General features: G+C 36.1%; 3 protein-coding genes across 3 annotated transcripts; all 3 read right to left on the bottom strand.

Moving 5' to 3' along the window:
- Positions 1 to 26543: 26543 nt before the first annotated feature.
- Positions 26544 to 27202, bottom strand: LOC116160932. The gene is made up of 2 exons (XM_031474085.1): positions 27070 to 27202; positions 26544 to 27014 (listed from the first exon to the last, which is right to left on the bottom strand). Exons 1-2 carry the CDS (start codon positions 27124 to 27126, stop codon positions 26646 to 26648), a joined length of 426 nt encoding a protein of 141 aa, XP_031329945.1. The 5' UTR covers positions 27127 to 27202; the 3' UTR covers positions 26544 to 26645.
- A 1516-nt stretch (positions 27203 to 28718) lies between these two features.
- LOC116166944 lies at positions 28719 to 29504 on the bottom strand. Its single transcript, XM_031482168.1, has 2 exons — positions 29360 to 29504; positions 28719 to 29304 (listed from the first exon to the last, which is right to left on the bottom strand). The coding sequence occupies exons 1-2, from the start codon at positions 29414 to 29416 to the stop codon at positions 28921 to 28923; spliced, it is 441 nt and encodes a 146-aa protein (XP_031338028.1). The 5' UTR covers positions 29417 to 29504; the 3' UTR covers positions 28719 to 28920.
- Positions 29505 to 45352: 15848 nt separating this feature from the next.
- LOC116159430 lies at positions 45353 to 46108 on the bottom strand. Its single transcript, XM_031472397.1, has 2 exons — positions 45979 to 46108; positions 45353 to 45923 (listed from the first exon to the last, which is right to left on the bottom strand). The coding sequence occupies exons 1-2, from the start codon at positions 46033 to 46035 to the stop codon at positions 45549 to 45551; spliced, it is 432 nt and encodes a 143-aa protein (XP_031328257.1). The 5' UTR covers positions 46036 to 46108; the 3' UTR covers positions 45353 to 45548.
- Positions 46109 to 72089: the final 25981 nt, after the last annotated feature.

Genomic DNA, 72089 nt, shown 5'->3' with positions numbered 1-72089 from the left:
GACCTCAGCTCGTCCGTATCTAGTGCTTTCATAGTATTTTTCATTTGTTATTCCTCGTCGCCAAGCATTCTTTTACTAACTCGTTTTCTCTTCCACTCCCTTCCTTGAATCTTATCGTGCGTCCAAACCCTATCCACTATCCTTATCTTCTCCACGTTTGCTTCCTCCTTTATACAATATAATTTGGTGTCTTTCCGTATCTGTATAACCCTAATGCCTATTTATAATACCTTCTTTGTATTCTTGTTCATCCCATTCCTTTCATCCCCACATCTCCGTTCCATGCATAATCACCCTTGTTACAATTGCATCAAACAGCTACTTATTCATTATTCTGAAGACATTCTTGAAATTCGTCTCTCCTATTCCTATGCCTTTCTCATCGCTACTACTCCCTTCCTTCTTAGTTCTGTTATTTGCGCATTTGCCCCATTATTTTTATGCATTTGATACCCTAAGTATTTAACTTCTTTTACCTCCCCTATTCTTTCACCCCTCATTTTTCCTTACATCTCCATTTTTCCTTTCCCAACCCAACACTCATCGTCTTCAACTTTTCTACATTTAATTCCATTCCTTTCCTTTCTCAATACCCCTTCATCTGTTCTACCTCTGTTGCCATTGTCACGGCGTCGTACCCATATGCCAGAGACAATATCTTCCTTCTTCTCATTACGATTCTCCCACCTCGGCTTTGTCTGAAAATTTTTCCCATGTCTCTTATGTACAAATTAAAGGTTGGGCTAACTTCAAATCTTAGTACTTTACACGTCCACAACACTTACGATTCCTTCTCTTAATGTTGTCTTTCCGCTGTCTTTAAGTCCATGAAAAACGCAATCACCTTTCCGATCCTTTTTCTATCACATACAGTCAATTGTTCCTCTCCTTTTTCTGAAGCCAATTTGTGTTTTCTCCAACATTCTCTTCTTTTCTGTCTCTTTCTAGTCTTTCATTCTATATGCCGTGGTCATTATCGTAATACCCCTACAATTTTACATACAGCCCTTATCGCTCCTTTTGAAAGTCAGCACTATTACCCTCTCCTTTTTATATCTTGTTTACTAGCTTCCTTACCCTATCTGTGGGGAAAATCCAAGCCTCATTTCCTATTTCATGCTCTTTCTCCTGCATTCTTGGTGGTACTAATAAAATGTTATTTAAATTTAATTCTATCTAAATGTATTTCTCTCTCACTCGTTTTATTTTTCTTTTCCTCTGTTAATCACTTTCTGTTTCTCAACCTTTTTTCTTTATATTTTCTTTCATGCCATTTTTCTGTTCTCTCAACTCTTTCTCCTCTTCTTTCCTTTTCTGTCATTTCTTATACTCGTATATCTGTTTTTCTCTTCTGTACACTACCTGTCCTACCACTCTTTTCTTTTCTTTTCTCTATCCCCTCCCTTTCAATTATTTGTTTCCACGTAATTCCCTTTTAGATACTCTTCTTGATATTACTCCACTTCTCCTCTGTGCTCCCTCCTATTTCTTCTTTTTTTCTTCTAGTCTCCTTTGTAACGAGTGGTTTTATTTCGCGCCAAATTTCATTACAAAATTCGAAATTCCTTGTCATGATAGTGCAGGTCACCCTGTATATTTCATTATTTGTTCCGGTTAGAAATTTTGTGTTTGGGCATTTCGGTTCGCTCAAGACTATGGTCCGATAGATTTAATTTCGCTCAGATTTAATTTCGTCGTGGGAAGAGTGCAAAGCTGATTGACGTCATCATGAGTAATGCGAGTTTTTTGTCGTTCGTTTATCAACTTTGGCGCCGTCTAGACCGAGAAAAGGAGCGGATGTAGCACCGAGCCGTCAAGAGATAAGGAGTTTTCACGTCATCAGCAGAAAACCGTGAGATCAGTTTAGTCAGCAGTTCCTTGAGGTTGACGACGAAGTTAGAGTGGGTTAAGTCTTCTTTATCTGAACCAATGGGAGAATTTCTAGCGGGAGCCATTTTTGTTTTATGGTAATTTGGGTGTGGTTTTTTCATTTCAATTCTGAAGAAGGGGATCGTTTTTGAGGAGACTCGCGGTTAGTACGTCAAGCGGTCAACACGTACCTTGAGCGATCGTTTTGGTACACTTGGCGGTTTGAGCCACCGGCTTATTTCGGTTGCTCCCAGTTGCGTGCTTTTTGCACCCGTTCCGAAGTGTTATTTTCTTTTCGCGTTGATTTTTTGGCGAAGAAGACCCAGGTTCCAATCAGGTGATATTTTGGCGAACCCTTGAGCTTCACCCCAGTTTACTTTGGATGCAGTGAATCGCGTTAGGATACGTTGTGATTTCTCGAGGATATATAATTCAAAGTGCTGCCCTAGTCCTCAAGGCGCAGAATTTCGGGATCCGCCCCAGGTGGAATTTCCTACTAGTGCCGTAAGGTCATTTGTCGAAGGAGCGCTGCGTTTCGGAGAGATATTTGCCCCAAGAAGAGCTGGTGAAATAATACTTTGAACCATCGCGGTTTACCGTCGGATAGTGATCGTAAAAGTTTGTGTTCTGCCGTACCGCTAACTCAAAAAATCCGTCTCCCGCAGGCGGTCAAAGCTAATAAACTAATAAAATAAAATTAAATACACGTGCTGTGTAGAAACTTTGGCAACTAGCCGTCTCCCACTCGCCACGCGAAGGATTTCCTGGACTAAGTTTCCGTTCAAACACTAAACTTTGCTTTCGTTCCGAGGAAGGATAGGCACCGTGGATTTTTGTTTCCGTGTGTTAAATTCAAGCCACCCCCTAGGAAGTCACAGAGACCTAAGTGTCAGGTTTCATCACATTCACCCTGTACCAGAGGAAAGAGCAGTTCACAAGATCGGCTGTACAAATGTTGTAAAGGTTAGTCTAAATTAAATTTGTAATATTCTGTAACATTCCACTTTTTGGTAATTAAGCTATAGTAAAAAAATTTTTGAGTTGATTGTTTATTAAAGTCCAATGAACGATTACCAAAGAGTAGGATAAATTTTTGTGTTTATTTAAATAAGTCCCAGCCCATGCTGGATTAAAAACCGATTACCTGTTGTTGCAATTTTCAAACTGTAGAGGATGGCCACCCCTTGAGTAAATTAGTCTCACCTGTTAGGATTTTTTATTTAGTTTAGTTGTCATTGTTAAGCTAGTGTTTTTACAAGGAGGAGAGAAGAACTGCTAGATCCCTGTAAATTGTTTGTATCGCTAATCTCATTTCAATATATTATCTATTTGGTTTCAATGTGCCTGTCTTTAACGAAGAACGAGGGGAAGGAAAGGGAGGAGTAGGAGTTGAGGCAGGAGACTGGTAGGCGGCAGGTTAAGGTTTGTTACGCAGTTTCAAAAGAGTTAAAAGCCCACCGATTTGAGTTAGCCGGAGCATTTATTTTTATCGATTGAGCAGCCTGAGAAGAAGACGGTTTGCCTTGCCGGGCGGAACCGATGGTAATTTTCAAGTCCAGAAGGAACCCCCGTAGCACCTTCTATACACCTCCACAGCGTCTCTTGTCCGTAACTGTATCTCCCATTTTTCTTGCCTCTTTCCTTTTCTTCTTATCTTCCTATTTAAGCTGATTTCCATCGGTTGGTGATCCGATTCTATCCTTACTTCTATCTTAAATTCTTCTATTTCTTCCAATGTTTTTTCATTTACTATTACTATTTTTCATTACTCTCCCTCCCATGCATGTGAATTGGCGGTCCTATCTCCGAGAAAAGATTACCTAACGCACTTGCCCTAAAAATTCGTGATGGGTGGGGAGCTAGGAGATCTGATACAGAATGAATTGCCGCTGTTACCTTTTTTGGGTATATGGCAAATGTGTTTTATCCGTGGAAGATTTCAGAAAGTATCAATTTTCCCATAATATTTATATTCATCGATCGACAAAAATTAGATTATAGATTTGAACTTTTTTATATTGCTTCATTTCAACTACGCTGTGGTTATACTACTGCATTAATTACGCATTTTCGGATATATTTACAAGCGTTAAAGCCTCATTTGGGGTAAGTGATTTCAGATGACGCAATAATCAATTAACTTTGAATATTTCATTTCTTAGGTTTTTTTATAAGATCCTCGCAGAATTTGAATTATAACACACAGAAAAATTCCATGCGCCCGCCGTCTTGACCTAGTTGTCCGGTGACGGAGTTCCCGTGGTGCATGCTGAAATCTAAGTAACGAGATCTCTTTCGACATCGGTACCTTCGATTTGACGTACGTTCAATTTTGTCGTTACGATGAATTTATTCATACTTCATACACTATACAATATACATTTATTTATTCACTTGTAAGGTCGCATTTCTATCTTATTATTAAGTTGTTCGCTGAAGGTAATATTTATACACAGTTTCTATTTGTAATATTTTGAAACCATTTATTATTTGCGTATTGTTTATGTACCAATTAAATAAAATCGTTCATTCACTGGGTGTAAATTTGACTCACCAGCAAACTAAGCTCTACTTTCGTCGGATAATGTTGTACATTGAAAAACGGCGATAAAGAGAGCGTATGAAGTAATTTCTCCAAACATAAAACTAAAAAGACCTTGATTGGTGTTCGTTTGGCCCGAGTTTTCACAATTTAATACTAAGAACGAAGGTTTCGGATTGCGATAAAAATCCTATCTAAATTGTGCTCGATCTGTGCTAATGTGCACTCACGTTTTGGGCGTTAATATTAACAGAGATTCGGAATTTTCAGTCTGGGTCTAAGAATGAAACTTTCACTACTAAGGTTTCCCCTTGAAATTTTGCTCTGACTTGCCTATGCGCTACCCCCTGTTGAAGGCGATGGTGTGCCTCCTTTCATTTATTTTTCAAGTTCTCTGCACTTGCTGAAGAACAAATAACTACGCCAGTCATGCCACCATTATCCCACCAAAGGTGCAAATCCCTAATGAAGGATATGAAACCATACCTGAAACAAAAGAAAAAAGAGGTTATTTGATTGCATGTATATAATAATTACATTTTTTATGAGTACATTCTATGTAGGTACCTTTTCCTTGAACCACTGTTATGTTAGTTTAAGTCAATATAAAAAAAAACTTCATAAAAAATCAGAACTGCCCATTTTTACCTACCAAAACACTAGTGTACCATGAAAGCCAGGGATCTCCGTGGACAATCGTGGAGCTCCCCTCTTTAACAAAGTACAACATTCGTAAGGTAGCTACCGAATTCATACCTATAATAATTCAACAGAATTACTGGGGAGATGATTGCCTTGCTACTGTTTATGTATTCGAAGGTTTCTACCGATGACATTTCGTGTACATGTTTCCTAAAATATGTGGACTACATTTTAACTATTTAAACGACTACTAAATCAGAATACAACTGTCACGTTTGCTCGGTTTACGTAAACGATTCTTTACAAGTTTTTAACCAGTTAACACCTCTGACGGCTTATTGAAATTTTATTTCCTTAGCGTGACTGAAAGCTATTAATTATAAAGATCAGTATTAGAGAGACCAGCTAGTTTTCGCTTCATGCGATCGTAAAATGCACAAATAGTAAAAGAACGCGGCTTAATGAAACCTTTATGCAAACCCCAAACCTGTCAAAACAGCAACGTCTTAGTTTAAATATATGTAAACTGCTAGCTAATATTTTTTTTTAAATTAAATTATATTGACCTACCTATGTCATCTTAATAGTATTCTTTAGTAGCGACATTAAGTAATTACCAATATGAACAGATTAAGTAGAGGTCATTTACTTGTAAATTAAAAATTCTTTAATTTTTTTAATGCATAATTTGAAGGTAAACCTATTCGAATTAAAAATGCAGTGATTTCGACATACAGTAATTGGAAATTGTATAACTTATATAGTGAAAAGAGTTTCTAGTGGGACATAGAAAAATAGCATGGGAAAATACATTCATTACTCATTTGCTTTACAGGGTTGTTCCGTCTTAAAGAAAATAAGAACCGTTTCATACTTTAATAAAGATTTATGAACTTATGAACGAGCTCTTAAGCGACTTTCTGTCCGTCCGTCCGTCTGTGTACATGATAATTCGGGAACGGCTTTGAATTTTCCAATTTTGTTTTCAGTATTATGTTTATCATCACCCAAGGAAGCAGATTTTAAGTGACCCAGGCGTCCATCTGTCTGTAACAAATATAGGTAATGAGCTTCTGGGTCACTGAAAATTTAATCACTTCCTCCTTGGGTGATGATCAACATATTAATACTGAAAACAGAATTGGAAAATTCGAAATCGTTCGCGAGTTATGTCCACAGGCGGACGGCCAAAAATAATCTAGAAAATAATGCTAGTTTGCTATACTTGTTACAAGTGTATTATTTATCCCCTTCTCCTTTCCTTAAGAGGCCAGATTGACAGCTAGCCGGAGCACTTAATACATATAATTACATCGCAAAAACCACACCCAACTTAATTAAGATATAGGAAGATAAACCAGAGGGAGGACGAAGTAGATGAAGTAATTGTAAAATCCGTGACAATAGCTTTCAACAATTTAATCACTTAATTTGGAGAGAATAAGTGATTGAACATGATTTATGAACATATACGTTTCTATGTGTAATAGCAGACTGTCACTAAGCCATCCATAAAACACCTGTGTAGCTAGCTCAAACCAAATAACACTTTAAATTAAGAATTTTCTTTTTCTATTATATCACGAAAACTCTACGCACTTTGGGTTCGATTAAGCACACATATATAGATTTCGTAAACTAACAGTGATTTTGTTACAAACACGTGTGTTTTCTTATCGGAGATAAACGTGTGTTATTATGAAATTAATTAACTTTCACCTTACGCAACGCGATAACAAATATTCTTATCGCATTGGCCAGATTAACTTTTTAGTAAAATGCGCAAATACGACCAGATGCCAAACATTTTTTAACATTAGGTATAAATTTAAACAAACAAAATTACACATGTCTAAAAATTCCAAAAGAAAAATAAACACTGAAATTCAAATTCAAAACGAAACGGTTTTACCCCGTGCTTAATCAAAATAACCAACCAGATTTAAGCATTGAAATTATTAACATCCAGGGTGGTCCGTCATTATTACAGGTGCTAAAGCCAACATAACGGGCGCATGACGTACCTAGTTTACACAACAATGTTCAGTAGAATGATATTGCGCCAATGCCAAACAAATACAATCCAATCCAATCCAACGAAGAACTACAAGATAAGTAAATTAAACTTTTATTTATAGATTGACATCTTAACGTTCTAGGGATACGGTAACGACATGCATTTTTCAATGGAGTAGCTGCTACGATTGCACCTTATGTCCATTATGGTAGGTGGTAGAACTAAGACTATAGAGTGTATGTCAAAAAGAGAGGCAGCTACGCCAGGCATATGCCAAAGTATCAAGTATTAAGGTACCGCACATTTGAATAAATAAGGGTGTTGAACTTGGCTATAAAAACACCTAGTGGTTCAACGATATTAGTGCCAGATTTGCGAAAAAGGTTAATAAAAAAGTTAGAAGAGATAAAGTGTAGTTTCGAAGACCAATTTCTCCTTTTTCGGTAAACAGAAATAATGGGTGCGTTCACCAGAACCACCTGTTTGCAAACCGTTTGCGCTTTTTATATAAGCATATTTACTGAACGCATTGCTAATTGTCAAACTGTTTGCAAGCGGTCGCCATTTTTTTAATCATAACTCGCTGAAAATCACAAACATGTTGATCGGGCATGCGCATTTGTTCTAAGCGCGCAATTTGCCTGGAAACCACACGTCAAATTTAATTTGAGTGAATTTTGAGAAAACCGTTTTGTATTCTTTTTGTACATTTCAATAAAAATATGGCAACCTTTCTACAGTTTAAATACATCCTGCTATACGAGATGAATTGAATTGTCCTATAGAAAATCAAGGTGGGAGTATTAAATGCGTATTCACTGGATCCTTGAGTAAATGGTTATAGTTGGTTATAGGTTATAGTGTTACAAGGCAGAGTTTGATGGCTAGCAATCTACTAGGAGACGAGCAAATCGTTCGTGCCGTTTTGGAGCCTTCATAAACCGCATATGAAGGGGTCAGTACAAGTCCAAATGAAATCGAGAGCACTCAGCCAGTATCAGTTATAGGTTATAGGAGATACTTGTGTTAATCATTAGTATACGAATAATGTGCTCTAATTAGATTCGAAGAGAAGTTTGGTGTGGAACGATTTCACTACAAAGTTACTAGGTTCTCGCCGAGGATTTAAAATTTGACTTTCGAGATCCAAAAAGGAAAAAAAAATATTTGGTCAGAAATATAAGACGTGTTTCAAGAAAAAGGGCATGATGTGTCACATGAAGACTTGGATCGGAAATTTTGGAATAATTATGAAACCCTTGTCCACAATAAAAAGAAAACTGGTCGTGGGAGGCCTAGTAATACTGTTAAAATATCTTCTTTTTTGTCTGGCAACTTTGTCGTGGGCAGTGCACGTTCGCAGTTTCTTGCGTTTTTACGGATTAACGGCACCATTTATTGATAGGAAAAAGCTCTATCAAATGACACAAAAAGTAAAAATGACTTCCATAAGAAAAAACAAAGCTGATGATGGTTAACCGGAGACGAAACGTCAGACTAAAAATTTAAAACTAGCATCTTGTATATGGAAAAAAGTGGTCACAATTATGTGCGGTTTATTTTGAAATATCTTTTTAAATAACTTAACAAATAAAAACGATTTTGCAAAATGACGTTAATTTTATGGATATCTCCGAAAGTAGTCGGAATTTTTTCAGTTTCAAAACGACATTTTGTTAAGTATCAAACTACTCAACTTTGCCAACCTCTATTTCTTACAGTTACCGAGATCCCCATGGTGGCCCTCGAATTTGAATCAGCCTGTATACATGGAATGCTCCCTTCTTCATTTATAATTAAATTATTCGATTTATCTCTTACAACTTTAAAGCGCATTGTGTGCAATATGCAATTATCCAATTTTTGGTCGTGATGTATATAGGTACTAGTAATTTACTCCAATTTCACGCATAACCCTATATGCCGATGGTTTAAACAAATATGCATGCCTTACAAACATGTTTGTGATTTTCAGCGAGTTTAAATTGCGATTCAAAAAATGGCGTCCGCTTGCAAACAGTTTAACAACCAGCAACGCGTTCAGTAAACGTACTTATGTAAAAAGCGCAAACGGTTTGCAAACAGTTGGTTCTGGCAAACGCACCCTATCGTTCACCAGCGCCTAAACAGTTTGTGTTTGCAAACGTAATCAAAGCGCAAACACGTTCTGGTGAACGCACCCAATGACAAACTGGATATTCCGTTCTTTCAATAATCCAGAATGACATTATACAATACATAAATGGATAAATGTTTCAAACCGCACTTTACCCAAGTCATTCCCAAGTCTGGGCTTACAATTTGTAATTGAAGTCAGTATTGTTGTGAGAAATACCACTTAAAGCTTTTTACGAAATCTGGTCTAATTGTGTAATTGAACACTAAAATCTTTAATGAAGGAGAACAAACGAAGTTTTTCAGCCGCCCAAAGCAACCGCTCGCAATAAATTTGATGCTATCGGATACATGAATAAATTGTCATTTAAATGATATTTGAAAAAAAAAGCTTTAATTAAGTGATCCGTATACTTATATACGCAATTTATTACTTGATGTAATCAAGTAAAAAATTAACGCGATCATTAAGGTCTGAATTTAACGAGAGATAGAGGTTACCGATTATGCCTTTGCAATCAAACCATCCGTGTTTTTGAAAAGGCTAATATTTTTTCATAGATTCGACGAATTAGTCGATTTTGGAGCAAAAGTATTGCACGGTAATAATGGAATATGGTGGGCAAAGAAGGAATTCGTCCACTAATTCATGGAGGATTATTATGGTGGCTTCGCCATACTAAATGGGCTTGTACGACGACAATTATAACAAATAACTGTCTTAAAATTTAAATTGGAGGTTGTTGGTGCTCAATCTGTATAGTCAACGTAGTACACATACTGAATCTTTTCAAAATCGTATAGAAGAGAGGAGCAGTGTTGACCATAAAGGAATTCGAAAAGCCACCAAGTCACCAAATGAGCAAGATAAAATTACTCACCCATATCCTTTTAGATTCTACGAGCGTGTTTTAATATTTACAATTTACATTAATTTGTCTTGTAATTAATTTATGATTTTTTTTATTACACATTTAATGCCACCATTTTTTAACATGAATGCATTGGAAAATTATACCGGATGATCCAAAATGACTTCAGACAGTTTGAAAATTTTAGCGTTTTTTATTTAAGGCGTTGGCGGTCACGGTTTTCCCCCAAATCACAGACAACAATCCATGGCGTCGTTTTTTTACGACGTGTGTTTTTATTTTCTTGCGTCTATTTCTATACCACGAACCTTGCATTTTAGAACAAATAGTTCTATTCAGAGCTCCTGCAAGTGCAACATTTTGCAAAAGTACGTAGTAAAAGAAGACACTTTGTAAGAATTATATAACCCCAGTTTTTAGTTAGAATCGAAATGGCGCGCTATCGTAGCCGAATACGTTTAGAAGATGGTCATATTCCACTAGGTCCTGCTTTCAGCAATTTAACGAAGAATATCCTGACATAAGCACCGAATTATCGAACGTTTTGAGAAGAAGAAGTATATTTGTAAGGTCAAACCAACAGGTCCTCCGTCAATTCGAAGTGTGGAAGCGATCGAAGATGTACAACAATGTATGGAGCAGAGCCCTAAGAAATCAATTCGCAAACTATCGAATCAGGCTGATAGGTGTAACTTAATAGAGATGACAACAACTACACATGCACGAGATTACGAAAGTAGACGCAACTATTGTCGCTAGTTTAATAATCATTTAAACAACAACGAAGTTTTAAATCTAATTTTTATGGATGACGAAGCGTTGGTCCATTTATCAGGATACGTTGGTAGTCAAAACTACCGCATTACCGCAACCCAAAACCCCCGTACCAGAGCAGGGATGAAGCTGAATTTGTCATTTGATTTCGAAATTCTCTTAAATGTATTGTCAAAACATGTTATATTTGGGACGAGAAGGGTGTTATCTGAAGAGGGTGAAGAAAATGATGGTACTGACGCGAGGACCTAATCGAATCTTGGAGAGATGTAAGTGGAAGAGACCTTTGTGAAAAGGCAAACGTACTTATTTCACTGTAAAAAAGTTAACACCTTTAATAAATTATTACATTTTTTATTTACGCTAATTTATTCCAACACCACGCCCACTTTGACTCAGAATTCACATTCTAATTAAGGCAAAGCTGTGAAGTAAATCACCGATTCGAGTGTTCCTTAAATCATTCATAATGTCCCTATGTGTTTTACATCATTTTAATAAGAAAGTGATTTACAACGTACAATCATACATGCAGTCTACATTACTTTATACAACTTATGACATGCTATTAACATGATTAATTACTTTAAAGTGTAAAGCCAATTATATCTTGAATTTTGTGTGATCTTGGACTAGCAAGTTGGATGCAGGATGAAAATATATTGAAACTATCCTTAATTCCTTGGCACGAAAATAAATTTGCAGTTGGAATTTGATAAATTATATACCTTAAATTTCAATTTAGGTAAGTGCATATAGATTTACGTAATCTTTAGAAGAATGGGTGGAGGAATTTTGAAATGATGGTAGGTTAATGAAACCCCTCGAGCAGTAAATGGAGTAGCATATAATCAAAAATCCGTATAGGAATCCCTGGAATTTAGTCCGCTGACGAAATTCAAGACTTTCAACATTTTAACGTATGCATTGCCTTCGTGGAATTAATTGAAATCTCACCGTATTTATCCATAAATAAATAAAACATAATTCAGTATTTCCCATGCCAAAAAGTAAGAGAGATGGAAAACATGGCGGGAACCATTATAAAAAAAATGAATTAATTTCCCGTTTAGGAGTTCAGCAATAATCATTAAATAAACATTAGGAAATTAAAATTTTAGATTTTTATGGAAGTCCGTATGTTCAATTACATGTCAATGCCTCTAATTCTGTTTAGTTATTCTCTTCTTATAAAAAAAATATTATGTCATGGCAAACACCACTCAAAAGTGTTTATAATCGTATGCATTACGTCGTTATGTCAAATAATGGGTAAATACCACTTTGTTTATTATTACTCATCTCTCAGTTTATCATTAATTGCAAATATTAACTACTCCTTCCTGAGATCGTCGGTACCCTTACGTAATGGATGCAGTCACTGCGTTTAATTCGAGTATATTGTGGTAGTAACCACAAGAGTGAAAGTAACAGATTGGGGTGCCCTCAGGAAAATATTGGCGGTGCATTTACTCCATTTCCAGCGTTTCTTCCTATGAGCAGATTTTTCACCTCGATGACCGGTTTCTGAACCTTGGGAGGCTTGTGAATTTGGCTTTCAAGTGGAAATTTCATTCAGGGTTGGTTTGAGGGAGGCATGAACCATAATTAACTCATTTAAGTGAAACCGTAACTTGGATAAAGAAATGTTGTACCTACTTGCGTTGTGGGGACACCAGTTGTAATACCTACATCAGTAATTAACACTAGTGCAAATTAATGTAGTTTTATCGAAATGTTAGTGAATTTTCGCCTAATTTCACTGTAGGTATGACAGGGAAATATGTAGTAGCCTATTATATTGCCAAAATAAAATTGTCCTAAGGAATTGCAATTGGTGCTGGAGTTGTTCCAGTGTCTGTGGAGGATTCGCCAAATACTTCAATCTGCGATCTTTTAATACACATGGATCATGGTAAGAGACCAACAACGACTTCTTCAAGTCGGGATATTCAGTAATTTCGAGCACGAAAAATACCTTACTGCAATGTTCGATCTTTCAACGTGGAGATATGGAAACAGATCGGTTCGTGATTGCTGACTGTACAGCTGAACTTTCTGCACAGCCCTAGTAAGACCAGCTTCTTTTTAAGTGGACATTTTAGTATAAACCTGTCCGTATTATTGCGAACAAGGAAAAATCTGGACCAGATTCTAGAAAGCATGGATCGAGCTCTTGTTTATGCACAGGAAGAAAAGACCACCTCGTTTTTACATTTTTACAGCATGGTGCTGATAACCGAGCCTTATTTATGGCACAGTGCGTTTCGGATTGATATCCTTAACCTTCGGCGAATTTACGTGTTTAACTAGCCGTTACACCCCGTGCTTAGAGAGAATTTCTTTATTTATCACAGTGATGTATTACTTGATTTGATTGCGTGTGTAAAGCGTTTCGAAGACCCGGAAGTGTTTATTCGCGTATACTTTAATCACCCAGACGGCCCTGCTCTAAATGAGACCCCAAAACCGTCTTATCTCACCCCGCGATTTACGAACTTGGCACAGTGTTTCTCCAGAACACTAGAAACGGTACCTATACTCGTTCTTTTTGAAAAAATAACGTCGTCAAGAATTGGCACTTTATCACGATTAGAATTAAAGTAAGAACCATTTTTTCCTTTACGGGATCGGAAATTAATGACCGCACCAATATGTACGTGTGCACTTTCAAAGTTAGGCTGCGAATGGCAATACGATCGAGCTAGCGCTTATCTGCTCGAAATGTGCGCCGTTGTCGCTCTTACCCCCAGACATACTTTCGTTCAAGTTTACTATGAAGCCACCAGTTACACAATTCAATACAATCTGTCAAAGCTTAAAATGTTTCGTAATTAGTGCCAAAGGAGATTTCGAGTTTTGCGTTCCTTAGTAATTATGGGATTATAGTCAATCTATGTGCAGCTCTCTTGTAATTTATTTTAATGTTGTTAAAAGCGTAATATAAAAAATCAAAATTTGTTCTGATTTTTGATATCTCAAGCCGTTTAGGACTTATTGCCAAAATTCACATTTGGTAGTTAATAGATTTTCGGCTATCAAGTCTTCGTATGCTGGAGGGTATTCCACATCACCCAGACTCCCCGGTAATACGTTCTTTCTCAAGGTCGGCCAACCTTCAATACTCTTATACTAGTGTTTGAAAACGTGCAGACTAATCTTTCTTCTTGTAGAGTGTAGAGGGTTCCATACATCTAAGGACCATGTTGAGAAGTTTGATAGTGTTTTCTCGCAAATTATGGTATGAGTGCTAAAGCTAGACATTTTTGAGGACCAACATAGAATCGGGGGTTTTAGGGGTATGGAATACCGCCAGCCACACAGCACTACTCTCATGAAGGACTCGATGATACCCCCAACCACACAGCACTACCCTAAACAAAGAAAGCCTAGATTATGTCTTCTCTATTTACTTTAGCACCCTCATAGTAATATGAAAAAACATAACTGAATCGTCGTTTACGGGGGGGGGGGGCTGTATTCCATACCCCCAGACCCCTCGGTGCTACGTTTGCTGCTGTACTGTTTAGTAGAAGAGGACGTGGTAGTCTTAGAAATAGTATATTAAGATACAAGTGTATAATCAAGTCTTTAAAGCACGCGCAACGTGTTTAAGGGCACGACGCAAAGCGGAGTGCCTTTAACGTTGCAAGTGCTTTAAAGACCAATTATACACGTGTATCTTATAGTATTTTTATTATACCTGCAGTATAATTTAAAAATAGGAAATTCAATGAAATCATATTGACGTTATACTCGAATACATGTCTAATTAAGTGGGCTGGGTGTTCGTAATTTCACAATTACCATGGAAATGTCACTTGACGTTTGCTTATAAAAATTGTCGTCTTTGTGAATAAAACGATTTCCGTTGAAAAAGATAATACACCGTCCATTAAATCGCTTGTTGTAAAATCTAAACAGCGTTGGTAGGTGTAAAATCTCAATCCAGTAAAGCCTATTATCAAGCATATGAAAAGTTGTTTCCATGGATGAATAGGAAGTTACTTACGAATACAGTCTTAAATGCATCGATAATGCTGGCATATATGAAGGAAATGTCAAAGGTATTTAAATCTTCTATCTTTTGGTGCATCCATTCAAAACTTCAGTTATTGCTGGGACTAAAATATGGAACAGATTTGGAAGCATACCCTAAATTGTATATATATTATTATATATTTGTAAAAGCTTCAACCAAAGGATAGGTACATACAAGCCAAAGAAATGTTCTGCATTTACAGAAAGCGACTTAGGAAGATTTTTTATTTCACCCAGATGACAGTTTCAAAAGTCATACTTGAAGTGTCGTTAGTTAGCAACTTTAAAGCACGTGTGTTTTAAAGGCCTTTTTTCGCACGCATTTGAGTGTTTAAAACGGAGATTGTGATTCAGGTATAATAAAAAAGCTATTATAAGTGTTCAGAGGGTTAAACGTTTTATGGACGAGAGTGTAGCATCGGGGGATCTGGAATACCCTCAAGGTAACTTTTGGAAAAAGGTAATGAAGTCTTCATATGTTGCTTATACAGATTCATCCTTTGGCTATGCATGATAATTTATCGGGTATCTCCGTTCGTACGTAAATAAACTGCACCAATACAGACAACGAGCGATAAGGTCACTTCCGGTTGACGAGTATCGACCAAAATTGAATCACTTAGTCCCTTGACCATTGTGTACCTATTATTGAAAACAGAACTGGAAAATTCGAAACCGTTCGTGAGTTATCAATGATAACCTGGACCTGGACCTGGACCCAAATGAAACATCGGTTCCGGTTCTGTTTATATTTAAGCGAAAATATTTATAACGGTTCCGGTTCGATTTCGATTCTTAAAAAAATATCGGTTTGCTTCTGCGCATTTTTTTCGGTCCATAACGGTTCTAGTCTTTTAGAAGGTATGGCATTAAAGAAATTCATTATAACAAAGTGATTTGTTAATTAATAGGTATGAAAAAGAAGTAAAAAGTTATGAATACCAAAACGTGACGTCTCGTCAGTGTAGCAAATTTACAACGACAAGAGGAATAAAGGAGGAAGAGGGAAATATGTATTTAAATCTAATTTACTAATAAAAATCCAGAAAAAATACGCAGACACTAATGTAAAAAAATTATGTATGGAGTTTTTGTTTTTTATTTTTATTTTCTAACACCTCGTCCCTCCTTTTATTATTTACATTTACAGTAGGGGCTAAATTACCGCCACCGCCACCCATAATGCCTTCAATTTCGACACCTCATTAAAAATTTATAATTCCACCATGGCAATTATAGAGTAATATTTTATCAACACTTTCAAGACGTGTTTGCCGGCGCGTTCAATAACCTGTTAAGAACCGTAAAAAACCGAAAAGAACAGAAAAAAATATATGGGTTCCGGTTCTCAATAAATGTCCATTTCTATAAAAGGAATAACGGTTTCGGTTCGGTTTTCGGTCCTGAAAAAATACCGGTTTCGGTCCGGTCCGGATCTCTGGTAATCATGTACACAGACGGACGGACGTGCAGACGGACAAAATCATAAACTCGTTGTCACTCATTAATAAGGATATTTAGTCGATATGTCAATAAACACAAAAAATCCTCCAAGTAGAGGGCGTTTTTGATTGTAATTACATTAAATTTTTTACACATTCCATTCAGGCGGCCTGAGTTCTCTCTTAACGCAACGGTGACCGAAAACGAGACATCAAATGGTCCAATATCGAGGAATGGCCCAAAACATGTTTGATTTAAGCTTTACCTGCGGATCCAGCAGTTCATTTTTTAAAATTGATATGAATTTTTATTGATACTGATAAATTAGAAGTCAAAATCCAAAAAGACTACATTAAATGGTTTTTTGAGTTCCATACGTGGCAATATTCGGATATGGGAAGCTTTGGAAGACGTCAGTAACAAGTAGTAGGTATATTACGGCTTTCAATGAAATGGCGACAGTGCCAATAATATCAGGGCAACTGTCGTCATTTTAAACACTTTTTTCAATATTACTCTAGTATTTTGATTAGTTCCCATATGCGTGAGTACATAAATAGCCCAAAAGCCATGATAGTTGAAGTTGTCGAAAATATTCTGTAATTGTGGGACTATTATTTTACTAGTGACGGGTGATACCTCATAGCTGAGGAATGAAACGTCAAGATGTAATTTCTTTTCTAATTCAAATTTGTTTGGAGCATATATTTTCAGATCGATTGTTACACACTCCTTGCGACTTCTTGATGACTGTCCTCTTTCCACCGCTCAATTTCCAAGTCATAACTCAAACTTTTGCTTGCACCGAACTCGTCTGTAGTGTGGTTACAACAATCCGAATGAATACAATGCTACCTACCTTTGAATGAAGAAGTACCGTAAACGAATCCAGATCATATCCCTTTTCTTTGCTCACAATTTGGCGACACATTCGCAAGGGTGTAATATACAAATTTTCACGTAAATTTTCTTTTTCCATTAACGACAGGGGTTCAAACGATCTACAACGCTCACCACTTTTTCTGCACTCCGCACTTTTATTGCATTTTTCACAATGCGCCTTTTTAAACGATATACACCTTCGTATCGTTGTTATAATATTCGCGTGATACGATGCGCCACCCTCAATATTGCAACTTGCCGATCGCGATGCGGTTTGCTTTGTAAATTTTGCGCCCAACCCCGGTACGTTATTACTTTCGTTACTCAAAGACATTTTTAAAACCATCTTCTGCGTTACCGAAGGTAAGAGAAACTGGTTAAATTTATGCGTCGATATTGGTATAAGACCTACAATTAATGGTTAAAACTAACAGGGACAGACTTTTTCGAAATAGCTATTTAGGTAAATAGCAAAGGTCAAATATTTGAATATATCCGTGAAGAGGGTTATTGATTTGTTTGTCTGACGGTAGATGCGATTGTTTTTAAAATAATTTATTGCAGATATAGCTAATTTTAGTTACTCAAATTTGTACATTAGCCTATTGTACCTGTCGCCAATTTTTGGTAGCGAACATTAGAAAAGCGCGTTGATTGAAGGTTGTGATGAATTAAAAGCCCATAAATATCTAATTAAATATAAAACGACTGAAGGTTGTTTTCTTAATTTATGAATGTCAATAATTACACGGTGACAATCTAATCGTCATTACAGGTAAATGTGGGCTATTTCGGAGTTAGCTTCATTTATGTTAATGACCTGCCTATAATTATTTAGGTTGATTTCCCAGTGCCCACGGTAAAAGTTGTTACTACTAAGGATGCATTTTGGAAAGTTACCGTTTTGAAAGTCCGAAAACGCTTGTATAGCAATGTACCACGTCCTGCAAGACCAGTCGAATTAATTTCCCCACATTTCACAATCCGGGAATCTGTAGTGGAATTTTTGTGCCCAGCGGCTCTTGTCGTAGGTACATCATATTGCGAATGTGGCGGATTTGGCACTTTCTTGTTATAAAAGGTATCGCAAAATACTAAAAACCACTTTGGTAGTATGTAAGGGAGAACCAAAATTGGTACCGCACGTATTGGGCAACCCTCTAGACACCCAGACACTCAAATTGAAATATCGTACACGCTTAGATGAACACTACATTTCTGAACATCCATATTCGCTGTTTTTAAAACTACCTTAATTCTTTCATTTCCGATACTGAAGTATTCAAAGATCAATCTCCACGTAATTTCAGTGTACAAAGCAATACAACTATCAAAATCATGAAGATAGAAGTTTTGGAACAGTTTTCACCACCTCTGAATGACTTCTTTGGAAATCAACGAGGCTTTGCACAGAATCGGTGCTTAATTAATGAGTTAAGGTGAATTTTTATTATTTTCATTAAAAGTGTTGTTGAAGGGGACCATATTTGATAGTATATGCATTTTATTCACAAATAGGTCGAAGTTAATTGTGACCAGTGCCCCAAAGAATTCCCGGAATGGGGAAAAATATTTGTTTTGCGACAAATGCACGTTTTCTTTTTTGTAAAAAGACTGCAATAGTGAATAAACATAAATTCGGCCGTTGGCACATAACATTTCTAGTGTTTTTCGACGTCACACTAAGCAACCCCCCGAAAACTACAACACATAGTGGGCAGGCATTAGTTTGTTCTTGCCTTTCATATATTTTTTCAGATTTTTGAGGTAATAGTTACCACATAGCATCGCCAGCGGTTTTCGAATACCTATTTCTGCACAGCCGATTTTTTCGAATATAAAAAATAAACGCTAAAGACACAAAATAGTAAGACATCTTTTAGTATGCTAGATTCAGACGCAATTTACAACGGCGTTTTTTAATATACCTAGTAGCTCATTCGCTTTCTACGCTAAAATCGTCTACCATAAGTACTATACATTTAATTAGAATAATGAGTACATGTATTTTGGACGCGGTTAATTTATTACTAGAGTTCTCTCCATTTAGTGCATCTTTTAGACTTCACTGCAGGAATGGGTATTTACTAATTAGGAACCGCTTGCTAAAACACGACTTAAGCTCTTTGGAGATTACAAGTTGTGATAATAGGATCGTGAGTACCCTATATAAACAGTTTATGCTCTTTTTACTGCCCTGAGCTTTTAAGTTTTATTTATTAAATTAAATAAAGCGGTGTAAAAAGTCGCCTTAAAAGTTATTCAGTAATTATGTTCGCTTGATTTATGTGGTATAATTTATGTAATTTGAGAATCCCTTTTAGCGGAAAATAAAAGTAAAGCGCAGATCGGCTGCGAAACTAAATGCGCTCTGGCAAAAGTGTCCGCTTAAAGTAGGTAATCCTCAATTACCGTATTAACGAGTTTTTTTCAAATTTGAACATCGGAGAGCAATTTTTTGTGATTATCGCAAAGTGTAGAATGCGATAATTAAAAAGTTAAGTCAACTTTTATTTTGCGCTTTTTATTTCGCTTTCACTATTAAAACTATTGTAACGCTTGAGTGGCATAGATAAAGGGAATATAGCATTTCCTAACACTCCACGAATGAGTCACGCTACCCGTGGCACATTACCATCCGTAAGGCACACTTACGAAAGCAGTTAAATAAAAGGTCGGTGGACAGAAAGGTACTTCGAGGGGTCACGAAGGCGAGAAATGGGCGATTAAAGATCGTATTGGATGGAAAAAAAGGGGATGTGAAGAAAACCAAAAAGACACTGAAAGATGCTATGGGCGAGGTATCATGTCAAGTTAGAGAGGAGAACAGAGCCTACTATATCGGGACCTGGAGGAGCTGTCAGGTGAGCAAGAAATTCAGTAGGCTATGGCAGATGTAGTGTAGACCAAAGACTAAAATACAGGGCAAGCTCGTCCGCGCCAGCGAGAGTGGACAGCAATCCGCAAAGCAGCTGATTCACAGGGAGCTCGAGAGAAAAATGAAGCGGGTATGGGTAGGGCTGGCAAGGTGCGATCTACGGATGATATAAGTGACAAAATGCCCAAAATTGCTGGAATCTGCACAATAAAGGAACGGTATGTGCGGAACAAAACAAAAAGAACCTGTGCATCAACTGCGGTCAGAAAGGACACTTCAAGGAAAAATGCACTAATCCCAAGCGTGAAGAAGACGGTTACGCACTGTGGTCAATGGCGTGTCCCAACGTTAAAGCGGTCATACGAACTGCCGAAAAAGGAAGAGGCCAACCAATGAATCAATCTAGTCAGCCGTGATTTATAATGTGTGCTGTGATATAACTAAATACTCTTTATACATCAGATTTTAATGTGTATCAGGATCATCCTCATTTTTAATCTTACTCCGGTTAATGAAGGCTTGATCATTATGTTTACACAGATGTCTGCTTGTTTTTAGTTTTTAGTTGGGTTTTTAATGGTTTTTAAGTTTTTTGTTGTGTTTTAATGTGTATTGTGAAACCCCCATTTTTGTTGTAGATCTCCCAATACCTAACGAAGGAAACACGCCCATCTCTCCTATACGTGTTCCATGTAGGTTGCCTGTAGAGTAACATGATGGCAGGTGGAGGAGTGCCAAACGCTCAGTGATCAAAAATACACATATCATGTGGTCACTAGCTCGGAAGACTACTTCAAAAATTGCGACAATAACAAACGAGAGGCACCACACAGTGGAGGATGGGTGGTGAAAAAGTTAGGCCACTCCAAAGCTAAAGTCGTCATAAGATAAGCCAAAATGCCTGACACCGCGGAGGAGCTAGAAGCAAGTCTGGCAGCCATAGCGAACGCACTGATGCCTAAAGCGAAAATGCGAAATGGTAAGAAACCCTGTTACCGGTGAGACGAGCAAGTGGCGAAGCACAGGAAAACTAGACGTGGGGCAGCAAGAGGAAAAAGACGTACCAACCTCAAAGTGGACGATGAGGTCATGCGCTTACATAGAAGCTACCGACCAGCTAGGAAACATTAAAAACATAGATAAGAGCGACGAATAGCGAGCGTTGGAGAGAACTGTGCGTAGAGATCGATAAAGATCCATAGAGTAGAACCTACAAGATCGTATCGAGTAAGATGGACCCATGAGAGGGTTAAAGGAAGAATTAAAAAAACTATTTCCGCTGGAAGCGCTGATCTCAGGAGAGAGGTGAGAAAACACGAGGGGAGGGGTCCAAAAGGTGACCCTTAGTAATTGAATAAATTTTATTCAATGCCTCAGTGAAGTAGTACAGGCGGAAAATAAATGCCAAAAAGGAAAGCCCCGGGCCCGGACAGTCTTCTCCCAATTGGTGACTCTCGTAGGCCACACAAGTTGATGGAGAGAGTACTGGTCAAAAGATTAGAGCGATACGTACATAGAACTTTCACCATCGGAATGTGGATTTAGAAAAGGGAGAGGAACGAAGAATGCAATGGACGGTTTGCAGCATTCGCAGTCCGAAAATGAGTGAATCACCGGAATGGAATAAAGAAAAATGTTTGAAATTGTTGATTTCTGTGAGACATTTCCTGTATTATGGAATCCCAAACATGCTTTATATTATAACAAAGTTAAGAAAAATGAAATAGTCATTGTCCTGTTAGTAATGCACTATTTCATGCCTTGAAAATAGGCGCCTCGGTCATATTTTTGTATTTATCTTCTTTTCCTTTGTTAGTGAATGGATCAGCACAAAGGCTGCCATCATCCATGGTTCAAATCTGCCAGAATACTGGAAATTAATGCAATTAAAAGTATCCGGGGACGTGGCGAACACATAAAATGCTCCAAACACACCGTTTATTCTGTTTGTTTGTGCCCCCGTAAAGTAAAATGTTCAAGTCAGGACGCACGTGCAGAAGGCATTTATTTCCCTACATACACTTACACAGGGGCTATTATAAGAGATGGGCGAGAGAAGAATACCCAACTACCTTCAGGTCATCCTACATGGCTATCTAACAGAAAGACAAAATGTTGCGCTACCATGAACAGCAACATACAGATTTACGGGGGAGTGCCGTAAGGCTCCGTTTTGGGACCGCTATTATGGAATTTCGCATACGACGGGGTGCTAAAACTGGGAGTAGCACCTGGAATAAATATGATAGCGTACGTGGACGACGTAACAATAATGGCGGTAGATCGACGACTAGAAAGTGCGGGGAAAAAATTGAAATAGCTGCAAATGAGGTCACAAAATGGATGGTTGTGAGAGGGTTGAGGCTTGTGGGCAGTAAAACCAAGGCCGCTCTGATAGCCAGCAGAAGAATAATTGTTTCGCGAGCAATCATCATAGATGGAGAAAAAATAAGTTAGAACAGAAAGTAGAAATCCTTGCGGTAACGGTCGATAAATGCTTGTCATATACCGAACATCTGAGAAAAGTCGTGGAGAAGGCTGGGAAAATCGTAGAGCAAATGGGTAGATTATGTGGAACTGAGGCGTACCATGGGAGGGGCAGAAAAAGTTGTTAGACGCGACTGTCGATAACAGTGAGGTATTGCAAGAAGGTATGAAGGTGGTGCGATCTGCAAACAAACCGCCAGAGACTTAACTGATAAATGACACATGAAAACATCGCTAACGGTGGCAGCTGCATACCGCACTGCCTTTGCAAAGGACCTTATGGTAGTTACCAGTAATTAAACATAAGAGCAGAAGGAAACACAAAGGCGAAAATTATGCAAGAATGGAATAAGGGACAGTCCTGGCTCAAGACAATTACAGGCGACTCAAAATCAGAGGTACTAGGAAAACACGGTACCATCAACTACTGTGACAGTTCCTCACAGGCCACGGTCAAAACAGCGTATACCTCAATAAATTCAAACAGAGGTTTGATGATAAATGTAGAGACTGTGGGAACGCGACGACTGAGGACATGTCGTACTCAGTGCTCAAGATGGGAGAGTAAGAGGTTGCTGGTGGTCCTTTAGATAGGAGAGGTACCTAACAGAGGAACCCAATATTGTAGCAATCATGATTGAAAGTGAACGGAAATGGGAAATTGTACCAAAACTGGTAAGGGAAGGGAAATGGTAAGCGCTACAGGGGAGAAAATGTGACCTGACGAGGTAGATAGAGAGCGCAACGGAAGAACGCGAAAGTGATGCTCGTTGAAAAACTCTAGTCTAAAGAAGGGAGAAGGGGTTTTAGTAGGTGGGAGCCCCACACTGCTATCTGCATGATACCGTAGAGGGCGTGCCAGACGCCTTTCCTCAATTTTAAAGAAATTAATAAAAGTATGGAAAGTAAAATTTCTGAATTTAAATAAATTAAGCGTACACGTGTTATTAAATACAACGACAACCTTTACTGATTAGAATCTGTTTAAAATGGAATTGTTTAAATAAATTCTGTTATTGAAGCGAGACAGCATTTTAAGCGTACACGTGTTATTAAATACAACGACAACCTTTACTGATTAGAATCTGTTTAAAATGGAATTGTTTAAATAAATTCTGTTATTGAAGCGAGACAGCATTTTGTACACTAATATATTCGTAAGTGTAGGGGCTCTAACGGTTGTGAGGTAAATCACTTCTTCATATGTAAAAGTAGAAAAAAACTGGAAAATCTAGGAAAAGGTGATTATCAATATTATTTAAATGTAAAAAAGTATTTGTCGAGTTCAACATTTTTAAAAACATAGGTAGATATTATAGATTTATTGCAAAAATCATTTACTGAAAACGATACTATATCAAAGGATAAAGGTGTGGCGTGGCCTCCTCTAAGGATACAACAAGTTTCAAGTATATTTACCAAATTAATCGTATTAGTCGGAAAATAAATCATCTCCCATTGATCACTGGATGTAAACGAAGCCACATTATGCATGTTAATAGATGTCTCCGTAATACTTTTTGATTAAATATAAAGATAAGAAATTAACATGTCACGGAGAAACTGTAGCGATTAGTAGGTGTCAACTTACGAATGGGTTTGATGTTATCAACACAAATGCAGCAGCTTGGCTCATTAATATCCAAAAATTATTAGATAGGATGTGTCGGTGTTATCTTATGCGTAACTAGAAATCAGTAAAGTCAATCAGGAGTAGTAGATCGACGTCATTAATTTAAATCAATGTAAATCCCTACATTTAAGCAACCATGATGGTTCGTCTCCCACTTGATCGATTTATTACAAAACTACCTTTTGAAAATTTTACTAGGGAAAAACCATATTCAGCTCATCCTGTTCCACACTGTAGATCATTCGTAGGTCTGTCCGTATCTATTTAATTTGCTTTGGTTGGAAAACCTACGCTTTTTGGAATAAACCGAGAAGTGCAGAGAGCAGAGAACGTTTCTAATAGAGTACAGACGTTGGAGATAAACTGTATTTGTGATTAAGTGAATATTTCTCAAAAATTCCTTTTCCAAGATGTGGATTCAGAATGGCAGATCTTCATTAAAAATGGTATTCAACAATTAACAAATTAAATGCAACTGATGCAATATTTTAGTATACTCATAGGGACAGGGTCCTTAAAATCAACTAAAACCTAGGCTTTACATCTGCACAAGTGCGACAGTTTGTCATGAGTCGGACTTCGCCAGTTATATGTGATCGTGCAATTCCTTCAATTTTAGACTTCTTAATTGTTGGAAACATGGTTTTCTTATCCTGGTATGTAAATAAAATCATAACTGAACGGACCACCATCTGTGAATCTTCTTAGTCTGGATCTTACTCGACAGTTTAGAGCTAACACAAAATCTTTCTTCATTGATGAAGCTGAAGCTCTTTTATGAATTTGTAACCATGGCTCTTTGAAGCTAAGATGTGCGACAACTGTGGCAAATGCAGTCTTTTCCGGACGTGGCAGGCCAACAACAGAAAATGCAAAGGGTAAATTGCCATAAACCCGACGATCCCATGCTAGAGGCTGTCTTCTCGCGATTTTTAGGATCCAGACCAACTTGCCAATAGATAGTCGTAGTTCGTAGGGTAGTAATCAAGGATGCTATATAAGGATTGCTCGATCCCTATACTAGTAATGTTGCCCGCGTTTAAGTAATATGTTACGTCACTAACGGACCTGGGGTCAGAATTGACAGTTATAGCAAAGAGTAACCATACTCTTTGAGTTTGCTAAGTTGTCAACGTTTTTGCATTAGCGATATACCTAACTGTGGGTATAAGTGTACGCTATATTGCAACAAAAATGCTTGGACGCCGACGTGCAGTATTGGACTGTAATAACAATTTAGGGTAGTATTCACATTTTACACTCAACTGGTGCTTATTTTAGCCAGTTGCAAAAAGAACGTCGAGAAATCGGTATTTTAAAATGGACAAAGTTTAAATGAACTGATTTAGCTGTAATTTCCATGGATGATGAAGAGCAAAAAAACCAAAAACGCAGGATGAAATGGATTCACGAAATTTTGAGTATACGAAAAACCGAAGGAGAATTTGTAGACTTGTAGACGAGGAATGACAAGATTTTCTAATTTAAATATCTACCTATAACATCCATTTGGATGTATTAGAGCTCCTTTTTACCACGCGTTTTTTGAAGCGGCTGGTAGCGTGACCCCTTCACACGGTGCGATTTGCAGCGCCATAAGTAGCACGAAGCGATTTTCAGAAGCGCCTTCACGCAACAAAAACGCACGTACCAAGAAGGGGCGTCGTTTTTTTAAAAAATGGTGTCTGGTTTGAAGAGAGTTCATTTACTTGTGTATCATTTACCTTAGTAAAGAGCGTACATATTTGTGTACTGATATTTTGTATATAAAGTTAAGTTTGTTATGTTTAAGATTGTTATTACTGATGATATGTGGGGGTTGTAGTTCCACCGAACGAAGCCGTGTTAGGCTAAACGCTTCATATTGTGTGGTAAAATCCATTGTAGCACGGTGTAGCAAACTCCAAAATTATAACATAAATTGAACTGAAAAGACTTGTAATAAATTTCAGTTCTTACTCATCTGAGAAATAAAGCTAATTTCTCATCGGGAGGAATGGATTTCCGCATAAGCGTATCTTTTTTTCGAAGAAAATTTCCACTCTGCAGCGTTTCAAAACGCATCGTGAGAAGGAGCTCTTAGAATTTTACATAATATAAAATACAAATGAAAGTGGTGCACAAATCGAAAAATCAAAGCATGCGGTGCGTCTGGGTCCGCCAGTGACGTCACTACACGCGGCGAAAAAATTTAGTGATCGAGCAATCCTGTATTATATAACATCCTTGGGTAGTAATAATCGTCATTTTTATTTGATTTATTTAACGGGAAATCCTTTTAAAGTATTGTTAAAATATGTGCGCAACTTAATATGAAATTGACATAATCCACTCTAACAAAAATAATATTAAATAATATGTATAATAAAGGTACAATAACTACAGCGGAACAAAAGGATCCAAAAAGCAAACCAAATATAACAAATACACAAATACTATTCTCATAAAAATTATTCGCGTCCAGTAAGTCCACTTTTGATAGTATGGTAGGTGCAGTTACTAATTTTATAAGTCCTTTCACAGAGATCTGAATCCGTAAAACCTTTGCAGTTCGCAACTACTGCATCTTGAATATCCACATTTGAAGTTCCGGTTTTTGTCTTCATATTTGCTTCATTAATTTCTCCAGTTGAGCTCATTATTTCTGTATTTACATACAGGCACTTCACGGCGCATTTTAAGTCATGATTAGTACTGTCATATTTTCCTAGCATGAGTATACGTTCCAGCTCGTTTTCATCCACACCTTCGGTTTGGAAGCAGTTGCTTTTAATATCCTTGATTGTGTGTCTTATATTTGCAATCACATCTCCGAAACTCTGAAATCAAATATTAAACCGTAATTGATGTTACGGTTCAAAAGTAAAACCTTACGTCCTGTGAAGTGGCAGTAGTAGCCAATAGCATCAAACACAACACTGTCAATAGCATGCTGTAGCTTTTGCTTTCTGTAGAGGGTTAGCGTGAGAGTAGTTGACACCTGTATATACATCGAAGATAGTGATAGGTTATCGTATAAGAGTTTAGGTGCGTGGTTTAAAATTTTTATTTGTTTCTAGTATATCAGATAACTACGACCAATACCCTTGAATAAACTTGCTTGTTGCTCAAGGTGTTTGCTTAATATTTTATCAAAGCTTGATCACATTGCCAAAAAAGTAATTTTTACCGTCATAAATATTTCAAGGTTCTCTCCTTGATCGTTTTATTAAAACAAATTGGTCCATGCAGTTCAAACAGATACTCCAAACTTTATATCGTATTCTTGTATTGTATTGCTTTCGGTAGACCATTTAACCCAGTAAAGGCCATATCATTGAATAAAGTGTAAGGTTATGGAAATCTTTAAGTGGTATGCTATATATAACCCATCGATTTTTATGAAATTTAAAAATCAGCACGAAAAATACCATCTGGTATATAATCTAGAATAATTCCGAAATGGCGCCATATGAAATTTGTTTGTGCGTCTAGAACTGCTTTAACACCGTGACGCAAAAACAAAGAAAAATGGTTATTTTGTTAGCCTAGGTAGCTCGCCTAGATGACGTCGTAGATGAGCAAAGTGGGATTCAAAAATCATTATTTCTGTAATAAAAATGTCGAAACGCATTAACTAGGTGCCCAATACGTCAATTTCAACTTCCAAACACACCTCCTAGACTTTCCTGCTCTGCCTTTCCTTTCTCAGTTCCTGTACTGTCACTCCTGCTCCAGCCATCTTCCCAATCGTTGCTTTTGAAACCCCACCAACATCGCGAAGCTCCATCAAGTGTTTCGAGTCCATTCTTTCTGTTAACAACTTGAAAATTAGATGTAGTGATGATGGAGGAAGTGAAAGTAGACTGGTCAATTTTGAAGCGATTCAAGCAATCTAATAACACGCAGTCGGACACAGCATTGTGGGCCATCTTGATAATTGGAACTGCCATTCGTTCCCAGTGAGAAATTGGGCAGCAAACTGGTTGCCATGCCATGAACCAGAATTCCTCAACAAGTTTGTGCTCTTTCGTGAAGCGAAGAATCGCGAGTGAAACAAATCGAATGAAGCTCGTTCGAATGCGGTGCCTCAAGAACTCCATATATTTCTTTGCAGCTAGAAGAGGTGACAAGATTTCAAGAGCAGTCGTGTTGTGGTTTCAAATATATTCAAAAGATGTACCTCGAATACAGAACTTCAAACTAGAAGTAGTATCTCAAATTCTAGTTCGAGATTAGATTGCTTCCCTCAAAAATAGTTTATAAAATCTAAACCAACGGTGTACACAATTATAGGCGCATATCTGTCCTACGGATTATATCTAAAATAATTGAAAAATGTGTTTATCTTCAGATAAGTAAACACTCCGAAACTAATATCTTGTTTTGTAATTTACAAGTTATATAAATGGTCCTTTAGAATCCATTGAAAAGCGAAAACACTCCGTGGCAACTTTCCTAGACTTATCAAAAGCCCTTGATTGAGTATCCCACATTTTGTTAAAAAAAGTTAGAGACGTACAACTTTAATTACTCTAATCGTGTTTATTTATTCGGGAAATTCCTCTAAGCTCTTATAATATGTATGCAAAATAACAAGAAATAAATATACAAGAGAAACAATATTAAACAATTATAATAAAACTACAACATAAACCATATTTAATAATTATTCAAGAGGGTGTACTTTTAAGTACGATCCACTTAAACCAAATTATGAAGCTAGGAGGAAATTTCATTTTGACATTATTCGCAGTGATCGTGTCCTAATCCAGCCGAAAATCCATTTTGGATAGTACGGTAGGTGCATTTACTAATTTCATATACCCTGTCACAGAGATCGGCATTGGTAAATCCTGCGCAGTTCGCGACTACTGCATTTTGAATATTCACATTTGTAGTGCCAGTTTTTGACTTCATATTTACTTCGTTAATTTCTCCGGTTGAGCTTATGATATTTGTAGATACGTAAAGGCACTTCAGGGCGCATTTTAAGTTACGACCAGTACTGTATTGTCCTTGCGATAGTATATTTTCTAGGTCGCTTTCATTCGCACCTTCGGTTTGGAAGCAGCTGCTTTTAATACCTTGGATCGTATTTCTTATATTTGTAATGACATCTTGGAAAGTCTGAAATAAAATAAGAAACTGTAATTGATGTTAGGGTGAAAAAGTGAAACCTTACCTCAGCCGAAGTTGCAGTAGCAGCCAGTAGCGTCAAACACAGGACTGTTAATAGCATGTTGTAGCTTTTGCTTTTCGTAGAGGGTTAAGTTGACTAACCTGAGAGTAGTCGACACCTGTCTATATGTATATAGTAAGATACCATAGTGATAGTTTATCGTATAAGAGTTTGAATACGTGGTTTAAGATTTTTAATTGGTTCTGATATGTACTGTCAAAATAACTAATACATAACACTTGAATAAACGTGTGTGAGAAAATATTGTTGTTTACATCAGATATTTTGAATTGTCATGTTTTTGTTAACTATTGGAGGAATTAAGTCCAGGATTACTAAGTATTTGGAAGGAGCATTTTGCACTTTTGTCAAAATTTTCACACCATTTGTTGGAAATACGTTACTTATACGTAGTTCATTTCATTTGCATCGAAATGATGTGGATCCTTTCGAATGTCATACCTTAATACTAGGAATTTGGTATAGCATCCTCGCTTAAAGACATATGCTGTAGCTCTTCAAACAGGTTTTATATTTCTTTTCTTCTAGATTATTGATTATGGTACTGAATTTATGTTTCTGTTGAAAGTCTTAACCCATATTCGTTTTTGAGGAGTACTTATTCAAAGTGATGGTAGAGTGTTAAACAAAATTTAAATTTCGATAGATTTTAGTTGCAGAATGGGTGCCCGCTCTGTATCTGCGGAACTAATAAGTTGCAAAAAGACAATAGTACAACTAAATCCTTGGAGAACTTGGTGAGACTGACTTCGAACCTACAAAATTTACATTATAGTCTCCACATACAATAATCATTTTCTTTTATAACTTACACCCATTTGCAACGATCACTTATTTAGTCAATTTTTAAATCTTTTTTAGGAACAAAAAAATGAACATTTCATGCATCAACTTTGATCAATTTTTTTGTAATTATTTTAGGAACCTAACGTTGTCCTATTTTTATAATGTTTAGAGCCTGTTCCATTTTTCCTTCAAATTTTAGTAACTTTTAACAGATTATGAGGAATTTTTGATTGTATTCATCCTCAAGTAATTCCTGTAAGAAGGACAATCTTCTACTGCCAGTTCATCGTTTAATGTTTGTGAACTCCTGGTCCAAGAACTATTCTGCATTCTACATGAGTATTCAATCTTAAAATAAAGTTCTTTCCCCATTATAATAATTCACATTTTATCAATTTCTTGACGAAATTACAAAAAAACCTAGTATGCAACACGTTGCAAATTTTGTCTTTGGCGCACACGACGAGTTGTTGTGTGCTCGCTCAATTTCATACTTGTATTTTGGGTCATTCAAATTTTCCGATTTCTACTATATATTGATATGCCTCAAACACGGGAACAAACGCAACTTTGTGAAATTAATAATGCAGTGGCAGGTGCAGTCGAGGGTCTGCTGGAAGATGGAGACTTCTTCAACAAGTTGGTTACCAGTATTTCCGAGAGGATTTTTGAAAAGTTTAAAACCTACGTCGATGAAAAAGTGTGGGAAAAAACTACTGTGCTCAATCGTAAATTAGATAACGAAGTTTTAACGAACAAGGTTATCTCACTATTGAATACAAGAATGGGTTGGGGAAGAAGTTGGATAAAGGTGATATAGACCGCCTGCATCGGTTTGGGAAGTTTGGTGACAAACCACATCCGATTATAATTATAAATTTAAAGGATATGAACCTTCTTTAGGGGACGCCCGTCGTTAGCAAGGAAGATCTAACTAAGGAACGACTATCCTTGTTTAGAGAGTTACTATGCAAGGTTGGGGACAAGAACTGCTGGTCCAGGGATGGCAAATTGTATTGTAAAATTAATAACCAAATACGGCTGATGACTACTGACGCTGATTTAAATGATGTCCCGAAGTTTAATTAGTTCATGTTTTCTCCTGTTTTGCGAATGTAATGTTAATTTAATTTAGATTACCTTGCCATATCTCACCTTAAATTATGCAAACTTTTGCCGGAAAATTATTCTCATTTTCTAGAGCGCACATCTTATTTTATTTTTTTTTAATTTTTAAAGCATAATTAATCAATTCAATTTTTTTTCTTTTTGTGTATTGTCACCTTAATTAATTTGTTTTGTTTTAGGCAGGTCGCACAGGAATATAAAAATTGGGCATATAAATGTACGTTCATTAGTCCCTAAATTATCCGATGTAAAAGAGAAAATCTTCATGCACAATTTAGATATTTTGGCCATTTCGGAAACCTGGCTGACAAGGGAAATTAATTCTAACGTTTTGGAATTTGACGATTTTAAAATACTACTGAATGATCGTCCGACCAGGGGTGGCGGGGTCGCTTGGTACTATAAGCAGGGATTAAGTATGACTTTAATAAAGACAGCTGGCAATATTGAAGAACTGTGGTGTTTGGTAAGCGGAAAAGGTGTTAAAATTGTTGTCGGTGTAGTTTACTTACAGGCCCCCCAATCATTATTACAAAGGATTTGTAAACGAATTAGAAGATTCGATTATTCTGTGCTCGTCATTGGCCGCCGATTTTGTTTGCTTAGGGGACTGTAATATTGACCTTTCAGATCTTGATCATCCAGGTACATCCCTCTTCCTAGCTAATTCTCTTGAGTAGTTTAATTTAAAGCAGTTAGTCTCTAAGCTTACTAGAATTGGTTTACACAAAGCTGCTTTATTGGGTCTCATTATTGTCTCAGATGATTCAATTATAAGCATTATAAGCATGAACTGATATTTTGCGATGTATTATTTCCCTCTACACAAAAAGTGCCTACTATTCATACTTTTCAACTATAAACGCTTCAATACTGTTTTGTTTTATGAAGAGTTGCAGAACTTATCTCTTGAACGTTTGTACCAACTTGGCAAATCTCAATGACAAGATTCAGTTTTTCGATAACTGCATAATTGCCTTATTCGATAAACATGCTCCCTGGTGTAGAGTAGCGTTTTCCAGAAAACCATTACCCTGGCAATGTTAGGCTTTTAATGAATTTACGGGATAAAGCTAAAAATAGGCACACACATAATCCTTCTGGGGAAAGCTGGAATTATTCTAAGCAGCTGTGAAATATGACTAACAATGCAATTAAATCTGAAAAGCGAGCCTATTTTAAGTTCATTGTTCAAACAAAAAATTCCAAACAATTATGGTCCGAACTCAAACGATTGCATATAAAGGATAGCCGTCAAAATGAATTTAGCAATCTTCAAATAGATGCTGATGCAATTAATGATCACTTTGTTTTAAATTACCTATTGATCAGGAAGTTCTGAATCACTACAAATTATTATATGACCTAAAGATTGTATGCATTGTAGAACCGATTCCACAAAGAAAAAAGGTCATAACAGTTATCATTATTTACTAGTGGACGTATATCGTGGTATAAAGGTTACCCCTGCGCCGATATTGTTATTAAGTGACCTAAGATGATGCGAATTGTGTTGTGTTTTATTTTTATTTCTGCAAATTGTGAGGCTCGGGTAGGTAGATATATTTATGATGTTTTCCACATGGTTAATCGCTATGCTTACCTAGGGCAAGTTTGCTGCGGTTATTTCTCAATATCAAGATACAATTAAAGAATACAGAGATATCTGCCTCGAAGAAACGGACACAAAACCAAATAAATTGGAGAGTTTATTGAACCATGGTGTTTATGACAAGATCGACGATAACTTGAAGTGTTGTTTACGATGCCTGTATTTGAAATTGAAAATATTTGACGAAACTGGTAAAATTAGTGAAGAGACAATGAGAAAAACTTCGGGAACAGAAAATTTGGAAGTTCAGGACATGGTAGTTTCAAAATGTCAGTTTAGAAATGCCAACCTGTGCGAACAAGCTTTCGATATTAGTAATTGCACGTATTATACTGTAAAAAATGTCTATTAAAAATGTAAATCGCTTACGTCAAGTTTAAGGACGGAATTTACCCTATCTAAGGATAAACAACGCCCTAGTAATCATATAGTCGTAGTTTACAAAATAAATATAAATATAAATTATACTGACAATAATGTCGTTCCTTTTCTAAAACACCCTAACATCCGGAAAAATATATGTTCGACAATGTCACCACTACGCAATAAGGATAACCCTGCTCACATAAAGTAAGTAAAAAGAAATGACAGTAGCCAATCATAGCAGCGCGATGGGAACCTGAAGAAACGTGAGATGCCAGTCTTCCTGGTTTTTTTGGTACCGCGACTGATGCCTCACGCCAACAGATATCCATTCGGAATTTTATTTATGCCTGCCCACTCCTTCTGGAAACAAAGTACCGGCAAAACAGAAGGCGGTGTCCGTCGTTTTGAATGCTGTACTGCAACAATGGATACTAGTAGTATCACGCAGGGTTGAAACGTCATTGTTTGTTTATTGGAATTGTTATATTTTTAGGAAAAAGATACAGTTTTGGCTAGAATGGCCGTTACACTGTTTCCTTTCGAAATTATTGCAATTTAAAAAAGAATTGTTGCCATTTTCGAATGGAAGTGTTCCGATATTTTTGGTTCAAATATTCATTTACGCTTATGTTTTGCCACTGATGGAACCAGTTCGCTTTTATGTTCCTAACTTCATATTGCTCGATAAGCTGATTTAATTTAAATGTAATAAATTTTATGGGTAAACGATTTGAGAGATAATCGAACTAAAGTGAAGTCCTTTCTGAAAATACATTTTTATATGCAAGAAGAGGAAAAAGAAGGATTTTACAACAAATCTTAGTGACTTTAATACACTTGCGCTATTTCTATGGTTTTATTATATAAACATTAGAAGCATGTAGTGGTGCAACTCCGTCCACTTCACGAATTAACCTATTTTCTGGTATCAAACATTTTGACAGTAAAGTATGTGCATTTACACATTTCAAACGCTTGCTGGCACAGGTTTGAATTTGTTATCTGGCACTTTTCAATTACTGCACTTTATATTTTAGCATTGAGTTCCCGCTGTTTTTCTCATTTCCAATTTATTTATCAAACCTGTTTCATCAAAAATCCTGATCTTTAAGTAAATGCACTTTAAAAAACACTTAAGCTTGTCATTATTGTCATCATATAGGCCATTTTGCAGTAACTTTTGAAGTATCTCGATATCGATGTTGGTTTCGTTAGCGCAAAATAGCTGGTGGTCCGCTATTTCTCTTTCATATTGCGCAATTACATCTGAAAAGCTCTCCTGCAATAGAATATTTTTATTTGTATAGGCCTCTTAACGTTACCTCTTGTGAAAGAATACCAGTTGAGGATAGTATGACGTAGAGTACAATATACAGCATTTGGTAACGGTTATCGTGGAAGAATTTCACGAAAATATCAGTGTGTCCACTCATGTTTTACCTTTTATATGAACTTGGATTAATTCTTCAAGCAGCGAAAAATAAAAAGGCTATTCAATTCATGTTCGTATTCCCACATATCATGCCAGCATTTAAAACAAATATACTCAACACTATTGCAATTTTTGTCCGGCATAAAATTTAGAAAACTCAAAAATAATATTCTGCAAACATTATATGATGAACAGCATTGGCGATCCAACGAAATTACTTAGCACCCACGTAATTGTAGTTTACGTTAAGTATAATAAGAAATGGTGGAACATATAAACAGGGATATTATTGAGCCATATATCTCCTATTTATAGATGAGAAACTTGAAATGATATCATTGTAGCAGAATTTCCCATTGTGTAATAATTATATTCAATTCAATTCAATATATTTGACATTGCAGCTTACAAATATAATTCAAATTTAATTTATAATTATACAATTAATTAAACGTAACAAACAATAAACATAACGTCCATGCACTTATATTAAGGGCTACAGCCCCCCCCTCCCTCCCCCAAGATTAAAGTCACCCTTTCTACAGAAAAAATAATGGCAACTATTTCCTGGCACTCTCCGTAACGGGAGAGTATGATGCGAATGTAATGCATCGCCTATTAGAGACGCGGAAAACTGACGCAAGGTGTCTTGTGGCATCAGTGACAATGCACCAATTTATTTATTTATTTATTTATTTATTGTCCCTCTTGTTCTAGGCCCTCAACAGGCTTACGCCCAATTACAGAGTGACCCGCATAATGCTTTTTAGAGGTGCCCCTGCAGAAGGTCTTAAGTTGTTCTATACTACTCCGGTATTTACCTTACGAATTAGGAAAACTGCAGGAAAACCTAATTCGGAGTAGCCGGCAGAATGCTCGAAACTGATCTAAGGAAATTCCCATCTCTGCCACAGATGAAAAATTCACCTCAAACCAGGTTCGAACACCCGACCTCCGGATTTATACCCCAACGCTCTACCACTAAGCTATAATGCACAAGTCCAGATTTTCAAAAGCTACAGCTGTAGCTGATTGTGGCTTCGAAGACATTGAACATCTGTATTGTAGTCCAGATCTAGCACCCAGTGACTATTTTTTGATTCCGAATTTCAAAAAAAACACTAACGCTCTTTTCACAACCACACGTGTTTCAATCGAGCACAACTGAAACCGTCTAGTATGAAAGCGTGCATTTGATCACGTAGGCCACTGAGAAGAGAGACCATATGGTAACCATGTGGCCCCAGTGACACTGGTGGATGCGACAAGTTTAAAAATCGTGCCCGTATTGTAACCGTGCAATGTGAAAGGTCTCGTATTCTAGATCAATAACTTGACTAAATAAAATTGCCCGTGCGGATTATTCTAATTCACAAAAATAAAACTGAGCTGCATATTTGTCTTGGTTCAGTTCATATACGTTTGGGCTTGTACTTGTATCTTTGGAGTAATCTTGTTGCATAGCTGAGGCGTAAACAGTTAAACGCAATTGTTTCATATTTCACAACACAATACGTAACATATGTATATTCATTCATACAAAACGGTAAGCAAAAATGCATTCAAATGTTTTTAAACATTTCAAGCACAAAAATTGCTAACACCGTCACACATATACAGCACGAATATATGAGAGTAGAGCGAGCAGAAGTGAAAAATGTTACTCAATATTTGCTGAACACTGAATTCTAAATATTTGCGCAACGGTCCACGAAACAATTGCGAAACAACTCTTGAGTAAAAAGCTAGATATTTTTAGCAACGCAAGGCGGAAATTTATTCGTATTAGGTTTCGTATTTGGTGAGGGCTTATAAACAGAGATACATTTCCTGTCGTGCTAACCTGGGTGACTTGATCCAAAGTTTGGCGTTTTTATTAAAAAAAAATTGTTTTTATTTCATACTATCTAGTAATCGCCGCTTTTCTAGACCCATTTGAGTCTGGTAAATCGTATTTTACCAGACTGAACATTTTTACCAGACTGGAAATGTTCCCTAGCAACATCAACTGACTAAACTAAAACTAAACCAGGGGTCGGCAACCTATCGAAACGGAAGAGCCAAAAATTACAATTTACAAAATTTCCCAGTTTTTAAAGAGCCACAAAAATTTTTTGATTCAATATTATATTATTTGGCTATTTACAGAGTCCTGCAGCAGTGCATCGATTTTTCCTACATAGCTGATACCTGGTAAAAAATATTGGTGGTTGCGGATCTACAGAAATAATTTTTGAATGTACAGGGTGTCCCATTTTTACGATGTCAATAAATAACTGATCTTTTTAAATAGAACATTCTGCATATTTTTATTTGTTTCAATGCCATTTGTTCAAAGTGCTATAACTATTCTTTGCCAAATGGAACTACCACTATTTTATTTCGCTATTCGATTGTCTTTTGTGTTCTCTTCAATGTTTATAAGGGGTGCCCTGTGCTTAAACCACGCAGTTTGTATGTTATTCAATATTTTTCACAAAAGTACTCATTAATTAATTAAGTGTTTATACCTACATCGTAGTAGGCTGCTATAATAACAAAAACAAAAGAATACCAGAAAGTAAACAAGTGTCACAAATTAGTAATTATTTGCTGTAAGTGTACTTTTGATTTAGTAAACAAATAAGATTAATTAAAAAGGCGAATTTCGAACAAATGAACTAATTTATTTAGATAAATACGGAGAGCCGCAACTTTATATCAAAAGAGCCGCAGGTTGCCGACCCCTGATCTAAACCTATATATTAATGTGTCAAACTACTGGCAGATCAAACAAATCAAGTGATCGACTTTTGTTTTCATTTGAATGCGTACACATTCTAATCAAAAATTGTATGGCATTTTAATAAAAAAAAGGGCAGTATGAAATAAAATATTTTACATTATTTGTATGTTAAATCAGCTAACGTTACTCGTTTCGAAATTCAAAACATCTCACACGCGTAGTTGGTATCCTTATATCTAAAGTAAACAGTTTAGATGTGCCTCAAGGTTCAAAATGACGCTTCCAATTTTTTATTTGGTTATAAATGAGGGAACCAAGGAACATTCAGATTTTTTATTATATGCGAATGGCCGCCAGCTGTGCATGATAAGGAAATACGACAATACGACTAGTCCAAAAGTCTTCTAAATAAGCTCAAGATCCAAAATTGGCGATTTTTCTTAATAATAATAATTTAACAATAATTTCTTAAGTTTTTTTCAGGATCAATAATCTATAATAGGATGGAATTAAAGGTCGATTCGCATTTTACGGAACCTCAACGTCACGTCACGGACCGGCAACGTCACGTCAAAATATTGTATTATAGATTTCTTATGATAACATTCACATATAGACGTAACGGAACGCACCGTTAACGTCACGAACCGTCGAGATAAGTTTCAAACATTTCTTTGATGTGACGCTAATGCAGATGGTCCAGAATAAAAAATCCAATCGCAACCATCCTAAGAAACTATTGACGTAAAGTGTGAATTAGCAGCAAGATTTACGTGACGTTACCGGTTCGTGACGTAGACGGAGCCGCTCGAAAAAGTCACGTGACGTTAGGAGTCATATGAAATACATTACGGCTTATAGAAAATCCGTGCGCGGCTCCACTATTTATTTTTTTACTCCGGATCCGTTCAACATAGAGCCACGAAAGTTCAATGAGAGCTTGCTTACACTATGATAGTACACACAATCGAATTATGGTGTTCGTTAATTTTTAATAACACTAAAAATAATTAATTTTTAGGTTTAAAGTATTGGAGATAAAACGATGTTAGTAAATCCGTGTTTTTCTATCTTTACATCATCATATTTCTAGGAACTATATCATTATAATCCTTTCGGTGTCATAAACTAGAATGATATGCGCCTATTATACGTAGGTATACAATGCTTTATCTGGTATTAGTATAGTTTTAACAGGCCCTACAAAATCGGGCATTTATTATCCACGCAGAGCAAAATTCACCATGCGAGAAACTTTTTTGTTATTGCTATAATTGTATCAAATATATCGAATGAATTGTGGCCAAAGGACACAAAAATGTTCTTCAGAAGGAATTTTTAAGAAATGGTCTCTTGTTTCCTTTTTTTCAGTAGCTGAAGTAAATAGCGCGATTTCAAGAATAGATGAACGCACCAAAGGAATTATTATGTTTCAAATAATTGTTAGTAATCGATTTTCAAATTGTGTTTGTGAGATTTAAATTTACTTTAAACTTATAAAATTAAAAATATTATCAGTCAAAGGTATGGAGTTGGAGTATATCTTATATCTACGTTAATAGGAGTTTTGCAGTACATAAAGTATTTTATTTATTTATAAGTCTTACGGGAGAGGCCCCAAAAAATTAAAGTTTTGTGTACAATTCACATATACAAAAGATAATTATGCTTAAATTACTGGAAAAAGGAAATTAAAAATAAATACAGTGAGCAGTAATAAACTATCTAAACTATGGTAGTATGATTTGTCGACATCAGTAGCAACTTAAGATTATGTTTAAGTTCAGATAAACTAACACCTATTACTTCAATTTGCGGATAGGAGTTTGAGAAAAGCATCATTCTTATAATAGGGGAGTGTTGTAAATATAACGTTTTATACAGTTTTATGCTAAACGATTGACTAAACCTAAGTGATCTTCCAGGAACATTAAATGTTATTAATTCCACCAAATATGACGAGTCAATACAACCATTTAGAAGTTTATAAAAAAAGACAAAATCGAGAAACTGACGACGAGCAAGCAAAGTATTAATGCTTAATACCTTAAGAACGGAGAGGTAAGAATGGTATGCAAATGAATTCAGACGTAACCTAAACCTGAAGAAACGAAGAAATTTGTGCTGCACCCTTTCGAGTTTTGAAATAGGAGTGGAATAATAGGGAGACCAAACTTGGGAACAATATTCGAGAGAGGAACGAACAAGAGTCAGGTACATTAATTTAAGGATAAAGGGGCTGCGAAAGTTTTTTGATAAGCGCAGCATAAATCCAAGTTGTCTCAGTGCTTTATTACAAATAAAATCAATGTGTTTCTGATACGAAAGATCAGAAGAGAAAATAACCCCGAGATCAGTAACGCTAGATTTTCTTTCAAGCGCACAATTATTTATGGTATATGTAAATTGAATAGGATTTACAGTACGATGGAAAGTTATACTAAAGCTTTTAGTGAGGTTAAGTTCCATCTGATTTGTTTCACACCATAGGCTGAGTGCGTTGATATCCAATTGCAGATTGATACAGTCGTTGATTGATTTTATTGGGCTGAATATTTTTATATCATCCGCGAACAATAATATTTTGGACGATTTAAACACTGATTTGATATCATTTATAAATATTAAGAATAATAGTGGAGCTAAATGTGCACCTCGAGGAACACTAGATGAGACATATATTGGTTTAGATTTTAGTTGTACCATTGAGTTTATACCTACTCGTATGAAAGAGAAATGGGAAATTTTTCTTGTCCGCCTATGAGGCCTGGTAAGTATCGTAGGCTTTCATCTTCATTCTATGAATAAATAAAAATAACCTTTTAAATAAGGAAGTTTTAAAAAATAACGTTCTGTCCAACTTACAGCAGTTTTAGTAAAAAGTACAGCTTGTAGGGAATATGCCGAATAGGTACCATGATCGGCGTGTGCAAAGGAAATTATTTCTTACCAATTTTCATATATTATGTTGCTCAGATTTCAATAAACACTACAAATATAAAATTAATAATATATTTTAACCTTTTCGCTGCTAAATTAAAAATTCGAGTGTCAACAGCCTGTGCTAAATTTAAATTGTACAAAACGTATATTTACGTACGTCGCACTGAGAGAAATCGTCGCGCGATATACATCATCAGCAGATTGATTTGCAGCACCCAGCACGTGCATATACGTGCACAACAAGGTTGGGAAGTAAAGCTCAATGTATTTTATGGGAGGGGCATCAACATTTTTTTTTATTTATTTTTGATTTGATTTTTTAAATTTTTTTTATATAAAAACAAAAAATAAACATATCACAAAATAAAGTCTTATTCTAGATACATAAATAAAATTCATTTATAAATGGTAACTAAGCTCAATCCATGATCTATTATAATGGTTATATATCAGCAATATAACTAAAAAAGCTTCTTGGTGTGGTAAATTTCGAAGCAAGGAATTCGAGACAGTGCTTTGTCACATTCTGAACATTCATATACAGTATCGTGTTTCCTTTTGTCACCAACTTGTGTATGCGTACACACGTAGCACAATCGCTGACAGGTTGTCTTACCTCCTGGAACCGGTGGAATTTTCTTAGGAAAATGGCGAGCTACCAAGCGAACTGGATCCTCTCCTGTGGACGGTCGCCCCCTTCTTCCCATTCTGTCAGATTTTTTATATTTTTCAATAAGCTGTCTGGTTACTTCTAATTGGAAATCTGCTAAGGATGTGTGTTTTCCAGTTACAGCTTTGTACATAGCAGCATGAGAATTTATCATGCACAAGTCTACCAAATGAAAGAAAATATTTTTATACCATTTTACGGATTTTCTCAAACACTCTACTGAACTTAGCAGCATATCTACTTTGTCCACTGATCCCATATTAGCATTGTAGTCAATTATACATCTGGGTTTCATAATGTTTTCGTTTGTTTCTCTGTTCTTCTTTCCCGTCTCTTGAAACTCATCGTTATGTAATGTACTCAACATCGTCACAACACGTCTGTCTTTCCACTTCAATGACATCATAATGTCTGTATGTTTACTAACTACATCACCTCTATGTTTAGGATCTGCCATGCTGGGCATTTGTTTTCGGTTGGAACGTACAGTTCCGCATACATTTGTCCTATTCTCGTGTAAGTGCTTTGCTAAGTCGGGACTTGTGTACCAGTTATCGATGAAGAGATTGTGTCTCTTTTGTAAATGGTCTTCTACAAGTGTCAAAACAACAGATCCTGATATTCCAAAATCCGAAGGGGCGATTCTAGTAGCGGCTCCAGTGTAAATAATGAATCCCATCACATAATCAGTCTCTACGTCACACAGAACAAATATCTTGATACCAAAGCGATGGCGTTTTGACTTTATGTATTGCCGGAATCTGCCTTTCCACAGAACAAGGGATTCGTCAATGCATAGGTTTTTAAATGGCGAGAAGGTTTTTGAAAAACATTCCTTCAGACTGTTCAGAACCAAATCTGTTTTGAAAAGAAAAGGCGCTCACCTTTTTGTTGCTGAGTGTTGTCACAGAAATGCAGTAGTCTCAAAATCAGCAAGTAGCGATCACGAGGCATTACTTTCGAAAATATCGGTGTGAATATTAGAGGATCTGTTGACCAGCAATCATTTAGTTTCAGTTTCTTGTTACGTGAAATAAGCATCGTATAACAGCAATGAATAGTGATATTCCTTCACCATTTGTTTCTACCCATTTATTTAGTCGTGAGTTCAAAGGGAATTGCTGATTAGGTGTTTTGTTCCTTGCAAAATCAAAATATCTGTTAGTCTCTGTAGCAATCTGTTCGGGGAAAAAAAATCGACCTCATTTGGGCTTTCAGGAAAGTTTTGCGGAAGATTGAATCCCGAGTTTGCATTATCAAACAAATGGATCTTCGGTACAAACTCACCTGATGACCAACGAAATGTGTTCGAGTCGATTCGCCTGCGTCTAGGCGGCGGTTCCTCTTCATCGGAAGTATCGTCTTCGTCTTCATTTTGGGGAATCTCCCTCGTCCCGGGCAGTGCCGTTTTTACGTTTTTCGGGGCCCTGGGCCATTCGTTCGTGGAGGCCCTCCTTACCCTCAATAAAAACGGCACAATGTTTGCATTTTGTAACGAAAATGACCGGACTTTTATTTTATTGCACTGTAAAGTCAATGTCTTACCCATGGGCAAAACCTCAGTGTAATACCCACTTTAGGCTTTTTATCACTTATTAGGACTTTTTAACTTTCTAAATGGTAACCTTATATACACGATCTGCAGGATTTTAGAATTTCCGGTATCCCTTACTCTATGCATTAATTTTGTTTAAATCTGCATTTACTTTAAGGCGGCAGATTTTGCCCAAAAATTTTTTCATTCACACAAACTTTTGGGGGCCCCTCAGGACTTCATGGCCCTGGGCCCGGGCCCAGGTGGCCCATGCCTAAAAACGGCACTGGTCCCGGGCAATACTTGTTCTTTCTCAGATTCATTGTCCCCGGAAACATCGGTGGCGTCTAAGCTCATTGTCTCATTTTCAGTTTCGGAATCATCCGATTCAAGCGTTGTAATAAGTTCTTTTAGGACCGCAGCCTCCTGCTTCGTCAATCCAACGTATTCATCCGCCATCTACCGATTGACTTATGGATAAAACAATTTATCAAACGTCTGAATAAATAACTACTACGACAACAAAATGAATGCGCACACGTGTTACCTGAAACCGTTTTTAGCGTACCTACTGGACAAAACTAAATTGAGTCGTGTTGGTACTCGTTGGAAAGCTCACGAAATGGGCTTTCCGATGATTGCAGCACGTAGATATACGGAGGTAGCACCGAATTTTAAACATGTACAACGTATATACAGGGTGGTGACTTGCGTAACGCATCATAGGGATTTCAATGTAAAATTCAAAACATGCGATTATTGGCTCCCCAAATTATTTTAGAGAAAAAATGTATGAAGGTTTTTTGTAGAAAAAAAAATTTTTACGTCAATGAACCGTATTAGTTTTCAATTTTTTGCATACTAAAGACGGAAAATTGGAAAAATAAAACCCCCATTTTTTTCAATAATCTGCGATGCCATGGAATTTTCTAAAACAAAAAATATCCAGTTATCAATTGGCAGTAGTCCGAAATGGATTTTATTATCGCCTTGGTTACTGTCTTGCAGTTAATGGTGACTTATTCGAACATTTATTGGTAAATTGTTATATTAGGAAACCATTTTTAGTAATCTAATCTAGTATTTCTTTATGTTGAATTCGCTGTTCTACATATAATACTTTTTGATAGAATTTGATTTGTTTTATAGCAGACATTCCATGGCATGACGGATATTGGCGTAGTTTTTGTATTATAAAATTCCATGGCATCACAGATTATTGAAAAAGATGGTGGTTTTATTTTTCCAATTTTCCGCCTTTATTATGCAAAACATTGAAAACTAATACGGTTGATTGACGTAAAAATTTTTTTTTTCTACAAAAAACCTTAATACATTTTTGCTCTAAAATAATTTGGGAGCCAATAATCGAATGTTATGAATTTTACATTGAAATCTCTATGATGCGTTACGCAAGTCACCACCCTGTATACCGATCCCTGCGGCTTGGGAGGGTTTCTTTTATTGATTGTAGGTTTTGGATGCGGAAACTGCTCTTCTTGGAGTCAACATCTAACTTAAATTAAGGTAAGCGTCGCCTTATATGTTTTACTTGTACCATATACGTGCGAATTTTTGCCCGAAATATCAATTTATTAACTTGTGGCAAGTTGTTTTATGACTCAGTAATTAGTTTTGATTGGGGGAATTTCAGTTGTATAGTGAATTTACTAAGACTTGTGAGTAACGTAATTCATAATTTTGAACATTTGGGGAAGTATTTTGTATTTGTGTGATAAGCTATCCAGTCAGTGCCGTTTTTAGGCATGGGCCACCTGGGCCCGGGCCCAGGGCCATGAAGTCCTGAGGGGCCCCCAAAAGTTTGTGTGAATGACAAAATTTTTGGGCAAAATCTGCCGCCTTAAAGTAAATGCAGATTTAAACAAAATTAATGCATAGAGTAAGGGATACCGGAAATTCTAAAATCCTGCAGATCGTGTATATAAGGTTACCATTTAGAAAGTTAAAAAGTCCTAATAAGTGATAAAAAGCCTAAAGTGGGTATTACACTGAGGTTTTGCCCATGGGTAAGACATTGACTTTACAGTGCAATAAAATAAAAGTCCGGTCATTTTCGTTACAAAATGCAAACATTGTGCCGTTTTTATTGAGGGTAAGGAGGGCCTCCACGAACGAATGGCCCAGGGCCCCGAAAAACATAAAAACGGCACTGTATCCAGTTGTGGAGATAATTTTTATTTTTCCATTTGGTGTTTGAATGAATTAGTAATCCTAAAATTTTATTGTGTTTTATACCTATTACACTACTTGTATTACGTTAACTGTTAATATACACGTCAAACCCAGCATATTTCTATTTATTAGACGAAGTAGTTAATAGAACCTCTTACAAAAATTAGCTCTCACCTTCTGTATTAAATGAATAAAGAAAGCTGTCACTGTCAAGAATGACGAAATATAAGTAACATAACACCAGATTTCGACAAAATGAAGTAAAGTTTTAGATTGTGGAAAATTTAGGGCTTCTTCCGCAAATTTTTTTGTTGAAAACGCTTAGTTAAGGCGCCCTCTGGGCATTTAATAAATAATAATTTAATGATCGTACCTGGGGGACGTATTAGTGTCATGACTCATGTACTACCGCTAACTTGTCAAAATCGTTATTCTTGCACTGAGAGCGTTGGGAAAAAGATTACTTAAGATCCTTCGATATTTCGTTGTATCGGTTTATTAGCTTATCTTTCATCGTAACATATCGTCCACGTATACTTAATAAAAAGAAGTGAAACCATAGTTAGTTTGTAGGTAGTAATCGTTATTTTCATTTTATTTATTTATTTATTTAACGGGAAATCCCTCTAGGTTCTATTAAAATATATGTGCAACATAAAAAGAAATTAGCATACTAACAGAAATAGAATTAAGTAAGTATAATAAAAGTACCGTAGCCAAAATGTAATAAGGATTAACGTAATCAATATAGTGCACTTTTAAGTACGATTCACTTAAAGAAATTATGTGTCCAACCAAGTAGCACCGAACGATCCCTTTAAGGTACGGTAGGTGCATTTACTAATTTCATATACCCTCTCACAGAGATCTGCATTCGTAAATCCTGCGCAGTTCGCGAATACTGCATTTTGAGTATTCACATTTATAGTTCCAGTTTTTAACTTCATATTTGCTTCGTTAATTACTCCGGTTGAGCTTATAATATTGGTACCTATATAAAGGCACTTCAAAGCACATTTTAAGTTACGACTAGTACTGTATATTCCTTTCGATAATATATCTTCTAGGTCGGTTTCACTCGCACCTTCACTTTGTAAGCAGGGGCCTTTAATATCTTTAATCGTGTTTCTGATATTTGTAATGATATCTTGGGAGATCTGAAATAAAATATGAAACTGTAATTGATGTTAGGGTGTAAAAGTGAAACCTTACCTCAGCCGAAGTTGCAGTAGCAGCCAGTAGCGTCAAACACAGGACTGTTAATAACATGTTGTAGCTTTTGCTTTTCGTAGAGAGTTAAGTTGACTAACATGAGAGTAGTCGACACCTGTATATATATTGTATCGAATGATAACATAGCGATAGTTTATCGTATAAGACTTTGGATACGTGGTTTAAGATTCTTATTTAGACTTTGAAAACAACAGATAACTAATACCTACATAGCACTTGAATAAACGTATGTTTTTTAAGTTTGTGAAGCAATATTACTGTTTATAGATATTCTGAATTGCCACGTTTTTGATAACTTTGGAGGTATTCCATCCACCCTTACTGTGTATTTGGCAGAGCTGGGTCCTAAAAGTGCTCGAGCGGTTTATCGCGAGCGCTCGGGAAAAGTGCTCGTGAGCGGAAAACACCCTCAAGAGCGGAAAAAGCACTCGGGAGTGGAAAAAACCGTTCGGGAACGGAAAAAACGCTCACGAGTGGCGCTTAACCCTGCAGCGCTTGAGGGCGGTTAAAAGCGTTCGAGCACCAAGCACTTTAAGTAAACGCTCGAGTATCGAGCACCAAGCGCTTTTTCCGCTTGGGGCGCTTTTTTGAGCGAAACGCTCTCGAGTAGTACGCAGCTCTGGTATTTGAAAGGTAATAATCATATTTCATGCATAGTTAACAAAAAAAACTTACATTCGTCAAAACATTGGAAAAATCTATAATAATATACATGCTAATAAGTTTAATAATTAAATAAAAAAGTTTTCATATCGTAAAGCAAAAACTCTTCAACAGAATAAAAAAACCTTTAACTTAAACAGCTTTAACTCTATAAGTGCCAAGTTGGTGGTTCCATTCTGAGTTTTGCTTAATCTACAATAAGGTATCCGTACTAAATCCTTGTTTCTTGTATTGTATTTATAATAATAATAATAATAATAAATGTCTTTAATAGTACCTATAGGTTACATTACATAGAAGTGTGTACAAAGGGCGAGATTCAGTAATGGAATGAAACATATGTACATACCATTTCTGCTCTTCCATCTAACCCATGTGATTCCGTTCATTAACAGAAAATACAAAGAAGAAAAAATAAAAATAAAAATAATATATCTAGCAAAAAAAAAACCTCAAATTAAATTGTCAAATATCATTGAGAAGAAGATTGTTCGTGCAATAACCTCGACATGGTAGCTAATCTAAATGTTTTGTAAGGCATGCTTTTGATGTCCATAGCTAGGGAATTATACCATTTGCTGATGTTGTAGGTAAAAGATCTTTCATACATAGCTGTGGCGTGCGAGGGAGGTGTAAGCAAACCTTTGTTTCTCAAATTTAGCGTATGTACATCAGTTCTGTATTTTAATTTGCGGTATAAATAGGTGGGTTGATTATTAACTAAAATTTTATAATACGTGCTAGCAGCATGTCCAGCTCTCCTATTATGCATATTTAACCATTTTAGATCGATCAACTTGTGACTTACATGATCATATTTCCTCATTCATTCATTCATTTATGTATATCAGAGTGAAGAGATTATGTATTCGGTGTAGGTTTAACATGACAAACACATGCAAACACAAATAGACAACGTGAATATCTTTAATTTTATAAAACTTGTACGACAATCATCACGATATCCAATTTTTGGCTAAAATTCTAACAGCTCGACGTTGTAGCTTAAACGTGTATTGTAACTAGTTCTACGATATTCCATTGCCGAGATCTCGAACATCCGACAGTTAGTGAAACAATAAGCTCCTTTTTGAGAATTAAAAATGCACCAAGAAACGATCAGAATTACGTAATTTATTAAGCATGACAATCCTTGATGATAAACCCATATGTATTATTACTTTTTATGTGCCATGTCCTATACGACCTAAACTTTTTTACTTATAATTGAAAATGGTGCTTGTTTTGACCACCTCTATCACCCAGTTTTTTACATACTTATATGTTACACGCTGTATAAACAATAGGAATATCGGTAGTAGGGAAAAACACTTGATTGAGTAGTAGGTACGCAATATTTAAAGATTTGCATAGGTCTTAGTTAGTAAATTACCACACCAAAGTTGAAAGTCATTAAGCAACATACGAATGTTACTGAGAATGTTAAAAATGTAGAATCTAAAAGATGAGGAAAGGGAAAATAATTACGAGGGGGAATCGAGAATTTGGATAATAGGGTAATGGGAATAATTATAAATAAATCAGGTGGAAAAATAGAATTTGTTCCACTTCCCTCGATTTTTTTTCTTGAAATTCTTTCATTTCCACGATTCTCAATTTTAGGAACTACGATAAATCCTTAAAATCCCCAAAAAAATTTACACGTGGTATTTAAGCTAAATATTTATTCAATTTTTGAGAGGGTGGGAATTAGTGAGAGTGGAGGAGTGCCGTATTTTATTATTCTTGAACTTATTTTCTTAGCAGATATAAGTTTGAAAATGGCTATTTTCGTGACTTGTTTGGATGAAAATATTTTTTTCTATTTCGGTGTCACAATGATGATTTTGTACAACTGTTTTCGGCCGAAAACAGTTGTACAAAGACAGTGATTATAGTCGTTTTTTTTGGTAACTCATCTCTTAAGTTGGCAGTTACTAGTTAGTACAAGTAGGTACTTCGTTGGGTACTTCCATGTTTGAACTTCAAAATCAGTCTTAGTCTTACTACGCTGCCAACCTAAAACTTAACGGCATAAAAAGTGTTCCCAACATAAAACATGTTAGTTCTAATGTTCCCTATAATTTCTGATAATGATTTTTTTAAATTAAATTAAAGCACCGAAATAGAAAAAATAGTATGAAAAACGCGTGTTACAATGCTTTATTGTAATACTCCTATCTTGCGGACACTCGTGGCTACGCTTCGCGTCGCCACTCGTGCCACAAGATAGTCGTATTACAATAGGTCGCATTGTAACACTTGTCTTTCAATATACTATTATCATAGGAACGTAAAATTATTTAACAAACAAAATTATCTGATCACTGTCACGAATCAGAACTGCGCCATAATGTTTATGGGTATAGCTGATTATTTAATCATATTATCACAAAAGCCCTTCAACGGTACGATATGCTACTCAAATACTACACACGTGGAAGTACTGGATACGTACCAAGGCATTATTATCAGAGAAGATTTTATGTCTTCAACAAAACAGAACACAAAATAGATAAGTTCTAAAATAAAATTGATATCGTATATATAAACTACCTATACACAATACATGGAAAACGAGATCGCACTCATAAGTGGGAAATTATAGAAAATAATCAGGTTGCTGATGTAAATGTTGTACACAATACTGATACCATCTTCTACGTTTTCAAGGGGAACAATATCGGGTTTGTTTCGTATATACAAAGAAACGACCCATCAAAAAGTTATTATGATGTTGAAAAATTTCCTGTCAAACGGCATCCAGACAATCCCCAATCTGTTTTCTGCAAACCAAGAAAGAAGAAGAGAAGGAGAAGAGGTACATTCGATGAAATTTTCGAAATAATTCACATGCCGTTCCGTTTAGGCATACGTACCACCTTATTGAATAACCCTTATGCTATCTACTACTACTAAGTATAAAAGAAATTCAGGATTGGCTAAACCGAGGGCTAAACAGTAGTTGAAAACCCCATTTTAACGATGTGGTTAATTTAAATAGTCCATATTGTGAGAAGATTGTAGGGTCGCTGTTCGTTCGTCAGCTCAAAGTTGCTGCTACAATTGAACCAAACGTGGGGTTTTTGTTCGCTATCTAATTAAAATGTATAGCTTAATTCGTTGCATATAGATTTGTGAATCACTTTCTAATAATTATATAATTCCTGCAGAAAATGCACGGCTGATTATAAAATACGAGTAATTTGCGGTACCACACCAGGAGAAGAGGGGGCTGAATTGTAGGTAGAATATGTTTGACAGTTGCAGTTTAATGAAGTTATTAACCTCATTAACATCCAATTGGTTTCCTTACGTTCGTAGTGTTCAACTGAAATGACCGAACTAAAATTCGACAGGTACTTTTTTTTAAGTTTTACTTAATTTATAGGGATTGATTAATATTCCATTCCCTAATTTTTTCTGCACCTGCAAAGTCTCGATCAACCACACACCTTGAAAGTTACCGCTTATGCAACAGACTTAATTTATAACTCACGGATCAGATTTATCATGTTATCATGTTGATCATCTAAAAAGGAACTATTAAAAGTAACTGAACTAAGTTTGATTGGAAGGCGCACGTCTATAGCTTATCCTTAAAATATAATGAGACGTGTCACTAATAAATAACCGCAATTAATTCTTAATCCGCTCAATCTTGGGGATATTGGTAATTTGTATTAATCGGCAATTCTGGACGGATCAATTCAATTTGTGAAAAAAGCGGTGACCGAACAATATTCCCTTGTCTCGTTTTAATTAATGATACGTTCGGCGGTAATAGTTTATTTTTGCGTGATGATAATGTTTTACTGACATCTAACAAGTACCTGCTGTTCTGATAGTCATCTTTAGTTGCAAACTGAATATCATTTCAGTAAATCTGTCAGATTCAACGTCTATTTGCAGTCTTTTACTCTTTGTATTCACCGGCAGCTGAAGGCAACGCGAATTGAATAAATGCGATGGACAACGTCAGCAAGAACCATTAGGATATGGGTGAAATTTATGAAATTAATTCATAGCTGAGTTTTTTACAATTACTTGCCATTCCTGATGTTAACTTTGAAACGAGTTCTAGTATCTGTAGCATTATTTATAATTACGAAAAGTACTGTATCATGCGTCGGCGAGAGGAGTTCTCCATTTGGTTCTTGACGGAAAATATATCGACTATATCGAAAATAAAGAATAAATTAAGATTTCCACCGCCTTTTATAAGTTCCTTCTCCTTAAAATAGTTATAATCCAAATATTTCTACAATGCAACTCCTTCAAATTGAAGTACCTAGTTACTTGCATAGATTGGAAGAAGTTTTTGGCAAGCAACGGGACTGTGCTAACACTGGAAAACTTTTGTTTGCCGGCATCGGTGAGCTACTGAATCACGTGACGAATTACCAAAGCTCGAAGCCGACGCTCGTCAGAGTGATGATCGGCGGAAGGTTTCTCGGGCGTTATTTTTGCACACAAAGGACAATGTTAAATATAAGAAAATCAAGGGTGAACCGAACAAACGCGATAATAAAAAGACTGACAAATTTGACGAATCAATTCGTTGTTTTTAATGTAAGAAATTTGGTCATCGGGTAGGAAACTGGTTATTTGAACAACAGTTCGAATTTAAAATAGTGCCACTGCCACTCATTTTTGCAATGAGAAGGAAGATTTTCGAGAAATGTACAACACCAATTGCGGTACTTGAAATCTGTCGAATTCCGAAACGACGGACACGTCCGGAAGTGGAACAGTTTATTTTTCTGCATACGTGCGTGTTCACCAAATGAATGTGACTTTGGACAATGCGTTATTAGTTCCAAGTTCCAAGAATCTATTATCTGTCGGTAAAATCATTGATCTCGGTTTTGAAGTCGTATTTCGCATGAAAGACGCAGGTGTAATTGATCGCAGAGGAAATGTGGTATTGAACTCTCCCAAAGTTGATGGGCTATACTATGTACGTGAAATTAAACAGGATGCGCGTAATATTTCTTCGAATTCTGTCGAAGAGTGTCTCTTGAGCGTACATTTAAGTGTTGTATAAATGTCAGTGCAAATAATTCGTGGCCACGTTCCTTTGAACTTCCCTTACTTCAATATCAAGCAGAATAACAGTATACGGCAAACTTTTTATACAAAATACATTTTATAACTAATCAAATTGAGCCCATTTGCATGAAGATTTCCTTTCTTAAACTTTAAAGAAACCAGCTATAATGGAAAAACTAATTTTTTATCAAATCCAATTTCAATGGGTTCATAAATGATAAAATCTATCTAATACAAACGGCTTAAATTTGACTTTGATTTGGGAGGTCAGATTTAAAATTGAAGGAGTTCCCGCTAGTTACGCCACTGGAAAATGTTTTCGTAGGAAGTGAAGCAATTCAAATTGCACAAGGATGAAGGTCCTCGAGTGCGTATGCATGGTTTGGCTTACCTCAAGCCAGAAAAGGAACGTGGCGAAGTTTTTAAGTTGAATGTTTAAGACGCCAGCTAATTCTTTTTGTAATAATTGTATCTACCATTAAATAAGTAGAGTGTGGGTAGTTGTTTTTGTAATTTGCTGTTGAATTAATAGATGCTTTTTATCATAAATTTAAATTGGCAGGGCCTTTGTTTAAATTGTGTATGAGTTAACAGTCACGCAGGATGGATACTTGTTTTCGCATGTACGTAGACGTTTCATTGTGCATGTTACTGTAATTACTTTTAAAAAATTACGAATTATATAATTGGTGAATTTCCTTTTAACTTAGCTAATGAATATCTTCACTGCAGAGTGTATTTCATTATTTGTTAAGGGCAGGTTGAAGATTAGTACACGGTGTTGTAGTTGTCAATGCTTAGTAGAGAGGGTGGAATTTTTCACAGGTCTTTCATTTAAGATTATACTGGATGTTTATACGAATTAGCGTATTTGTTAGGTTTCGATACGTAGGTAGGGTGGAATTTTTCCACAAATGTAGGTCAAATTTCAGTTAAGATTAATGTACAAGGTATTGCTATAATTTGGAGTACCTTGTAGATGTTGAGTGGAACTCTTCCAAGTTGTATCATTTGCAATTAACTTACAGTACGACGACTTTGAATTCAATTATGATTGATAATGCTTTTTTTGTTGGAAAATAGCACCCCTTGACTTCCATAGTGTGCCTGCTACTGCTGGGATTTAAAGAAATGGACAGGCCTTGTGAACGAGAATCATTCCCGCTGAGCTGCATAAAGTGACCCAGTAGGTTTCTTGAATAGTTTTTCTGACTCAAATTTTTGAATAGAGGAGTCAGTCCTCTATTCGAAAATGTTGGCGAGTCGAAAGAAATCCTCGCAAGGAGCTTCAAATGGGATTGGTCGAGGAATATAGAATTAACACTCCGAGATTGCTTTGTTCTTGTTTATTTTAGAGACCATGTTTACGATTCTATTTTAATTGTAATAAATGATTTGTACCTGGCTATGGAACTCGGTCCTAGAATTGTCTTCGTCTGGCTCGGAAGTCAAGTAAGAATATGGTATGTTTCCATTCCCCACCTTACATTCGAGTACAAATTATGCTAATGCCCTATTGTGTATGCAAATACTGTACTACACAGTGTGTCCCAGGACAAATAATAATTAACTATATTTTTGTTATCACCCGTTTCGAAAATATAGCCTACAATTGTCACTTTATGCTAACTACCTAGTTTTAATAAGGTGGCTATAAATCGATTGTCTCTAGCCAGATATAGTCAGCTTGGAGTAACAATCTATTACACCAGTCAACAAAAAAATATTTTTTTTGCGCATGGGATACATAATATATTCGGACTATAATAAGCAAAAATAAATAAAAAGTGCAAATAGACATCGAAAATATTTGCTTTTACAAAAGTTATAGCGATTTGATTGAAAGCTTTCAGGGGCGAAAATTAAACCTGTAATTTTTGTTTTCCCTCAAATAAAAAGAAAAATGGAGGGTGATATTTTCCCGCAGTTACTTAGCAAAGAAGAAAAAAAATCCTGGAACAGTTTTAAGGCAATAGTCCATGGTTTCCCGTTCAGTGTTTCCTGGGAAACCATAGAGCTGAAAATTATGACGAGCTGACAGGTTTTGTTTTGCATCATCGGGTATAGAATGTCTCTAAAGATGCAAAAGTTACATTTTTATTTAGATTAATTTAAGGATAATATGAGAGCTTATTCGGAATAACAAGGGCAACACTTTCATCAAGACATAATGGAATTTAGGCACGTTACCAAGGCCAGTAACCTGGAAGCATGATGGAAGATCATATTTGGGGGGTTGATGAGAAAAACTTCAGTTGAACATGACAAAAACAGCAAAACTGTTCCATTTTTAAACATTTAGACTCTAAGACAAACGAATTATAAATGTAGGAACGTTACCTTATAATAAATCATGCCAATGTAAGTAAGATTTTATAGGTAGGTATTTTTATTTTTTGGTTTTTTGCACAAAAACCAATACATAACCTTTTTTTGTTCTAATTCTTATTTGTGGCGATACAAGCAATACAAATAAGGTATATATTTCCCATGCGCAAAAATGCTGTAGACCGGTGTTATTTATTCCGTATGGTACCATCTCTAGAAGAAGGGCCATACACCCTTGTACCATAAGGAAACCATCGTGCCCAGAGAGCGCTAAATGTAAGGTACTGTAGATTTTCTTGATTTGTATAAAAATACCGATCCGTTTTTTAAAGAAATTGTATTACATTTTATTGAAGATAATCAGAAACTTCTTAAGAAGATCTGTATAAATTAGACAAATGAATCCGCATTCTAATGTATAAAATACTCGTCTCTTTAGAAGGAGTTTGAATCCGTTGCATTTAATTAATCAGTTTAATGAGAATATTCCCGTAAATGATTTCAATTTTATTAGCTCAAAGGTGTTTCATTTATGTGAAAAATTACCATTGTTCATTGAAGTATCATATATTACTCTGACATAATAAAGATTAAGATTAAGATTAAGTATGTACGCAGCTATTTCAATTTTCAAATTTTATTATTGTCTGCAGTCAAACTGGAATCCCAAATTTTGATTTTTCAGAATTTAGAAGAAAAGGCCACACTTCCGTAGGGTTAGGATATTAGAATTTGTTTGGAAGCTAGCAGTCAGTTAATTTGTGTTAAAAAGTTGCAGTAGAATGTTACGGAATCGTGCACATGAGCTCCCACAAAGTGGTACAACTTGAAGAAGGTACGATTGACCATCATAGATCAAAACATATTACTAAACCCCGGACTTACGATCGAAAAACTTCCTGACTGCTGAAGTTCAAATTGACAAAGCTATAGTGACAAAGAAACAGTTACGTTGTTGGAATTGCGGAGAAATTGGGCATTTCCAGAATCGATGTCGAAAGGCTCGAGGGAGACCTGCACACGAATGGACAAAACAAACGCCCGAAAGTGTGATTTTTGGTCGGGAATTAAGATTGCCCTGCGACTTGAATTTTGGCAGAAAACTTGGTGAAGACTTGGCAGGTGAATATCATGCTAACGAACTTACACAATAAATGGACAGAATTGCCAATGATGTGGTAAGGGCTCATCATCAAAACTGCAAAAGGACTGGGCATTGTATGGAAACCACAGCAGAGCTCGTTTTGGTATGACCACGGAGAACAACCAAGATGTGTTTGAGTTGTCGACAGAATACTATCTAGTCCATTGTGTAACCAGAGACCTTCGAAATACCTATTCCATATTTATTTTTATATTATTCGCTATACGTAATAGTTCTTTAAAAATTCATAACAGCGTAATTTATGAACAAAAAAAAACTTTTGGTACATTACTTACTGTTCACGAAGCGTGTAGAGTGCTCGATATCGTACCTGGAAAGAAAACATAAATTCAGTACTGGAAACTAGCGATTATTTAATTACCGACTTAACCACCATACACGTAAATCTTTCATAAGGTCATTAAGCCAAACTAAAATTTACTTGAAAAAATAAAAAAGTGTCTTATAAAGTATACATAAATGACGGCAAATAAACTTAACCAAACCTATAATTTATTTTTACATGATACCATTTGTTCCCTTATACGACGCTATGGCATAAATTTGGTAGCGCTATACCGAGTACGCTAATTGTAATTAGTTTCTGCATGCGGCACTAAAAAATAATTGGTAAATTAATTTAAATAATATTAAGAAAGAACATGAATGATTAAGGGATACGTCAAACAACTCCCGAACCTACATTTAATAATTTTGATTTATTACCTCCAACCTGTTCTTGTATGCAAGATTTACCGAATTGCGATCTGATTTCGCAGTATGAAAGTACACATAATTTAAAATGAAGCAATAATCCCCTTTAACTCAGTGTGCATTATTAACGTGTGCAATAGATAAGATATTTGCAGGACGAAAATGGACAAATTCATCCATCAAACGTTACATGTAACCTACGCAACTCTTCTTTGTAATTTATTTGAAGAACAAAAAATAACGCGGTGGCGGCGGTAGATCCCGCAAAGGTTTAGTGAAAGGACTGTTAATCAAGTTATCTATTGAGTGGGTGAGCTACTGGAGGATGATTAATGATTTTCTGAATTGACCGAATGCAGATTTATAATAAACAAAATTTATGTAGTTCAATATGAAGGCACACGAAAGTCCAATTTCATAGTGGTAAAACCATTTTTTTGTGATCCATGGACGGGGTCTGCAATCATTTTAATTTATTTTGTTGTTTGGTATTTATTTGTGTCACAACCGATTAAATTACTGTAGGGATTTTGGCCCTGTAGCCTTATTAAAAGAACCACTCCGATAACGAGATTGTATAACTATAAAATCTTGTAGAGCAATACTTGACGCCAAAAATCCTCCAAATATATCAACTCAACTCCCGCAATTCCTTTATCTAACATTGATCTTAAATGACCAGTTGCTGCCGAGCAGCAGGGTCTAGTGCAGCAAATGATTGACTATGACCAAGGTGGCCTTTTATTCCAATTCAAGTTTAGGCATGGAAGTCTTGTAAGTGCAGGTTTACCAGGAATGGGTTGCTACTCTGGAGTAGACAAAGCAACTCAATTAAGGGTTACCGTTAACTCTATCTGATAGTTAATAACCACGAGAACAAATGTGTTCACAGAGGCGATTATCTATCAGATTCAGATAAGTTTAACTGAAACATCAATCGATCAATCAAGTATAAAAATAAATTGACAACATAAAGTTGTTGTACAAGAAGCAGAAAATGTTTACAAGTACCTTGAAAATAGCTATATATCAAAAGAGACTATACTACGTATACGAGCATTTTGATAAAGGATAGCCTGTCTTTTGATGTAAGTTGCCGAATTTGTGTGGTATTGTAAACATCCTTACAAATCCCCCAAGCAATTTCAGAACGGTTTTAATTAAACTTTTATTTTTTTATTATTTTTGGAAAAAAATGGACAATTTTTCATGACTAAAGGTTGATAGGAATTGTGTCCTTTCCCAAATGCACCAACTGGAAAGGTCGGTCAAAAAGCTTCATAAGGGTCTCCCATTGTTCCTGCCACTATAGTGACTAGTGGTAATCTAACCAGCCCCGATTATTATATTGTGCTACCAGAATAGTGATGGTCACATAGTCACATAGACACGGTGTCACTACAATGTACAGAAATCGCCTCGGAATATTATATATGTACTTCCTCGAAGCTTTATGCGCTACTTACATTTCTTGTAGTTTAAATAACTATTAAACTACAAGGAATGGAAGTAGCGCATTAAGCTTCGAGGAATATTATTATTCCAAGAAGGTTAATATAGCAACTGCATTCCGTGTTGCTTATTACATTTTTCGCGCTAATGATTAAGGGAATCGCGTGAGATGAATGATTGTGCAAAGGTCAAATGTGACAGGTAAGTCATTATTTTCCTCGGAATGTGAGTAATAAGATTGTAAAGTCTGCTGTCAATAGCAACCAGTACTCTAATGTAATTGGAGCCTTACATTTGACGTTGTCATGTATACCAGTGATATTCATGTAGAAGTAGACATAAGGATTTCCTATAGGAATTTCCTATGTCTAATTGTAAATGATAAAAAGTCTTCTGAAGAACGCCTAACTTTATGCAACCAAAATAACTACCTACAACAAATGAAGGTCTGTCTGTCATTTTAATTAATTTGAATATTATCGCTTTGACTTCCGTATTCTAATTTTCGTTCGTCTGCCATGTATTCAATTAAAGAAAAAGTTGATATTTCCAATTAGTATAGTGTCGGTAACAGTTAAAGGAGCTTAAGAGATTTATTTTCTGTGAAGTCAAAGCAGCAATATTCAAATTAATAATTAATATGACAGCCAGATCTTTATTTGTTTCGAGTTCTTTTGGTTAGATAAAATTAGGCGTCCATCAGAAGACTTTTTATCATTTGAAAGTAGAGATAGGGTTCCCTATGTCTACTTCTATACGAATATCACTGTATAACTTACTCCTACAGAGTCGAAAGCGCGAAAATGATATTTATCTATATCAGATATCTCGTCTCCCAAACGATTAGAAAAATGCACGAAACTACCTTATTTCCTTGCATAATTTTCTAGAGCCCCTGACCTGACCATTAAAAAAAGAGTGATCCACTTTGCGAATATGACTCTCATGTTGCTTCTTATAAAAACCGTAGCTCTACCAGTAGAAGTAACAAGCACATCCAACTTAACACTATTTGTTAATGTGGCTATTGATTTTTGTAAATGTATCACTATCCGTCACTGTTCAAAAGTGCATGTTGGTAATAAATTTTCTTCGAAGCAAATTTTTAAATCGTACACATCCGACTGTGAAACCCATTTTACAAATCAGATATCTCATTACGCTATAATTTATTTTCGTACAACTCGACATGTCCTTACGAACAGTCTCTTGCAGGCACTTTTCAAGCCCACATTAAAATAAATGGTTTGTTTAAGTATTGTAAGATTTTTTAATTGGCAATTTCGGCCCAACTTTTTACTGTAAGGCAAGAATGCGTCTTTATTAAAGTGGCATATACCGCATATTTATGAATTAATTTATAAGGGAACTTGGGCCCACCCAGGTAAGCGTGTGATATATGTGAATAATTTTCATTCGCCACTCAATTTATATGTGTATTATAATGTTGTGCTTTTTATCGATGGTTAACCTGAGCGGTTTTTAGTTTCCAGATGGTAGTGTTCTGGTCGATATTCACGAGTCAGTTAATCATTGTCAAATTTTTTATTTCTTGTGTCCAACACTTGGTCTCATTTTACAAGCCATAGTGGTTGGTATGGCGGACAATGACTTTGCTTGTAAATTTATTCTTTTGTCTTGCAACCGAGATATATGATCCGAGGTCACTTGACGTTATCTAGCTATGATTAAAGAATTAATGGATTCATTCAGACACCCGTAATAATGCTTCTGGCGGAGGGTGCAGTGAAGGCGCTTTGCGGGAAGGCCGCACTTTACCGTATAAAAAACTTACATTGCGTTTATTCTCTTCACTTGACAATGTAAATTGTGTATGTTTTAACACGTTTTGTTTCCCGTTGCTTACAGAAATGTGACTTTTTATACGCATCGATGCCATAATTTACTTCAACTTAACACCACTCTTTCATATATGAGGGACACAACTATATAATAATAATAATATAATAATAAGCCATTTATTGGACATACTTCCACCTCAATAATATATAATAACAAAACAAGAAAACAATTTAAAAAAAAAAGAAGAAAAGGAGTGTCCAAAGGGACGAAGTTCAGTCTTGCCAAAATTAGGCGACTGTTCTACCACTTAATCCCAAGATGAGAGTAAATTACTGTCTGCTAATTAGGAAATGGCGTACATGTAGCTTAAATTTTAAAATGATCAGAGGCTAAGGTTTTAAACGAATCAGGTAACTCATTATAATATTTCGCAATATTATATGAAAAAGATCGCTTGTATAGTTGCGATTTATGGTTAGGTATAATGAGTAAACTTTTATTTCTTAAACAGAAATCATGAAGTTGTGCTGAGAACTGTATTTTATTATAGAGATACGAGGGAGTTTTGGTAGTAATTATCTGGTGATATAAACATGCTGCATGTAGCCTTCTTCTGTTATACATGTTCATTTGTTCAACCAATTCGTTTCCAACAACTTGTACTCAACTGATTCATACTTACGAATGCCAAAAATTAACCGTAAGCAAGAATTTTGTATTTTTTGAATCCTTTTTTCGGTAGCACTATCAAGACAGGGCCCATACACAGCATCACATAAATTAAATTGGGACAAAACTAGCGATTCACAAAGAAGCATTTTAGTTTTACTGTTTAAAAAGTTTCTTTGGTTATAAATTAGTTTAAGATTACAAATAGCTTTCTTTATGCACAAGGAAATGTGATCTGAAAATCTTAACTTAGAGTCGATCATCAATCCAAGATTTTTAGCGACATCCGAAATCTGAATATTGACACCTTTAACAACAATTGCATTTGAAATACGGCTAGCTACTCTTTGTTTAATTTTGTCTTTCCCAAAAAGCAAGACTGTAGTTTTGTTAGGATTGATGTTTAACCCATGCGATTTGGAAAATTCAACTAAACACTCCACATCTTTATTAATAGCATAGATTGCAGTGCCAATATCATTTTCGTGAAATGTGTGATGCAGTTGGGTGTCATCCGCGTATAAATTATATCTGCATTGTCGTAAACAACTACCGAAATTACATGTATATATAGTATACAACAAGGGACCAAGAATTGATCCTTGGGGTAATGGGAAGAAACATGGATGTAGCATTATTTAAAATAACTCTTTGCTGACGACAATGTAGGTAATTACCAATAAGTGCGATGGCCGCAGTATCCAATCCAACAAAATGCAAAATTGCTACAAGAGTGCGATGACTGATGGTGTCGAATGCTTTGGAGTAGTCTAACATTACTAGAGCGGTTAACATACCCTTATCAGTGGCAGCCAGGATATCGTCAGTAATGTTAAGCAATGCTGTGGTGCAGCTATAACCTTTCCTAAATCCTGATTGTGCATCTGGGAGAATATGGTACCTATTAAGATGTGAAGTAATTTGCTGTGCCACAATCTTTTCAAAAACTTTAGATAATACCGGCAGGATGCTAATGGGCCGTAGATCTTTAAATTCTTGTGGATTATTAATTTTAGACAGGGGAATAACGTTAGCACATTTCCAGATATCTGGACACACGCTATTTTGAGACAGGAATTTATAATGTGGGTCATAAAAGGAGCAGCAAATGGACAGCACAATATCAGCATTCTAACACCAATACCATCACACCCCACAGCATTAGTTTTGATACTCATTAAGTATTTGAGCACCTCTGTTTCCGACACACCTGAAAACTTTAGTTTGGATGTAATGTTGCACTTAAGAACACCATTACAAAAATTTGTGAGCCCGACATCATCATTTGCACTGCATGTGCTAAGGAAATTTGAATTAATTTGATTAACGTCTTGTAGATGAGAAGGTAAATGCTTTGTTTTAGCTCTGCTGTAAATGTCTAATTTTTTTAGTTCTTTCCATAAATTTCTAGAGGAAGTATTACGAAGCTTGTATTCCAGATACGCTTTTTTATCTTGCTTAATTGCAAAAGATGTATAGTTACGTAACGTTTTGTAATATTCCCAGTGGGCTGCTTTGTGTGTACGTTTAAATTTCCTATATGCTTTGTCTCTTAGTCCCATCATAAATTTGGCGTTATTTGTAAGCCAAGGAGCATATGGTTTAGAAATTTTTATAGTTTTTATAAAGGTGTGCCTATTAAACAGGGAGAGAATGGACTCGTTAAGAAACTCAATTTTATCGTTAATATCATGCATTTCGTAAATCATGTGCCAGTTAATAGATTCTAGATCATTTTGAAAATCATTGAAATCAAAATATTCAAAACTGCGGTAAGTACAGAAAGTATTGTATTTAGTTAAATTGTCATGTAAGGGATAATCATGATGCATATCGACAACGCCACAATGCACTAATTTTGAGCTATCAGATTGATTATTATGTACTAAAATTAAGTCTATTAGCGAAGCCGAATCTCGAGTAATTCTTGTGGGTTCTGATATAATTTGCGTCAAACCAAGGGCATCTATCATCACATTAAATTGTACACACTGCACATCATTAAATTTTAGGAGGTCTATGTTGAAATCTCCTAGGCAGAGGAGTTCATCGGTACTGGGCAAAAGAGCAGTGAGAGAATCCTCCAACACTGATAAAAATTCAGCGCAGCTAAATTCCTGTCTCCTATATATAGCTCCAATTGATAGTGTTAACCCATTTATTTTAATTTTGACCCAAATTTGTTCTATAGCTGCACATGTGGCTGCAACATTTATAACCGAAAAAGTAATATCATTTCTGATGTACATATCATCACATATCATCAATAAATCGAGCAATCAGGATCACCTAGGCCTCTAACAGTATCTGGTTTCCATGGCTGCTCCCGGCTTGGACCACTGTAATAACACAAGGAGCACCTCTGTCTTGCATTCAGCTACATAGCTACTCTTAACTATGATACTCAGCACCACTTAAACAAACATGCTACACCCGTGTGCTATCCTTTCCGTCATTTTTGGAACTAAATGAGGGTCTGCAAGAGACTTATCACATTAGCCGGCTAATACCCGGGCCCACTTAGTCCCGGAAACACTCACGCTGGAAACATAACTCCCATGAAGGGGGCCTTCCGACGATCGGGCCCGCAGGGACCTGGAATGCGTCACTCTCATGCGCAATAAAGTGCGAGACTACGCATCCTCCCGTGCGATAACCCAGTCTCATAACGAACGAGGGCCAACAAGAGTCTTGGAACGGGTTGGACTCAGACGTACCAAGCACTGATCGGCCGGCTCGCACGAATCGTGGAGTACGGAGCACCCAACGCCGTGACCAGGACGGATTCAGACGCGGAGCGCTTCCACCGATCTGTTGGGTCGAACGAATCCTGATGTACAGAGCACTGCAACCGATCAGAAGTGATTTGCGGTTGGAATTTGGGGAACCGAGACGTGAAATTAGTGAGTGGAATCTATCCGAATAGTAGTAATATTGAATTAGCAATTTAACTTCGGATAAACACATATTAAGTAGCAAGAATTACTAAATTTTGAGTACGCGGTGGAGGAACATTTAAATAAATTCGGATTTGTGAAAAATTGCGAGTTACTTGGACGCATACATATGTGTGCGAATAAACAAATACACGCGAAGGAACGAAGAGGTTTTTGTTCGGATCGCCAACAGTAACGGCTGGTTAAAAGCAAGTTCCTTAAAGTGGAGTGACGTTATTGGATAACGCATTGTGAGACAAATAAGAAGTTTGTATACAACAGCATATGGCAGAGAATTTAAAGATAATAATTAATCGGTGCATGGCAACCATTGTCTCAATAATAGTTGCCATGGATTTTAAGCTACGCTTAAGCTAAGCTCCACTTAAATTTGTCGGTGCAAACCGCCATTAGCCAACTAAAGTCCTATGCGTATTTAGAGCTTAATAAAACCAGAGCAGTAGATTTTGAATTTCAGGTTTTGAGAGGAGATAAAGGGCCCAACTTCTACAAGATTAAAAAGTAATTGTCATACATTTGTTTGCCAGTGCCGTAGAGGTTCAATTCTATTTCATGCAAGTGAGGTCTTCGACCCTAACTATAAGCCGTTACAGAATGTTTTCGTAAATAATTCATAGAGGAGTATAAACTAAGAATTCTCAATAATCCCGATGATCCATCGGAAGCATCCCGGATAGCGTCATGGGCGTGGAATCACCCCTAAGTAACCTATTTACTAGAATACTCGAAGGTCATGGTGAATTAATATGAAAAATCTAAGGCCTCATTGTTAAAAAAAGGAGTTAGAGGGTGAATTTGACCTGCAATGAGAGTCATAACGTTCGGTGGTTGGTTATTAGCCGAGGGTTCTTTCAGAAAGCCAAGGCAATCTCCAACGACGCATTCTACCCCAATTTAAGTGTTTGGAGATCCAGGACAGTTCAATACTACCGTGGGGTGTTAGGTTCTCCTGCGAGTTACTGAATTAATTGGCCATGATCGTGGATAAGTAGACATTATCTGTTCTAGGTAGGATTCGATGTTACTTTTTTGCTTCGGATTTGTATTGGTGGGACTCTGTTTGAATATCGTACACAGGTAAGTGTTATTTTGCCTTAAGGAACCTTAAGATGAGCGATCCGCGTAGTATAGAAACACTCCGCTGATTATATTAGGGTAGGTAAACATCTAGAACACCGAATGGAACTTTATCTCCAAGTTAAATTAACATTTTCCTGCTTTTCTCAAACAGCAATCTAACCCAAGACATAGTATTGCTATTTACGGGCGCAGGGCTAAAAGGGATATTTACATCGGTTCACCTCCATTCAAAAGATGGCAACTAGGATTTTCCGTAAATTTAAGCAAACTTATCTTTGTTACGAATTTTTATTCTACTTCAAAATTCTAAAAAATCCATAAACCGATCAGATCATTGTTAGTTAGGATATTCTATGACTATGCCTTACCTGGGATTCGAACCCAGGATCCTTGTAGCCAAAGTTAGAGCTACTAACGTAAACTCATCTGAGTTACGCAGGTCTGCATATCGGACAATTTAAATTATAAGACGTCAAAATTGCGTTGTTGAAAATTAAGGGTCGAGTATTATTTTGTTTTGGAAGATGGGACATCTCAAGCGTTCCTTATTGGCGTACATTTGAAATTGGCCATATTCTTTCTCTATGCACTGTTAAAAATAGGTTAACAAAACTACAACTCAAGTAATCAATTTTCCAGGTATCGTCTGCATCCGCCATTTTTTGTTAGAAGTCAAAATAATTTAATAACCATAAATTGTATATAGATATATTCTAATATGAAACTTCGATACGATAAACTGATGTTAAAAATAAAATGCAAAATGTTAAAGAAGGTTCTTTGTCCTATATTCAACAAAGTAAGGTACGAGTACTGTAAGGGTACTTTCCAGTATGGTCCTAAATTTTGTCATTTTGTACATATTAGGCGAGTGGTCTTTAAATACGCTCCTGACTCTTCAATTGTGTGTTGAAAGCATAAGGCGTCTTGGTGTCTGACATATGGCGTGATTGTGTAAGGTCAAAGGAACATTTTTGTTTATGCCGCATTTGTTGTTCCTGGTTTTTGAGCCGCGCGGATTCTACTGAATAGCTGGAAAATTGGTCAACTTGGATTTGAGTTATAGCTCTCAATGAATGTAATTGGATAGCTGAAGTTGCCTGAAAAAACTTTTGACCTGAGGAAAGCTGAGACCACTTTGAAGGCGACCACAGTTAAGACTTTGTGAAATTATAGGTGAAAAGGTAATAAAATTTCAACTTTATACGGGGTGATTTTTTTTGTTTCCACTATAGGGATCTCTTAAACCGTAGTGCTTGTTCACAATGGACATAAGCGTAACAAAAACATAACAGATACATAATTCATAATGTTGAATAGTAGCAAACCAACGTATGTGTTCACAATGATTACATAATGTTTATTTTTTTGTAAATGTTTGCGTATGTTTTATGTCCTACCGAAACGGTACATAAAAAATACATAAAGTTGGGTCGGTTTCAACTTTACGTAGGTTTTATGAAAAATCTAGTGGAATTAGGTGTACCTATTTCTGTTGGGTACAAAGACGCAGCACTGCGCTGTTGGTTTGACATTTCAGTTACTACGTCTAACGTCGATGACATCTCTCTGCCAACATAATCTGGTTATTTTTAAATTGGTACATAGTTTTTGGCGCATTATTTCATAGTTTGGTGTGGTTTGGTCCTTCGTGTGTTGTTCTTTGATTATATCCAACACGACATGGAAAACGTATAGACGTCGAATTATTAATTAGTTTGGTGCGATTAAAACCCTATTTGTTTAATAAAGGGGACAAAAGATATAAGGTTAATAGGTGATCGAATAATCCTGGTGTATGAAAAAAACCATTCTTCATCATGCAGCTTCATTTCTAGACACGCTTAAATGCTTAAATTCTCCCCTTTTCTCTCGGTCTCGATTTATAGGTCTGACCCACCAACGCCGTTTTTGTTTTGTAACAACTTTGTCTCTCTGTCTTCTTAACAGTAAAAGCAATAAAACTGTTGAAATTTTCATCTCAGTGACACACACATATACACCACAAATAATATTGCTATGTTCTTGACGTTTTGCCGAGTTTAAATTTCGGATTTGCGCCTACGCAGATAATTATAATCTACGGTCACTGTGAACATTTTCTCCACCTGCGTAAAATTATGTCTTATGTCAATATTATGTTTTATGTATCTGTTATGTTTTTGTAACGCTTTGTAACGTGTTCATTTTAATAATAGTGCAGATAGAGGGCACTAGTCAATTTAAATTGCATTTATTCGTATTTGAATAGGGAAATAATCTTTAAAAATTCGAGGCAGAACGAGCCAGACGTTCAACGATAAAGGTTGAATTATTTACGTTAATATTTGCAAAACTTTCTTGGCTTTACAAACAAATTATTAATTAGACCGCAGTGGTCATAGTGTTTAAAACCCTCTACTTAGGGGTAAGATTAAAACTAGATTAATTGCCTTGCGTCTTTTAGGGTTTTTTATAGGTACATGCATTCAAAGCTGTTTTACGAAGTGTTCGAGATTTTATGGCGATCGAATTTTCCGTGTTATCTGGTCTTGGAGTCCTTAAACGAAATTAATTCCGTTGGTGAAATTCGAAGCAGTAGATTTGATATCGTCGTGGGCCAATCCACTGGTCACCTGGCGACCGCCCGAAGATAAGTAACTTCATGAACTGAAGATAAGGCAATTATATGTGTGCATGTTTTGCGTGTTTTTCGTATGCATGTTGTGAACGTATGGGTGTGGGCCGACCTTAAATAGAAATTAGAGATTATGTAAAATTATACTTACTCAAATTGTTTGTCCTATTGCGCTCGATTAATGTTAGCGCGTAATGTTAATTAGTTATTTGTTGCATTGCAAAAGACCCGGGTCATCAATTACTATTTAATTATCAATAAGAATTAGTCTACCATTTCTTTGCCACATTTGTGCTTAGTAACATTGTTCAATTAAATGCAATATTGTTTTACAATATTTTTCTTCGTTTTTTTTCTACGACAAAGGAAGTGGCGCCCAATAATAATACCATCTCAGCATCTATTATCCTTGCCCACGCCCTGTGCTCTCCAAAAAAAATTAGAGCTGCCGTTTTGAAACTACTCGTCACAATTGAAAGTTATAGCTTATGTCCATTGTGAACAAGCACTAAGAGATACAAAGTCGGTTGAACAGGCAAAGTTATGTAAAATTTGTATGCTGATTAATTTTCTTATTCATCATTTCTTGTAGCTTCACAAATAGCAGTTATGGCCAAAAAAAAGAAAAACGTCATTTTCGTTCATGTATTTTCATAGATATGAAAAAATGAAAATAGTATATTAAGTAACAAGGGGCTAAAAAGAGTTTTTGTTCCTGAAAGAATGGTTTAATATTCTTGAGGAAACAAAAACTAGTTTAATCCAGTGTTACTTATACTATTTTTTCCAATGATCTGAATCCATTTGAAAATTAATATGCTATAAAAACTATGAAAAAGTAAGGTAGGCTTTTTAGGGTGTCATAGTCACAGAATAAAATAAAATAAGGCCGTATTCTGTGGTCATAGTTACGCTCGCTTGTTTGTAACTGTCAACAAAAATTAAGAATTGTTTATTGTGGTAAAATCATGCCTGTAAACCCTTCTAAAAATATTGAAGACGAAAGTGACGAAGCATATGAAGGCGGTTCTTTCATCCCCTAAGATGTCACTTGCTGATAAAGGTTAGTTTGTGTCAAACATTGCATGCTCATGCTTTCAAAGTTTGTGGTTGTAGATTGTGACATGACAATTATGGATATTGGAGGAAGTTGCAGCTTGCAGATCAGAGGAATTGTTAAAAATGAACGTAGACTACATAGAAGATGGAGAATCCATGCTGGTAGTTAGACTTCCAGATACAAAACCTAAAAGTCAAGAGCTTTTACCATTATTGAGGCGGAGAAGAACTCAGTTATTTGGCATTATATAGGAAGAGCTGGATGTACACTAAGGTCCTTTATAAATTGTGCTTTTCATATTACCTGTTCTGAAAATAAAGAAAATGAATAGGTACTTTCTGAATGTTTTACAAGAAATCAACAATCAAAAAAGTATAAGGTAGACAGTACAGATGAAGAAGATTGCGACGACACGGAAGATGATAAAGATATCAAAGAAAAAGATATATGTTCTGTATGTGGCGAATTCGGGAAAAACAGAGAATTATGACTCAAGTGTTGCCAATGTACCAACTGGGCACACAAAGCGTGTGCAGACACCGAACAAAAAATATATACTTGTGATTATTGCCTGTAGGTAGGTAATTCGCATCGTATTATGTACGGGGTAATAGTGTCACCCCTGCTACCATTACCCCAACTTTATGGGGTAATATTGTAACCATACAATGGTTTTTTTGTTTTTTTTTTAGAAAAAAGTTTTCTGTTTTCTTTATTTTCGAAAATATATTTATACGTAGAAAAGTCTGGTAAGTTTATTCCTATATTTTGGTGGAGATTCCTCATAAACTGAGCTCCAGATTTCTAAAAATGCTTAGGGGGCCACAATTCCCCCGGTCTCCCCTACCGTAGAATTTCTTTAGATTTGAATTGTATCAAATCAATTAGCTTTGAAAAAAAGAACCCCTAAATGATTCTAATAATGTAAGTTAAAACGTAACGAATCTTAATTAGAAAGTAAGCATTTATTTTTCCTGTTTGTTTCAAATAGTCGAGGCGATAAAAACATCAAACTGGACATTTTGAGTGGAAAAGAGAAAATTGGTGGAATATGTTCAGTTAGGTGTCAGAAACAACATATTAAAAATCCCACACCCCTGACCCTGTGCTAAAGGCTCCAGCCACCCCACCACCCCCCAGAAACCATGAAATATTTTTTGCTGAAACTATTTCTGGTGAAATTTCATACAAGGTAGATACTGAGAAGTTAGCCTAGGTCTCCCTCTTAGCCTAAAAAATGCATCCTTTTGGAAAATGCACTAAAAAGTTAGACAGTCATTTCAAAATTATTTATAAAAGAAAAGTAACCATAGATGTGTGTAGTATTGAACCGATTGAGCTAGTCCTGCGTGTATAATATAAAAATCAATAGACATCACTAACATTGAATCTTATAAAAAAGAAAAAAAAACAGTTTCTTTTGTAATGAGGGGCCCCGTACCAAATTATACCTACCTATTACTGTGCGATCAAAAATGAGTTGCTGTCGAGTCACCTTTGGAACTTTTGTTTACATGGGAAATCGTATTTAACTTGAACTTCCAAAGGCGACTCGACAGCAACTCATTTTTGATCGCCCGTTAGTAGATCAAGCATACTAGTCATATTATTTGTTTTTACAATTTAATGTAGTACCTACACTGAACTATCGCTTGGTCGATTTTTCATCGTTAAAAAAAGAATAAATTCTTAACCACCTAAAAATTCAATGCACCAACTTTTTTAGTGCACTTTCACTTAAAAAATATAAAAAAGTGCACTTTTTCGCTCTTGATGTCTCTGTCTGTCTGAGTCACAAAAGCTCCGGAACTACGGACACCACTTACAGGCTTAGGATTCTTGTCATTCGATCAGAAATTAAAAATAATTTCATGTTTGTATTCTCTTTAAGTTATGAAATGTCCTTAAGGGCTATTCAAATCTAAACAAATTTGAAAGTGCACTCTTCGCCTCTTGCTCACAAGCGGCTTAACGAATTTTTTACTTAATTAACTTTTAAAATGGTAAAAAGTGAAAGATAACATAAGATCGACTATAGAATGAAATTTAAGTAACTTTTTAGTGATATTCTAACCAACTGCAATTTCATAACTGTGACGCAATTATACGTGCTACCTTCAATGATATTCACCTTTTCAGATAATTAATAGTAATATTTAAGGACATAATTGCTTCTCGACGACTTTACGGATATCAAGGAAGTGCGATTCCTTCAAGGATTTACTAAGTGTGTCAACATAGATTATTTAAACGAAAGAGAAAGGGCACTAAACACTTAAAAAGGAATTTGTTTCACATAAAGGAGGAATTTATGGTAGTCTTACCAAATTCATTAATTGCATTTGAGTCAGCGATAAACAAATTTTCTACAATTTTCATTAACGTAAATTAACATGACGTCGGTGTCTTAGTTATGGCTGTACAAGTTAAACCACCGAATTTTTCCTTGCGTAACAATCTCAAGCATTACAAAAACAAATCGGGTTCGCTTTGTAAACTGCAGTCATTATAAGTCCAAAAGAGCCGCTTTTAGGTTCGAGCCATAGCTAATTACGATTTATAATTTAGCACTTTAACGAAGCCGAAGCATTCGTAAGTAAAAAGCTCCGATGTTTGCAGTCAAAGTAAAATACACTGCGATTTTGCCAAGCTATTTTTATGAAAATTAAGTGCACGATTAGCATCATAAAGAATCACTTTCATTGAGCAGCGGACGATCAAGATTGTAAAGCAAAGTAACATGGTCATTAAAGCTTGAGTTGTGATATTCCCTTGATCTGAAAAAGACATTACGTCTGAAATTCTTTAAATTTTTCTCATTGGCGTTTTGAAGCTATTTATTATTAATAAAATTTCAGATATTACGATATACAATGGGAGAATGTCATACGAATCTCCTGAGAGGTACAGGTAAAACGTAGGAATTATGGATTATAAGCAATTTTTTTCGAAACTTACAAACCATTTAAACTTCAAAGATGCCAATTATGCTGCAGGATTATTGCATTCTTTCAAGGTTTTGAGGACTAATTTGTAACTTACCAAGAAGTAAACAAAGCAATTTTGAAATAATTAAATGGTAACGTATTAAAAACGGTTGCAGATCTCAATGGAACTGGAACAGTTGTAATTCCTAATTTTGATAGGAATTTAAATAGGGTGCGGGACATAATATCTTTGTTGTAGTGTCAACCTTGCACCAATGGGCTACACCAAATTACAGCTTATAATATGATCTCTCTATTCTAATGAGATATAATACTAAAAAGCTCCAAAACTTTCTTGTATAGTAACGCTTAAGAAGTAAATTTGGAGGAGGATTGCAGGAGGAACTATTATTAAGGTTTGTCAGATCGAGTGTGGAGGGACCGGAATGCAATTTTTCGCTGGTAAATCTCAAAAAATATATATTTTTGGCAGTGTTGTGCTAACAACTCGAAAACTATCAACTTTTTCAAAATAACCTTCCTATTCAAAATGAAAGTACATAAAATTTCCTACAGATTCCACTTTTTCCTCGACGAATAGCTCGGGCTCAAGCGCCACTTGAAAATTGGCATATTTTGGTTGCCTCCGAAAAACACCATTTTTTTCAAAAACCCTAGATTCATATTAAGGGTTGTCAATTAGTGAATTCCTTGCCTACTATTATTTGAATGTTTATTGAAGTCCAGAATTGTATACTTATACTGCGCTATCCAAAACTATTCTCACTACCCTTTTTGTTGTCCTAAAAAATCACGTACTCACCGAAGTGGGGTAACTGTAGCTTAAATATGGCTTCGGTCTTAGTGGCGGTATATTCACAGCAAACAGAGTTCGTTGGGCTATGGGCTTACACAATCCATATAAATCAGCCGGAGGAGATGGAATTCTCTCCATTTTCATTATAAAAGGGACTGAGATATAAACGCTCATACTAGTAGAACTTTTTAGGGGGAGCTACTCCATAATCTACATCCCCAACGACTGGAGGAAGGTAGACGTGGTTTTTATCCCTAACACAGGCAAGAGGCTGAACGACCAACCCAAGTGCGACACACCTATCAGCCTATCGCCCTTCATCCTTAAAACGATGGGGAGAATAGTAGGGCAATACATAAGGGAAGAGTTTCTTAAGAAAAAAATCCTTCACACCGACCAATATGAATACCAAAATTGACTCTATAAAGAATGAGAAAAGCATGTCCAGCATCGACCTTAGTGTGCTGCATGGACATTGAGGGGGATTTCAATTCCTCCTCATATAACTTCATTGATAAAGCAGCAAGAGACAAGACCGCAAAAGGTGTAATGTTCCCAGACGATATAAATAAAAAGTTCATGGCCGATCATTTGACCGACTGTGTAGCTCAGTGGTAGAGCGTTGGGCGACACAGCCGAACCTGAGCTTAAATAAGAATGTCATCTGTGGCGGAGATGGGAATTTCCTTAGACCAGTTGCGAGCATTCTGCCGGCTACTCCGAAAGAGGTTTTCCTGCAGTTTTCCTAATTCATAAGGTAAATACCGGAGTAGTATAGAAAAACTTAAGACCTTATGCAGGGCCCCT

This window comes from Photinus pyralis, unplaced genomic scaffold (assembly GCF_008802855.1).
Source record: "Photinus pyralis isolate 1611_PpyrPB1 unplaced genomic scaffold, Ppyr1.3 Ppyr1.4_LG1, whole genome shotgun sequence".
NCBI classification, from domain to species: Eukaryota; Metazoa; Arthropoda; class Insecta; order Coleoptera; family Lampyridae; genus Photinus; species Photinus pyralis.
The sequence above is the reverse complement of the archived record's forward strand: the minus strand, read 5'-3'. Positions and strand labels throughout refer to the sequence as shown.

What these genes read in the sequence shown, in the direction of transcription:
- LOC116160932 (XM_031474085.1), bottom strand. Translation starts at nt 27,126, where the DNA reads ATGCTATTGACAGTGTTGTGTTTGATGCTATTGGCTACTACTGCCACT. An exon ending in CTACTGCCACTTCACAGGAC is followed by an intron (nt 27,015 to 27,069) that starts GTAAGGTTTTAC and finishes ATTTGATTTCAG; the next exon opens with AGTTTCGGAGATGTGATTGC.
- LOC116166944 (XM_031482168.1), bottom strand. Translation starts at nt 29,416, where the DNA reads ATGCTATTAACAGTCCTGTGTTTGACGCTACTGGCTGCTACTGCAACT. An exon ending in CTACTGCAACTTCGGCTGAG is followed by an intron (nt 29,305 to 29,359) that starts GTAAGGTTTCAC and finishes ATTTTATTTCAG; the next exon opens with ACTTTCCAAGATGTCATTAC.
- LOC116159430 (XM_031472397.1), bottom strand. Translation starts at nt 46,035, where the DNA reads ATGTTATTAACAGTCCTGTGTTTGACGCTACTGGCTGCTACTGCAACT. An exon ending in CTACTGCAACTTCGGCTGAG is followed by an intron (nt 45,924 to 45,978) that starts GTAAGGTTTCAC and finishes ATTTTATTTCAG; the next exon opens with ATCTCCCAAGATATCATTAC.